The sequence below is a fragment of the Lathyrus oleraceus genome, chromosome 2, assembly GCF_024323335.1.
Source record: "Lathyrus oleraceus cultivar Zhongwan6 chromosome 2, CAAS_Psat_ZW6_1.0, whole genome shotgun sequence".
Classification (NCBI taxonomy): domain Eukaryota; kingdom Viridiplantae; phylum Streptophyta; class Magnoliopsida; order Fabales; family Fabaceae; genus Lathyrus; species Lathyrus oleraceus.
Window position 1 is genome coordinate 159,601,383 of NC_066580.1, and position 72,089 is coordinate 159,673,471.

General features: G+C 38.9%; 2 protein-coding genes across 4 annotated transcripts; both read right to left on the reverse strand.

The window, feature by feature from the left end:
- Positions 1 to 12,177: 12,177 nt before the first annotated feature.
- On the reverse strand, positions 12,178 to 41,841 carry LOC127122407 (uncharacterized). The gene is made up of 3 exons (XM_051052747.1): positions 41,666 to 41,841; positions 36,881 to 37,711; positions 12,178 to 12,235 (listed from the first exon to the last, which is right to left on the reverse strand). Exons 2-3 carry the CDS (start codon positions 37,654 to 37,656, stop codon positions 12,178 to 12,180), a joined length of 834 nt encoding a protein of 277 aa, XP_050908704.1. The 5' UTR covers positions 37,657 to 37,711; positions 41,666 to 41,841.
- Positions 41,842 to 44,142: 2,301 nt separating this feature from the next.
- On the reverse strand, positions 44,143 to 53,061 carry LOC127118666 (kinesin-like protein KIN-4C). 3 transcript variants are annotated; one of them, XM_051048906.1, is made up of 27 exons: positions 52,699 to 53,061; positions 52,475 to 52,621; positions 52,202 to 52,357; positions 51,874 to 52,118; positions 51,561 to 51,700; positions 50,875 to 50,999; positions 50,397 to 50,433; positions 50,208 to 50,299; positions 49,977 to 50,093; positions 49,781 to 49,894; positions 49,548 to 49,631; positions 49,140 to 49,344; positions 48,769 to 48,878; positions 48,492 to 48,584; positions 48,257 to 48,349; positions 48,060 to 48,176; positions 47,874 to 47,954; positions 47,629 to 47,700; positions 47,461 to 47,551; positions 47,340 to 47,362; positions 47,143 to 47,228; positions 46,849 to 46,920; positions 46,275 to 46,499; positions 45,970 to 46,114; positions 45,675 to 45,740; positions 45,041 to 45,595; positions 44,143 to 44,847 (listed from the first exon to the last, which is right to left on the reverse strand). In XM_051048906.1, the coding sequence occupies exons 1-27, from the start codon at positions 52,837 to 52,839 to the stop codon at positions 44,434 to 44,436; spliced, it is 3,846 nt and encodes a 1,281-aa protein (XP_050904863.1). In that variant the 5' UTR covers positions 52,840 to 53,061; the 3' UTR covers positions 44,143 to 44,433. The 3 variants fall into 3 exon arrangements, with proteins under 3 accessions (XP_050904863.1, XP_050904864.1, XP_050904865.1); XM_051048907.1 differs by having other exon boundaries at positions 46,275 to 46,496; positions 52,699 to 53,060; XM_051048908.1 differs by lacking the exons at positions 51,561 to 51,700; positions 51,874 to 52,118; positions 52,202 to 52,357; positions 52,475 to 52,621; positions 52,699 to 53,061 and adding an exon at positions 51,390 to 51,435.
- Between the last annotated feature and the right edge of the window lie 19,028 nt (positions 53,062 to 72,089).

A 72,089-nucleotide genomic window follows, 5' to 3' on the forward strand; every position in this document is an offset into this window, starting at 1 on the left:
TTGCTCACTTGAGCACATTATTGTGAATATACTATTGCCTTGTGTTTTGTTTTGTTTTTGTTTGTGTGAACCCACTGCAAATGGAGAAAGGACTTAGATTTAGGACCTTACCTATGTTAAATGGAGTTTCAAGAGCAACTAGGCCTCATGCCTTTAGAATGCTAAAGATAATGAAGAGCAACTAGGCCTCATGCCTTTAGAATGCTTAATCTTGAAGACGAATTGAAAGGACCCTAATTCTAAACTCACTCTTGTCCATTCTTTTATTTGCATTGTGGAACTTTTTGATTTGTGTGTTCTTGTGTGATATGGATCCTAAACTTGAGCCAATTAGAAGAACCATTATCATGGACATCCAAGATAAGAGATACAAAAGCCAATTGGAATATTCCTAGGAGCTTGGTTGATTATCTGCTTGATTGCTTGAGTCATTTGCTTATTACTTGCTAATTCCAAAGGAAAGGAGCACCTTGGATCATCTTTATGATCTCAAGAAGAGAACTCCAAGTGGTTTTATTTCTCTTCCCTCATCTTTGCATGTTTATGATCTAGCCCTTCTCTTCTTCTCTCCACTTTAACCCAAACCAAACTTTTTGTGCAAACATTAACATTGTTTTCAAAATTAGAAACCTAGGCACTATGCCTTTGATTTTTCAAACTCTTTTCATAACACTTATTTTGAATTGAATCTTAAGTCAACTTTGACATTATTTTATGAATACTTTTCATTTGTAAATCCAACTCACTCAAACCATTTTGTGGTTCCAATGACCATTTGTGTTAAAGCTTTTCATAAACATTAGCTATTAGGTTTGAGTTATCATTCAAACACAAAATTGTAAATAACTTGTATATTCTCTTCTCATCTCCCCAATCATGTTTGCACAAATATTTTCACAAATACCAACCTACCTTACAACATTTATAAAAAGGGCTCCCTTAGAGTACTAAGGATGTTTTGGGTGCTTAAAACCTTCCCATTGCATAACCAACCCCCTTACCCAGATCTCTGACATTTTTATTAGTTTTTGATTTGATAAAACTTCTCGGTTTTTGTTCGCTTTCTAACCTTTCCTTTGGATAAATAGAAGTGTGGTGGCGACTCGAATTGTATGATTTACTTTTGATTTAGTCAATAAATCTAAAGGTAACGAATACCCCGCTACACTAAGTATTATAATAAATTATGATTCATCCAATTAAAATAAATTACATATTGAATTGTGTTGGATTTAAAACCTTTTTTTGACATTCTCAAGTATAAAGTATATGGCAACGAACGTAAAGGGAATAAGATATAAAATCAGACACAAAATTTACATTGTTCATCCCCATTAACTAAAGGCTAGTTCAATATCATTACACTTGATATATTTTCACAATAATCGCACTTGATTAGAGACAACCACTAAGACAAACCAAATATTAATTTTGTTTGCCTCACACTAGAGGTCTTCCTTGCTTTACAACTTGCAGAGACTTTTTTGCCTTAAACTTTTAAGGAGTTATTTGCCTCACACTATAGTACTTAATAAAAAAAATTCTTTTTTTTACAACAACTCACACATAGTGGTAAGATCATTAAACCTTGGTGATAAGGGACTAAATGTCCTAAAAAAGAATAATATATAAAGATCACTTATGTCTAGGTGTTTTTTTTTGTTGATATTACAATGAAATGTAAAACATACAAAACTAAGTCAGAATGTTGTTGTAGTGACTCGTTATATAGTAAAGTTGTTAGTCATGGATGAACAACTTCAACATTTGATTTTTATTAATTTATATAGTCTTCGAAATTTTATTTTCCAATCATTTATCTTTTTCAGTCATTTTTTTCATTAAGAATGGATTCGTTATAATTATACTATTTCAAAATTCATCACGATACAAGCTTCAAATGGAAAAGTGTTCAACATAAGAGTTGTTCCTCTTGATCTAACCTTTCCAAAGAGTCCAATTTCATCCATTTTGGACAAGGTTTGAGTGGTCTGTGCATGGCTTGAACATGACATCATCATTTGGCAAAGATCAAACTTCAAACAGTTGTACACATTTGCCTTGCATTCCAATTCACTTTTAGACTCAATTACACTTGATAATGGACTTAATTGAGTGGCTTCATGGGCTTGTACACGCCCATGCAAGCATGCATCATCCATTGCTAAATTTGGAATTTCAAATTCAAGGTGCAAATATCATGAGTTGCAGCTGTAAATAAGATCCCCTAACATCAGAATTGAGGACCTTTGCGCGCCAGCTTTGATCCAATACCTCAAATCCTCACATTTGAAAGGAGAAACCTGAGAATTTTATTTAAAAATTGAGTTTGAATCTCACTGTTTTGAGATTCAAAACTCCAGGGATCCAAAGCTTTTGTTCAATCCTAAACCACTTCTACAAGCTTCCTGAGTGAGATCAAGCAAGAATCAAAGCAAGAGAGATCGAGTTCTGCACAGCATTGAAGGTATTTTCCAGATTTTTTCTTCTCTTCGATTCTCTCTCAATTCTCATCAATTCTCTTGGATCCTTGGTTGTCTGAAGTCCTACCAATGTAGGCAAGAAGATTGAGTTTCTTTGAGGTCAAATCGAAGCAACTCAGTTCATGTACCTCAAATTTCAACTCCATGTATCTCTCAATATACTTGGAGTTAGGATGAATTGAGGTCAGATTCGTGATCAGTGTCATTTTTACTTTAAAATCATGTCCTTTTTTTTCATTTTTGTGATGGTTGTGAGTGGACCAGTCCGGCCAAGGTCGCCTGAGAAGATAACCGGTGTTTTTGCACCGATGATGAGATGGATTGTCCAGAGCCACATGATCATTCCATTTTGTTTTAATCACGAGCGTTGGTCTTGAATATCGTTTGTGTGGCGCGCTGACTCGTGTACATGGTGGAACGTGCGTTTTGATCCACTTGATCTGCCACCTCAATTAATGAGGGAGATCAAGTGGTCCACGTTTTTCTAATAATTTGAATTTTCATTTTATTTGCTTTATTTTCATTAATTCATATTAAATTTAATATTGATCCAAAAAATATGAGAGTTTCACCAAAAAAATTTAAATAAAATCCTCTTTCATTTTCTGAATTAAAATTAATTTTTGGACCATTATTAATATTTTTCATGATTTAATTGATTTTGTGAATATTTTTAATTGTTTAAAAATACTTTTAAGTTTCCAAAAATTATGAAATTTTTTCTCCAAGGTCCTTTGACCTTGTTTGACCTATGATAAATCTCATGGCCATTTCTTTGGTGTTTTGATGAGGTTTTAGGAAATTGACCTACCATAATTTAATTTAATGCATATTTTTATTATTTTTAATTGTTTAAATGCTAAATTAATTGTGTAGAGACATTTTAATTGACTTTGGGAGTTTGACTTGTATTGTTGGGCCTTGGTCAAGGTTGATTTGACTTTGCTATGTTAAGATCATTAGATTTAGGGGATTGATGGAATGTACATTCCATCTCCCAAAATGAATGAATGATCTTAATTTGGTAAAAGTCCTCCTATGACCAATTTGTGTTTGATCTGTTCCCCCCCCCCCCCCCCCCCCCCCCCCCCTCTTCATCTCATTCCCTTTCTTTATTCATTCATGTCATGGACCTATGATATCTCTATATCCTAAGGCTAGTTGATTACAAAATCAATATAAGTATGGATGAGATTAGGCCCCCCATTTTGCATATTCTTTTTGTGTGTGGTATGTTTCATGAGCATAGTTCATCATACTATGTCTCTAATATGCATTAACACCAAAATTCTATTGCCCAACCTCAAATAGTTGTGACTTCTACATAAGTCAAATTACGATTGCTTAACATAGCGCTAAATTTTTTTCATAAAAGGCATAGCATTCTAGTTAGTGAGATTGTAAGTCTCCCCTCTTTCAAGGTATTGTGTGGAAACTTGGCTTTTTTTCCTTCCTTTGGAAGATGTCTTGGTTCAAGGATTCATGCTTGTGATAAGTGGGTTGATTGTTTTCCAAAGAATGACTAAAACAAAATAAAGCAAAAACAATACTAACTTCTAATCAACTAACAATTAACATTTAATTTAAAGCCCTTTATTTTTATGCACTTTATTTTTTAAGCTTTATTCATTTGTCATAATTCATACCATTCAATTTGTTTACTTTAATGTCATTTTCACTTTGCCCACTTGGGCCATATTTTGTGATATATTATGTTTGTATATACTTGTGTGTTTGTATGGTCTTTTGACCTTAATGTACATAATAAGAACAAAAAACCCTAAAAAACATCTTGTGTGGACTGTTAGTTTGATCTAAGACTATTGGATTTAGAATTTAGGCAACATTCCCTATGCAAAGGACTTGGCCAATGCCAACTTTCATGAAACCAAGTGCTTGTGAAGTGAGCATTCATCTGATACAATATTGAAGATCCATTTGAGTTCATCTGCAACATGATCATTGTGAAGATGTTATTTTGAACCTGTGTCTTATGCCATCTTTGAAGTCATCTGATACATAAGGAATTTTGGAAAAAGATCATGGAGTTGCTAAGCTTGGACATGGCTATCTTTATTTGATGCCTTGCTCTTCATCTTACTATTTGTGTATTGATATTGCTTGATTCTAAAGTCCAAGGGAAATTTGGGTTCCTATATGACATTCTTGTCTATTGGGTTACAACCCATTGTTCAGATCTTTTCAACTCTCAACTTTTAAATTTGTGCTTAGAATTAGTCTCTTCATCTCCTCCCCACTTCTTTAATTTCAAAATCTCTCCCTCCTTTTTAATATCTTCTTTGCTTGTGTTTGTTTTCTAAACTTTGACCAGGTTATAAATTAGAAACTTTGGCCTTATGCCATTGTATTTTTAAAACTCTTTTCTTAATCAAACTTGTAAATAAACTTAACTATACTTGACTTAAAATTTCAAAAGCCAAAAAGAACTAACACTCATTCAAACCATTTTAGGCCTCTTGTGCCTTTGCTAAATTTAAAATTTTGTTAAAAGTAATGCACTCACTTTGAAATTGATACCACGAACTACGAGGTTTTGATCCCTCATTTTTATGTTGGTATGTAGGCACAAGTCCGAAGGTATTGTCAAACACAAAAATACAATTAATGAATTCTTTTCTCATCCCTTCACTCTATTTATTGCAAACATCATTTGTACAAAAACACATATGCACACAAGAAAGGGCTCCCTAGGAGTACCTAGGACACTTTGGGTGCTAACACCTTCCCTCTATGTAACCAACCCCCTTACTTGTAATCTCTGGAATTTTATTAGTTTTGATTTGAAAACTTCTTATCTTTTTGGGTTTTGTTCGTACTTTTCCCTTTTCCCTTGGAAACAATAAAAGCGCGGTGGCGACTCTGGTTTTATTGATGTCTAGCTTCTCCATAGCTTGATGATCATGAATTTACCGTTACACAACTACCGATTACTGGGTAGAAGACCACAAAATAGATAGAACCCGTCACTGGTTAGAGTGAACATATCAAGGATTAACTCTGAGGGGAATAAAAGTAGGGATTACAACAACCTTGTTACTAGGTAGAAAACCAAAAAAAGAGTATCCGTCCCTAGTTAAAGTGAACATATCAAGGATAAACTCAAAGGAAAAGTATTTGTCATCGGTTAGGATGAACATATCAAGGATAAACTGTCGGGGAAACGTTAAAATGAATCTGTTGGGGAAAACAAAGGAAGTAGATTACACTTTATCGGGTATTGGGCAAAAGTAGTGTACTCAACACCAAGACGAATATTACCAGTTACTGGGTAATAGACTCTCGGGGGACTAAAATATCTATCTAGATAATAACTAGAAAGAGACGGTCAAGCAAAGACTCAACCCAATAAGGATATAACTCAAGGGGAGTGGTTCCATCCAGATAATTAACTGGGGAGGAAACTGAAATAACAATCATCCACGAGGAAATAACTCAGTGGGGAATGAGAAAGGTTAAAATATTTCTGCTTAGGGGGATGACACTCTACAATTGAAGGAAGAAAGACACATCAAATCTGCATGGGAAAATAATATCACTAAAGCGGGGGATCAGAAGATAAATCAATGCGATAGAATGCATAATGAAATATCTGATGCTGAGTTTTATGCATGAACATGCATGCATATGATTATGATTATGCAGTCAGAACAACACAAAGAATACAAATAACAAAGATTTGAATCATCACTACAACACTAGGCTAATCTCAACAAAATGGAAACACGAACTAGAGAAAAATGCTAGGGATCAAAATAAATCATCTAGCTTCGAATAAATCAACTATGGCTGGGGGAAAGACATGGAGAACATGCTTCTAATCAATCACGGCAAACTCTGCGAAAAGAGAGCATTGCTGAAGGATGATCCACCAAACATGCCGAGGATAGAGAAAGATTTGCTGAGGATCCAAATTGTCAATACTGCGGTGGATTTTAAGTCAACACCATGTCAAATGGGAGACAACCTTGCAGGGGACAGAATTAAAATACTACTCAGAATCAAACGCTACCGGGAATGAGGGATCTTCTATCGGAAGATGAACTCCATCGGGAAATACAAGAGATAAAACTCTGAGTGAGGAATCGAGCAAACGTTGGGGGTGCTGTGACAAAGACTGTCACACTCCTTAATGAACAAATTCTTCTTGGAAATTGCAAAATAAACCAATTACAAGACAAAGATAATTGGACCTCAGCTGGGGAATATGGATTTGCAAAGGAGACCAATCACCAACTCAATTGGAGATGAGACCCACCAACTCTACTGGGGATGATGACTTATTCGGAGAGAAACTCATCAACCAAGCTGGGGATAAATAACGAACTGTTGGGGAGGAAAAAGTTACCAAACCAACTATTTAGCAAAGACCAACAATGCTTCACATCTCAAGACTTACCTGTTCTCGGATTTCTGTTGACATTCCTTACTGAAATCGGTTATTCTTAAAGTGACTTCTTTTGTTATTTTAAGAAAAATAATTATTCATTAATTTATTTCAAAATTATCATCATAAAAATTCAATTTATTTAACATAAGTAAATAAGAATAGAAATAATTGGATAAAAGCTCAACTTTATTTAATAGAATGGTAGTTCTTCAATGACGGGACTCCATGGATCTTTACAAAGTTTGAAAATGATAATTTTCATGGAAAATGGCTACATTAAATACAATGATCACTACTATCCCTACCAACTTTTGAAATCCATTGTGCTCTTGTCTTTGGTTGAGAATGATGAACCAGAACCAAATGACTTGCTCAAAACTGTTCAAAGATCAGGACCAACCGGATGCAGTTACTTGCCATAATCCCTAATTTTTGCCTAGATTGCCCCAAGGTGGAGTACTCAATCTATCGGGATAAATTTTATGTTGTATGTCTCTAATTTTTGCCTAGATCGCCCTTTCAGGTTTTCAATCCACCGAGACGCTCATTTTTTTCCTAAGCCGCCCTTTCGGGTGTTCAACTTAGCGAGTTGTTCTTTTATTTTTTTAGGCTAAGTATTTCTTGACTACATCGGCATTCATAGGACACGTGAACTCTTTACCGTCCATAGTTGTAAGAATCAAAGCACCACCTGAAAAGGATCTCTTAACAACATATGGGCCTTCATAATTAGGAGTCCATTTGCCCTTAATATCAGGTTTGAAAGATAAAATCTTCTTGAGCACGAGGTCACCTTCTCTGAACACATGAGGCTTTACCTTCTTATCAAAAGCTTTCTTCATTCTCTGTTGATATAACTGACCATGACACATGGCAGTCAATCTTTTCTCTTCAATAAAATTCAACTGGTCATATCTGGTCTGACACCATTCAACTTCTGTTAACTTGGCTTCCATTAAAACACACAATGATAGGATCTCAACCTCCACGGGGAGCATAATTTCCATACCATAAACGAGAGAGAAAGGGGTTGCCCCTGTTGAAGTGCGGATGGATGTACGGTACCCATGCAAAGCAAATGGGAGCATCTCATGCCAATCTTTGTATGTTACAATCATCTTCTGAATGATCTTCTTAATGTTCTTGTTCCCAGCTTCAATATCCCCATTCATCTTGGGTCGGTAGGGAGAAGAAATATGATATGTAATCTTGAAGTCTTTGCAAAAGGCTTCTACCATATTATTATTCAAGTTTGATCCATTATCAGTAATGATCATACTTGGCACACTATAACGACATATAATCTGATTCTTGATAAACCTTACAACAACTTGCTTGGTCACATTTGTGTATGATACCGCTTTAACCCACTTTGTGAAGTAGTCAATAGCCATCAGAATGAAACGATGTCCGTTCGAAGCTTTGGGCTCAATCATACCAATCATATCAATTCCCCACATGGAGAAGGGCCATGAAGAGGAAATGACGTTCAACAGTGTCAGAGGAACATGAATCTTATCTGCATAAATTTTAAACTTATGGCATTTCTTCACATACTTGCAATAGTCAGATTCCATTGTCAGCCAATAGTAACCTGCTCTCAGTATCTTCTTTGCCATAGCATGTCCATTGGAATGAGTACCAAAGGAACCTTTATGGACTTCAGTCATCGACATGTTTGCTTCGTGTCTATCCATGCATCTGAGCAAAACCATATTGAAGTTTCTCTTGTAAAGCACATCACCATTCAGGTAGAAGTTGCTAGCTAATCTTCTCAAAGTCTTCTTATCTTTCAAAGATGCCCCAGACGGGTAAATCTGACTTTAGAGGAAACATTTGATATCAAAATACCAAGGCTTTTCATCTTTGACTCCTTCAACAGCAAATACATGAGATGGCCTATCAAGACGCATCATAGTTAAATTGGGAACTTCAATCCAAAATTTCACCACAATCATTGAAGCCAACGTTGCAAGAGCATCTGCCATCCGATTTTCATCTCGAGGGATATGATGAAACTTAACCTTTGTAAATAAAGTTGATATCTTCCTCGCATAATCTATATACGGTATCAAACCGGGTTGATTCATCTCCCATTCACCTTTTATCTGGTTCACAACCAAAGCTGAATCTCCATAGACATCAAGATATTTAGTTTTGAGATCAATGGTCTCTTCAAGCCCCATAATGCAAGCTTCATACTTGGCCATGTTGTTTGTACACTTGAAGGTCAATCTAGTCGTAAACGGAAAATGAGTGCCCTGGGGAGTAATAATCATAACCACAATGCCATTACCATACGAGTCAACAGCTCCATCAAATACCATGCCCCAACTGGAACCAGGTTCTGGCCCTTCTTCAAGCAATGGTTCATCACAATCTTTCATCTTCAAGTAAAAAATATCTTCGTCTGGAAAGTCATACTGCACTGACTGATAATCTTCAATCGGTTGGTGAGCCAAATGGTCAGCCAAGACACTACCTTTTTAATAGCTTTTTGAGATCGGTATTCAATATCATACTCAGATAACAACATCTGCCAAAGGGAAATCCTCCCAGTTAAAGCAGGTTTCTCAAAAATGTACTTGATTGGATCCATTTTGGATATCAAACAAGTAGTATGATTCAACATATACTGGCGCAGACGCTTAGTAGCCCAAGCCAATATGCAACATGTCTTCTCAAGCATAGAATACCGAGTCTCACAATCGGTGAACTTCTTACTGAGGTAGTAAATTGCATATTTTTCCTTCCCAAATCCATCTTGCTGACCAAGAACACAACCCATACTCTCATCAAGCACAATCAAATACATGATCAAAGGTCTTCCTTCAATAGGCGGAGACAGAATTGGAGGCTCAAGTAGATACTCTTTGATACTATCAAAAGCTTTATGGAAATCTTCGGTCCAATCACAAGACCGATCTTTCTGAAGGTGCTTGAATGTTGGCGCACATGTGGCAGTCATATGCCATATAAATCTTGAGATATAGTTCAAGCGGACGAGAAAACCATTGACTTGCTTTTCGGTTTTGGGCGCAAACATCTCTTGTATTGCTTTGACCTTGGCAGGATCAACTTCAATACCCTTCTCGTTGACAATAAAGCCCAATAACTTACCAGAACGAACACCAAAAGTACACTTATTGGGATTCAAGTGGAGTTTATACTTCCTCAAACGTTGGAATAACTTCAATAAATGCTCAACATGCTTTTATTCATCACTTTATTTGGCAATCATGTCATCAACATAGACTTCAATCTATTTATGCATCATATCATGAAAAAGAGTGGTCATAGCTCTCTGGTACGTTTGCACCAACATTCTTTAACCTAAAGGCATCACTCTATAACATAATGTTCCCCATGGTGCAATGAATATGGTCTTCTCCATATCTTCAGGTGCCATCTTGATTTGATTGTAACCAAAAAATCCATCCATAAACGAAAAGACTTTGAATTTAGTTATATTGTCTACCAACATATCGATGTGTGGCAGAAGAAAATCATCTTTCATGCTGACTTTATTCAAATCTCTGTAATCAACACACATGCTGACTTTTCCATCTTTCTTAGGAACAGGTACAATGTTGGCCACCAACTGCGGATACTCGGAGGTAACAAGAAAACCATCATCAATTTGCTTATGTACTTCCTCATTAATCTTCACTGCCATATCAGGATGAGTTCTTCTCAACTTCTGCTTGACCGGTGGGTATTCTGGCTTCAACAGCAATCTATGCTCCACAATTTTAGAATCCAACCCAGGCATGTCTTGATAGGACCAAGAAAACACATCTGAATAATCTCGAAGAAGATCAATCAACCCATTCTTAGCTTCTGGACACAGTTGAGACCCAATCTTGAGTTCCTTCACATCATCCTCAGAACCCAAGTTGACTAATTCAATCTGCTCTTTGAACGACTGAATGGTTTTCTCCTCGTACTCAAGCAAACAGGATAACTCAACAGATATTTCTTCGTCATCAATCTCTTCCTCAACTTCAAACATGGGGAAATCAAAGTTTGGAGAGGGAGTAGGATCATTATATTCAATGGGTTTGAGAACCAACCTGCATAATGATTTGATATTTTGATTTTAGAGAAGTGGAGTCCAAACAAGTATTATATAGATGAAAGATTAATATTTATTTATGTTTTTTGTGATTTTCAAAAAAAGCAAAAAAGTAAACAATAAACATTATAGATGTGGATGAATAAAATTGCATTTCATTGATGATAATAAGGAAAATGCCCAACAATGTTCACTTCTCCCTTATGCATAGGGGAAGGATTTTTCTTAAAATAAATGAAAACAAATTACTTAGAACCGTGAATAACAATAGGAACATCAACGACAATCTATTTGTTGCAAGTCTTGCCATGTGTCACAAAGTTGGTGCAAGTTTCGTCTTCGTCACCATTGTCTATAATAATGGCAGCTGAGTGTTGATCATTCCCATGAATGAACCCTCCATTGGGGAATATTGGTTGCATAACCTTAACATTGGCGTTGAATGGCCCTGGTTGAAATCTGAGTCCGGCTTTGTTCTTGTTCTTAGCGATCTCCACAACACGGCCCCACTTGTCAATATTGCCAGCCTGAATAGCTTCTTGCACGTCTTTCAAAGAAGACATGGGTGCCCCAGTTTTCTTTAATTCATCAGCAATAGATAAGGCTTGGAACATCATTTCAACCTCCTCCTCAGAATCAACATATGTGAAAGATGACCAATGGCTCACCAACAATGCCTTCTCTCCACCAACAACGACAAGCTTGTCGTTCTTCACAAATTTCAGTCTTTGGTGAAGAGTAGATGTCACATCTCCAACTTCATGAATCCATGGCCTTCCCAATAAGCAGCTATAGGCTGGGTGGATATCCATTACTTGAAAAGTAATTTGGAAATCACTCGAACCTATCTTCATCGGAAGGTCTACTTCTCCAATGACAGTTTTACGAGAATTGTCAAATGCTTTGACAACCACGTCGTTGTACCTTATCGGGGAGCCTTGATAAGAAATTCTGGATAGAGTTGACTTCGGCAACATGTTCAGCAATGATCATGTATCAACCAAAATGTTGGACAAAGCATCCTCCTTGCAATTCATCGAAATATGTAGTTGCAAATTGTGATTTCTTCCTTCCTCAGGAATCTCTTCATCACAAAACTCATATTATTACAAGAAGTGATGTTGGCAACTATGTGGTCAAACTGATCCACAGTTACATCATGCTCTACATAGGCATGTTCCAACACACTCTGCAATGCTTCTCTGTGCGCTTCAGAATTCATCAACAATGACAGCATACAGATTTTTGACGGAGTCTGAAGCAGCTGCTCTGCAACATTGAATTCACTTCTCTTGATTAACCTTAACAGCTCATCATCGTTAGTCTTCAATTTTCTGGATTCACCAGACTGACACATTGGAGCATTAACCGAATTCACTACAAGAATCTCTGTCTTCTTACCCACTGATACATCTTCCATAATATTCGGAAACACTGGACTAAACATACAACCATTACGGGTTACCTTTGTTATATCTGCAATATTTACCACTGAGTCTGCAACTGGTAGAGGAACCTCTTGACCATTTTCAATCATAGTGGCATTATACTGATATGGCACAACTTTATCGGATGCATAAGGGACAGGGCCTGCTAACCGTATAACTAATGGCGATACCAATCAATTGACATTATTGTTGTTGTTGCTATCAAAATGAATGACTAACCGCTCAGGGGTTTGAACACTAGTATAATGACATTCACATTATCTCCCATATCTCTCGACTGTTGAATCTGGATTACATTCTCATCCATCAACTTCTAGATATTTCTCTTGACAACCATACACCCACGGGGGTTCAGACTGCAAATAACACAACCATCATGGTCATGTTCACAATCACTAATCAAAAATAAAGTTTTATGCATCTCCACCAGATATCTTCAGATACGTCGTACATCAAAAACTCTAAAATTCCCTGGACAGTCGTCCACCATATTGACAGACGGGTTACTATGAGCAGGCAATAGATTGACTTTCACATTAGGCGCTTTATCGTCAAAGGACATCATACGACTCTTCACGAGCTTTTGAACTTCATATTTCAATGGATATCAGTTCTTTATATCATGACCAGAGGCTCCCTGGTGAAAAGCACAATGAAGATCAGGCTTGAACCACCATGCAAGTGGCTCATGAATTTGCGGAGGGTTTCTTGGCTGAATGAGATTCTTGAGGATCAATGACGGGTATAAGTTTTCATATGTCATAGGAATAGGGTCAAAGGAGACCTTTTTCCTCTCAAAATTTTGTTGGTGATTATTGTTGCTGTTGTAGTTGGTTCTTTGTTGTGGCTGTTGTTGATGTTGAATTGGAACTGATTGATTGTTGGGATTGTTAGAAAAAACCGGAATTACTGAAGAAACTTGGTGTTTATGTTGACGGGGTTGAGAACTTTTTCTGACATAAGGCCTCCTCTGCCTCCCCAGCGATACTGAATTAGCTTTTCCTTCCTTCCTCTTGGAGAAATTACCACTGTATTTCTTGCTAGCTGACGCCTCTTCTTTAGTCAAACGTCCTTCACGGACTCCTTCTTCTAGCCTCATCCCCATACTTACCATTTCGGTAAAATCATTGGGGGAACTTGCAATCATACGTTCGTAGTAAAACTAACTCAGTGTTTTCAAGAAGGTCTTAGTCATCTCCTTCTCTTAAAGAGGTGGACTTATTTGAGCAACCAACTCTCTCCACCTCTAGGAATATTCTTTAAATGTCTCCTTATCCTTCTAAGATATCGACCTCAACTGGTCTCTATCAGGCGCCATATTTACATTATACTTATACTGCTTGACAAAGGCTTCACCCAAGTCGTTGAAAGTACAGATGCTTGCACTGTCCAGACCCATTTACCACCTCAAGGCAGCTCCAGTTAAACTGTATTGGAAATAGTGAATCAACAGCTTATCATTATCAGTTCGAGTTGACATTTTCCTGGCATACATAACAAGATGGCTTAGCGGACAAGTATTCCCTTTGTACTTTTCAAAGTCTGGGACCTTGAATTTCACCGGGATCTTGACATTGGGGACCAAGCAGAGTTCAGCAGCACACTTCCCAAACAAATCTTTCCCTCTCAGAGTTTTCAATTCTTTGCACAACTCAAGGAATTGATATTTCATCTCATCCATCTTCTTGGAGACGTTTGGACCTTCAAAAGGCTCAGAGTGGTAGATAAGTGTCCTCAACACGAGGAAGAGTGTGAATAACAGAAGGTGGCACTGACATGACCGGGCTAGATGCCTGCATAGAAGCAAAGGTGGTTGCATACCCTTTCGGCATAAAATTTGGAGGCATTCCCCAAGCACCAGAAGGTTGAGGCATGCTAGAGGAAGATAAACCCTCTGGCTCTCTCTGTCTCTTCACTGCACGGTCTTCAAGAATCTCAATAAGTGCATCCTTGTCCTTAGACTCAAGCTGCAACTCTTCATGCTTTCGGATCAAAGCATGGAACCTCTCTTCCCACATATCTCTCTTTTGTTTCATCATGGCAAGTGCGTCTTCCAACTCCCATACATCTTAGTTAGGGAGATTTGATGGCTCATCCACAACCACAGACGTAGGTCTTTCGCAAGCGTATGGCATCTTTAGCTCCAAAGCTCTCTTCTTCTCCCAAATGGTGTAAGCTTCCAAAGCTACATAGTTGCATGGACCAAGCTCAGATCTTCCTTTCCTATGCACATTATGCCAAACATGCACCATCTTTTTCTTCAACTATTGGGGATCTTTACCCTTTTGATAAAATAAACCTTTTAACTGAGTGTTATTAGGTTTTTCTTTTAATGGGAACCCAAGTTGACGACGAGCCAAAACATGGTTGTAGTTAATTCCTCCTTGTGTACCAATGAGAGGCATATTAGAGAACTCACCACAACTATCAATAGTATCCAAGCTACTCAGTGCAGAATCATACCAAACAATATCATCATTAGTGAGAGACGTAAGTCTCTGAGACCATCATAGACATTGCTTGTTCTCCAAAAAAGCAGGTGTCTAAGGCAAGTGCGAAATAAACCACTTGTACAAAAGAGGAACACAACACACAATAGTCCCACCACTTTTAGAATTCCTCAAATGCAAAGAGAAATACATGTCAACAAAACCTTCAATATTAAGGAACAAGGCTAAACCATAGATGAGCAACACAAAAATAACTTCAAAAGCATCAATGCTACCTGCCTGAGCAAAAACAGTAGCTTTACCAATGATGAACTCAGAAGTCAACCCAATAATACCTCCTTTCTTCACCAAATGAGCATCAATCTCATATTTCTTCAAATGAAGAGCTTCAGCTATGACATGAGATCTGGGAATCTCCTACAATCCACTGAAAGGCACCTTGTCAGATACAGGTATTCCCAAGAGATGGGCATACTCCTCTAACATAGGCACAAGTTGATAATCATGAAAAGTGAAGCACCGGTAGAGAGGGTCATAAAACTGAACCAAAACACTCAGAAGCCCTTCAACCACATCAGCAGATAATACATACAAGAGACTCCCATGACGTTGCTCGAAGTCCAAGGGATCTAATACAAAGGATGACAACTTCCTTAGTCTTTCAAATCAGGACATTTAAAACTGTACTTCTTAGTGTTCCTTCGTCCATAATCCATCGTCTGAAAATATTTACAAATAAGACCTTAGTTTCCTTGAAACTTATTTTCCTGTGATGAATGTTATGATGTGCATGTATGCATGAATGCAACAATCACAAACAATGGATCATACACAAGGCAAACACAAGCAAAGGTCAAGGGATGGATCAAGTCATCATCAAGATCAATCATCCATTCTGGTGGATTATAGTTTTCACCTTATCAACACCCAAGTTCCATTGATACTGATGAGACTTGATTGGATCAACCAAGAATCAAAGGGTTTGTTGTGAGTCACGAGCATGGAGTCGGGTTAAGAACTGTCCCAAAGGAGTGTACTAAGGATAAAACTTGTAGATCATGTTCTAAAAAAATGCCCAGAGTCTTAATCCCATCTATTGGATATTATAGGTTAGGATGACTGACTCATCAACCCATAATATTATCAAGAGAAACTCGTCTGAGTGTAGTATCGTGTAACAACTGTTATCAAGTCTACACTTTACCAATCTCCACACTACGTCCTAAATAGGCCAAGTTGGGTTAAATGTTCTACGGTCCTCAGCTTCTCGGACCCCAAATTTGGAGAAAGTAATGCATATCCACAAATAACTTGTGTGACATTAGTAACTCTAAAGAGGTCTCCACTAAGTAGATGGGTCTCAAGACAACTTGTTAAGGACTACTCCACACAAGTTGAACACGACTATACCATCCTCCTATCTTAATTGCACTCAAGTTCGGGTTAGAACTTATCTCACCACACAGAGATCACCAAGCACAACAAATAGATTATATCACATAAATAACAGATATAAACATCAAATATACAAATATATACACATAAAAAAAGTAGGCTAAACCCATTGAGGACTACTCCCCAGCAGAGTCACCATTTAATTTTTGTAGTGGTAAATTCATGATCATCAAGCTATGGATAAACTTGGCGTTAATAAAACCAGAGTCGCCACTGCGCTTTTATTGTTTTCAAAGGGAAAGGGAAAAGTACGAACAAAACCCAAAGATAAGGAGTTTTCAAATCAAAACTAATAAAATGCCAGAGATTACAGGTAAGGGGGTTGGTTACATAGAGGGAATATGTTAGCACCCAAAGTGTCCTAGGTACTCCTATGGAGCCCTTTTTTATGTGTGCATATGTTTTTGGTATAAAAGATGTTTGATAAGATGGAGTGTGGGGATGAGAAAAGAATTCATTTATTATATTTTTGTGTTTGACAAGACCTCACTACGCCAAAAACTTGAATAGACAGCGCCCCTTAGAGGGCGCTTTATTACAAAAGCACACTCTAAAGTGAAGAGAAAAAATAAGGAGCATACTACTAGAATAGACAGCGCACTTTAGAGGGCGCTTTTGTAACAAAGCACACTCTAAAGTGAAGCGAAAAAATAATGAGGAAATGGAGGGACACCAATAGAGGACGCTTTATTGAAAGCGCCCTCTAAGGGTAACCTTAGAGGGCGCTTCTAAAAAAGCGCTCTCTATGTCCATGTACATTTCCAGTTTATAAGGCGCTTTTGGAAAGCCTTAGAGAGCGCTTTTAGAAGCGCCCTCTTAGGCCCCCTTTAGAGGGCGCTTTTGTAACAAAGCGCCCTCTAAAGTGAAGCCAAAAAAAAAATGGAGGGACAACAATAGAGGGCGCTTCTGTGAAAGCGCCCTCTAAGGTTACCCTTAGAGGGCGCTTTTGAAAAAGCGCTCTCTAAGTCCATGTACATTTCCAGTTTAGAAGGCGCTTTTGGAAAGCCTTAGAGAGCGCTTTCAGAAGCGCCCTCTTAGGCCCCCTTTAGAGGGCGCTTTTTTTAAAAAAGCGCCCTCTAAGGTCCCCTTTAGTAAACATTAAAATTATAACATATACTGCATGTCTCTTTATTTTCCCTCTCTATAAGCTATTTCGTTTACGTAACTGGGTTTTCTCTCAACTGCTATTACTCTCTACTGCGATTACTCTCGTCCTCCGTTCGTTCTCCCTCCCTCACCGTCATCGTCGCCGTTCGTTCTCCCTCCCTCACCGTTCACGTTCACTGCGTTATCCTCTTCCACCGTCACTGTTCACTTTCTTCTCCATCGTTACCGTCACCTTTAAGGTATTTCTCTTCTCCATCGTTACCGTTCACTTTCTTCATGTGTTTGATTAGGGCATTTTCTAAACTTAGTTTTTCATTTTGTGCATTATGTTGATTAATATTTTTTAGGGCAGACTGAGTTTTTTATTTCTGATTGAAAACTGATATATTTGAAGTGTGTTTGAGCTTGTGCTTGGAAGTTTGATGATTATGGATGCAAGTTTGTTCATGTTCCAAACACCATAAGTTTGCATTGGTCTTTTGCATGCAGTAGGTGTGTGTGAGTTTGTATTCAATAATGATAAAAAAAAAAAGAGTTTAGATTGTTGTAACATGAGAGAAATGGAAGGTATATGAATGTGTTCACGTATTGAATCATTGTCTTACTTGGGTCTTATTGAATCATTTCTATATTACAGATAAAATGGCTAACCAAGACGATACCCATGCCGCGAATGAATCACGTAATAATGTTGAAAAAGAAATCAAACGAGGATTGACTGTTATGAAGTCAATCATTCGTGCAAGAGACAAGGGTGTAAAATTTGAAGTACATTGGAGTGTTGAAGACCAACTAATTGAGCCTAACGGTTCAATGTTGGCAAGTTACATTGGTTTCCTTGTTCGCCAACATATTCCGATTACATGTGATAATTGGAGAAGTCCGGACTTGAAGGTTGGCAAGGAAAAAATATGGTCGGAGATACAGGTACTTACCATATATTGTTATATGTTTTTTTTGTTGACTATTTGTTAACCATATATTGTTATAATATTACTTTATAATAACACACTCCATTTGTATGTTTTTTAGAGATCCTTTCACATCAATGAAAGCCGGCAAAAATATTGTATTCAATTGGCCGGAAAAAGACTCCGAGGATTTCGATCCTTTTTGTGCAACAAATTTCTCAAGGATGAGGAAGGAAAATTTGTTGAAGGAGAACGGCCAATGAAGTATGCCGAGATTATTTCAGCCGATGAATGGGATAACTTTGTCGCCAAACGAAGAAACGAAAAATTTCATGTAATGTCTATTAATTATGGTATTATACAATTGTTAAGTTACTTGGTTCTAATATGCCTTAAACTTTTTTATCCAGGAAGTAAGCGACAAAAATAGGAAAAGGGCATCAAAACCCGCGTATCCGTACAAAAAAGGGCGTACGGGTTATGCACGGTTACAACAAAGAATTGTGAGTATATTCAAATGCTATGAGCTTATACATTGTCACAATATGTTATAATTGATGATCTTATAATCTAATTCAATGTGTAGCTAGCCGAGGAGAAAAGTGACGCAACATCTCTTCCGGACCACGTATTATGGAAGGCTGCTCGGGTTGGGAAGGATGGGGCTGTCGTTGAAGCGGTCCAAAATGTTTATGACGAATGTGTAAGTATATGTAACATTATTTCTTTAATTATATCGAAAAATTTGTTAGACATATAATTCATTTTTAATCTCCTCTAATAATATTTCAGGAGACTTTATCCCAAACCGTACCTTCAACCGAGGTCCAGGATTGCAGGAGCGTACTTAGTCGAGTACTAAATGTTCCTGAGTATTCCGGTCGTGTGAGGGGTAAGGGTTTTGGTGTGACTCCGTCGTCATTTTATAAAAAAACAAAAACAAAAAATCCTACCAACAAAGAGGTGATGGAGACCTTGGCGGAGTTAAGGGCACAAGTACTCCAACTGCAAAACGAGAATGCAAGGTATAGAGAGGAAAGGTGCGCCTCTGAGGCAAAAGATACTAGTGACCGAGCTAGTATCAATCATCAACCGAAATTTCCCGAGGTAATTATATATGTTATTATGAAATTAAAATAGCACTTTTTTACTTGACACATATACACGTTAACAATAACATTTATTATTGGTTTAGGGCATTTCACCTTGTCAGCTGTATCTATCGTCACCAACTTATCGCATGGTTGGCAAGGGAAAAGTGCACAACACTTCGGGTGAGTTACTTCACCATAATCCCCTCCTGGTGGGATTTATGAAAGTTTCGGTTGACCTCGTATTAGATACGGACGCCCATCTACCATTACCTGACGTTGTTTCAGAGACAACGTTGATGCGAGATGCAATCGGATCCTTTGTTGGTTGGCCGTCAGACCTAATTTTCCCTGATGCCGAGGTATATATGTTCTAAATGATTATGAATATTTAGTATTCACATTTCAATTCAACTACAATTATGATATTTAATCAATTATATGGTAATGTTAGACTCCTACAAGACCCACACATAAAGTTGGTAAAGGGATTTCAAGACGCATCGAGTCGGTTGCATCTCAAAAAGAGGTACAAATATATATACCCATTGAATTATATACGCAACGATTCTGTTGCATCACAAAAAGTCATGATTTATTTTATATGAATTTTTAGGTTCCCGGTCGCGAGTTGAAAAGCGCTGCTAAGGATATTCCAACGACGTCCGGGACAAAATCTCAAATTATGATGCGTCTTGAGAAAATGGTGGAGGAGTCCGATATTATGCATGGGGCCATTCGTACTATAGATTTTGATGAAGGTGTTTTCGGAGCTGCTCATTTCGAAATAATTGGAAAGGAGGACTTCCAACAACTTTTTGAACACACCGAATTGGGCATCGCTGTCATTCATACATACATATGGTACTCCGATCAATCTATAATTTACTTAGTTGACCAATTTATTTACACATTTCAATGAGTAGTCTAATGTTTATTATGTTTCTATTTAAGGTATATGTATGTAACATTGATGCGGGGAACTGAATTGTGTAACCGTTTCAATTTTATTGCTGCTTCCCGTATCAATGCAACGTTAATAACGAATAATCCAACATCCGTAAAGAATGATCTAGTCGATAGATTCATGGCGGCCGGCGATAATACTACACCCAGTTTGTATTTTTTACCGTTTAATTCTGGAAACGGGTTAGATTTTCTTTCTAATAATTTCATTCTAATCTATGTATATCTTTTACGTAGAAAATTTTCAATTATCTAAATTTTTGTTTTATTTTACAGTGGTCACTGGGTGTTGGTTGCTATGGATCTTTCGAGACTAATAGTGTATTATCTCGATTCTTTATCGGGTGATTGGAGTAAATATCCGAGTATGAAGAAGACGGTTGACGCGTAAGTGAAATTCCCCTAAATATTCGTGTGTATTTGTATATTTAATTATGTCTGTCAGATTGATCTCAATATACGTTTTTATTTTGTTAGGGCAATAATAAAATTTAGATTGAAAAAGAAATACCGCAATAGGAAGGACATTACCTGGATCAGAGTTCAGGTATATATTAAGTATCTTATTTTTGCTTATAATAGTGTTTGTTTTTTTGCTTATAATAGTGTTTGTAAGAAATTAACTATATATATATTGTTTGTTTTTCTGTGTAGTGTCCTCAGCAAAATAATTCGGTCGATTGCGGATTTTTTGTAATGAGATTTATGAGAGACATCATTGCGTTGAATCGTATAGACATCCCAAAAATGGTATGGAATAATAACTTAGGGTTTATTTTAATATTATCGGATATTTCATCTAATTTGTTACTAAATCATGAATATGTTTTATTCTCTTAATTGTAGTACTTTGAGGAATACAAAACTTACTCAAGAGCAAATTTGGATGAAATCAAGGATGAATTGTGTCAATTCATTTTTGATCAAAGAATCATATAGCTAGGTTGTATATTGTTGTACATATATGTATGGAATGTTGTTGTTGTATGCTGTTGTTGTATATATGTTGTATATTGTTGTTGTAATTTTACTAAATCATGAATATGTTGTTGTATATTGTTGATCAAAGAATCATATATTAATGTTGTATATATGGAGGATTAATGTTGTATATAAATGGATTCATGTTGTATATATCAATGGATTAATGGTGTATAACATTGAATTAAAGGATGAAATCAATATGAATTTTACACTTTTGCAGCATGCGAACAGGTTACCAATTAAATATCCACTGTTTTTCAAACAATTTTTTTTAAAATAACTAACACTTTAGAGGGCGCTTTGTCCAGAAAGCGCCCTCTAAACACTTTACATTGACAACTTTAGAGGGCGCTTTTTCCTGAAAGCGCCCTCTAAACACTTTACATTGTCAACTTTAGAGGGCGCTTTTTCCTCAAAGCGCCCTCTAAACACTTTACATTGACAACTTTAGAGGGCGCTTTTTCCTGAAAGCGCCCTCTAAACACTTTACATTGACAACTTTAGAGGGCGCTTTTTCCTGAAAGCGCCCTCTAAACACTTTACATTGACAACTTTAGAGGGCGCTTTCTCCAGGAAAACAAAGCGATGTCTTTACCTATGCCAGCGCCAGATTAGAGGGCGCTTAAAAGCGCTGTTATAGGCCAAAATAAGCGCCCTCTATTCCCTTATTTGGCGTAATGCCTTCAGTCTTATGCCTACGTACCAACATAAAAAATGAGGGATCAAATCCCCGTAGTTCATGGTAAAAATTTCAAATACGTTGGTGAATTGCTTTTAACAAAAGTTTAATAAGGAAAAGGAAAAAAGGCCAAAAATTTAAGTGTAGTTATTAGTTCTTTTTGTCTTTTGAAATTTAAGTCAATATGGTTAAGTTTATTTACAAGTTTGATTTAAGAAAAAAGTTTTAAAATTCTTTGGCATAAGGCCAAAGTTTCTAATCATTAAACATGTCTAAGCTTGAAATCACAAGTAAAGAAAGTTTTTGAAAGGAGGGAGAGATTTTAAAATTAAAGAAATGGGAGGAGATGAAGAGGCTATCCTAAGCATAAATTTAAACGTTAAGAGTTGAAAAGATCTGACCAATTGGATACAATCCAACAGACAAGAATGTCATATAGAAACCCATTTTCCTTTGGACTTTAATCAAACAATAATCAACAAGCAAAGAGCAATATCCAGACATCATGAAGATCAAGGCATCAAATAAAGATAGTCATATCCAAGCAAGCACTCCAATAACTAGCAGTTTTCATTGTCTTCCAAAGTATCAGATGAAATATTCCTTAAGCAACTCAGAACAAAAAATCAGACACATACAAACAGCAAAATAAGCAATTAAGCACAAAGACATGGTAGCAGATGAATCCAGAACACCCAAAGGTCTTGCATCAGATAAAGGTAAAATCAGAGATAGCTCAGCCTCAAAATGTTGGCATTGGACAAGTCTTTTAGCATAAGTAATGTTGCCTAATCCTAAGTCCAAAAGTTCAGATCAAGGTTAGCAGTCCACCAAATGTTTTTTAGGGTTTTTCTTGTTATTAAATGTTTTAAGGTCCTAAGACCACAAACAAAATAAAAAGCAAACAAACAATATATACAATCACAAGATATGACTCAAATAAGCAAAGTGAAAAGGACTTGAAACATAAACAAGTTATATGAAATGTAAATGGCAATGGATGATAAATGACTGAAATTTAAATTGCATAATAGTAAATAACTTGAAAGTAAAGCCATATTAATAAAAGTTAGTCAATGGTTAGTCAAATGTTAGTGGTGAATTTTAATTGATTAAGTAATTCTTTGGAGAACACTCAACCATTCATTCACAAGTATGAATCCTTAAACCAAGACATCTTCCATGAGAAGGGCTCCAACTTGGATAATTCAACAAGTATGCCACTAGCTCTCATGGAAGGAAAAAAAGGTCAAATCTCCATACAATGCCATGAATAATGGGAGACTTACAATCTCACTTACTAGAATGTTATACCTTAAGGGTCAAATTTAGCTCTATGTTAAGCAATCGTAATTGAACTTATGTAGAAGTCACAACTATCTGAGGTCGGGCAATAAATATATAGGTGTTAATGCATGTTAGAGATTTGGCACAAAGAACCAAACTCCTAAAACATAGCACACACTAAAATAAAATGGGAAGGACCTATCTCAATCATACTTGTATTGATTCATTTGACACAAGGTCATTGATGAATCAATTAGCCTTTAGACATTTGGTCAAATAAGGGAATGAGAAAGAATGGGGGTGAAGATGAAGAAGGACATGAAGGTAGAAACAAAAATTGGTCATGAGAGGAATTTCATCAAATCAAAACCATTCATTCATTTTGGGAGATGATATATATATTTCATCAATCCCCTAAATTCAATGATTTTGATCCAACAAAAGTCAAATCAAGCATGACCAAGGCCCAAACAGAAAGTCAAACATCACAAGACCATAAAAGAGGCTCAACAATATTTTTAAACATTTAATCAATTAAAAATCACATTAAAAATGAATTAAAATACATTTTAGATTGAACAAAACTTAAAATCCCTTCAAAACACCAAATAAATGGCCAATGGATTTATCCTATGTCAAATAAGGTCAAAGGACCTTAGACAAAAAATTTCACAATTTTTAAAAAGTCAGAAGTATTTTTAAACAATTTAAAATATGCACACAAACATTTAATTCATGAAAAATACCAAAATCAATCCAAAAAATAATTTTAATTCTGAATATGGAAGAAAAAAATATTTAAAGATTTATAGTGAAAGTCCCATATTTTTTGGATTAAAAATTGATTTATTATGAATTAAACAAAATAAGGTAATTGAATGAAAAATCAGAAAATGTGAAAAATCAAGGGTCATCAGATCTCCCTCATTAATTGAGGTGGCAGATCTGATGGCCAAGCGTGCGCTTCCAATAAACACCTTAGTCAACGCGTGTACACGCGTGGTATTCAAAAGCAAAGGCCTGGATTAAAACGTGGATTCATGATCAGATGGTCTGTGCAATGCCATCACAATCATGATGAATTCTGAGGTGGAAGTTTGGGAAATCAAACATAATTAAAAAAATTCTAAGTACCAAGTCAAATATCCACTTCTTCCACCTTGAATAACTTTTGTTATGAGCTTCAAATGGAAAATGTTCCTTCATCAAAGTTGTATCTCTTTCAATCCTATTCAATATGGTCAAAAATTTGACCTTATTTGGATTTGGCATGAAGGAATTATGCATTTTAGAAGTTGAGGAAAATTGCTTGTTCAATGGTAATGGCCCAAAATGACCTATAATGTTTCCTTTTGGCACATGCCCTTGCAAGTTGAATTTGAAGTTTATCAAAGAATCAAAGTTGGATAAGACATCTTGAAATTGATCATGAAACTTGTATGGTCTTCATATCATAAAAATTGAGAAAATTATGGTCCTTGGAAGTTGACCTCTTAACTAGGGCACAGACAAAATGACCTATAATCACTAACCATAAAAAATGACTTTACAAGCAAAACTAACTTTTGATGTAAACACGAAAGTTGTTTGGAATATCATAAAGAGTAACTTTGATCTTGTAATAATTTTCATATGACAAATATTGTAGGAGATAGGGCCTAGGGAACCCCAGCTTTGACCAGTTAACTTCCTCTAGTCAACCACCTTGAACCATCTTGCAAACTTGAAGTTCTCTTGATCTTCCAGACTCATGGAGGATCATATATGTATAAGATGATGTAACATGAAGTATCCCTTGAAAAATTTGATTAAATGATGGAGAAACTTGCTGAGGAAGTCACACAAGATACCTAGATGAATTAGGGCTTCGAAGGCAAATAAGCTTCAAACTCTTGATGATTTCTTGATCAAAATGATAAGTGAAGAGAATGAAGATCCATATATGATGTCTAGAACCAATGTAAACCATCTTTTGATTGATCTCCTTGCACTAAGGGTCTCAAACCCTAATTGTGAGCTTGATGAGGCATTGGTGGATGCACACACTATATTTTTGGTGCATTTTGGTTAGTAAGCAAATAAAAATAAAGTATGATACAATCAAATATGCTTGGTTATCTCTCCTAATGAAAACTCAATGAATGAGGGGTAAGGAGGATGTCAAGGTGTGATCCCAAAAGTCAATGCATATGATGAGATAGCATGAGGGATCTTAGGGTCAAAATTGGGGTCTTACAGGTTGAGGACAACACGGACGAGTGTTGGAGATCAATACAGATGAGTATTGAAAAAATGTGATGTCAACACGGACGAGTGCAGGGAATCAATACAAATGAATGCTTCATAAATGCATGCAGATGAATAACGTTGTAAACCATGTAAAAAATGAAGAAAAAAAGATATGGTAAATTTTAGGGTATGGCATCAAGTTACCAAGAATGAGTAAAGCGAAGTTGGGCGAAGATCTTCCAATTTGTCTCATAGGATCTTCATATTAGTGAAGTAAATAGAGAGTGTTTATTCACTTTGTTGAATTGAATGAAGATCATACAGAAGATCCGAAACCCTAAAAAAATTCCCTTTCGTGAATTGATCTTCAAGATCTTTCCAAAGTTCAAAAGCAAAGTCGACACAGAGCATGCTATGAAAAATATGAGGGGAGAGAGTGTGAGTTATCTGAGAAATTACCATGTTATTGTATCTTTCCCAACTATCATACTCAGAATCAAGAGATGAAGCTTTTGGGATGGTGTGGTTGATGAAGGCGATTTTGTTCTTGGGTGAAAGTGTTATTTTCATTTATATGCTCCAATTTTGATAGTTTTGATTGGTGAGAGGATTTGCAACCAAAATAGCACCGATATTTTTACTTCGATGGAGAAAGTAAGGGCTCTGAGGGTCTATAGAAAGATCTTTAACAGGTTTGGGCAGAGGAGGTGGTGGTGGTTTATCGTTATTTGAAGATGATGTTGAACTCATGGTTAAGAATGGATAACTAAAGAGACAATGGAAATGGGATTGGTAGTGGCGAAAGAAGGGGATGGAAACCCTAGGGTTTCCTCTAATACCATATTACAAGTATTGGGTTGAAAGTCATTGGGCTAAAAATTGAGTATTGGATCTAAATAAATAAAAATAGTATGAGAATTTCTTATCCCATCCTATTGGGTGCTGTCGCAACCTGAAAAATACAGTGCGCGAAAAAACAACCGGCGAAAGAGAAAGACAGGAGAGTCGCCACCGTGCGTTATTTATCCCAAGGGAGGGAAAGGAAACGCTCGAAGTAAACCTGAAAATAGGAAAGAAAAAGACAAGGTCTCGCAACCAAATCTTGGGTTCGGGAGTCGGTTATGCGAAGGGAAGGTATTAGCACCCCTACGCATCCGTAGTACTCTACGGGATCCACTTATGCGGTTTCTGTTTAAAGGGTACGGTTTTGCCTAATGTGCTATTTACTAAAAAGGTTAAGAGAAATGACTCGCGCGGATGTCGCATCCACTGCATACGTATCTCATCTGAATATGAGAATCAGAGTCTTCGTAGCTCGGCTGACCTATGGGTTGGGGGTAATTGTGCTCGCTAAGACGTCGCGTCTTATGCCTACGTATCTCATCTGGAATGAGAATCAGAGCAAGCCGTAGTTCGACTAACTACGGGGTTATGGATTATGTTACGGGGTGAACAACGTTACTACGCAATCTACCGGATGCTCGACCTTTGGAGACTTACTCGCCTGTAGTAGAAGGAGTAAACGTGTTGCTTTGGGTTTTAGGTTTTGTTTGCGTTGTAGGAACGCGCATGCAAAGAGGAAGTCCTAGGCGGAGGAACAGTGCTACCTAAATTGGCATTGCAAACGGGAGACTATGCGAAGCCTCGCATCCTATGGGGAAACAATCACATCACACAAAACATATATCTTGAAATAGAAAAAATGCCACCAAGGGGCTCAAACATTGCCTCCTATCGAGGTCTTCCAGCTAAGAAACCGTAGAAATAAAAGGGAAGAAGTAAAATACCACACGGATCAAGATCCGAAGTTACAGCAATTAAAGGATAAGCAACCCTGAGATTCTCCCAAGCTGATGCCATCAAAGAAAACCAATCAGTACGGGAAATCGGAATAAACCTCCGGAGGGTATCCCTGCGAGAATATGTGAGCCCTCACAAAAACTCAACAAAAGGGGTTAGGCAAACAGGATGAAATCAAAAGATAACCAGGCCATGGCAACACAAAGAACAGGTTAGAACAAAACGGAATAAAAGCAGATACTGTCGCGAATGCGACTGCTTCGCCTAGCGAAAGCCTAACGAAGCTTCGCTGCGTGCTCGCCTAGCGAAGCGGCTAGCGAGCACCTGCGGGATTTGGATTTTCCATTGGTACCTGCACGATGTTAAAGATTCCAGATCCTATGGCATTCACCTCATAAACGAAATTGTTAAACAGTCAAGGCATAAATCACATATTCATACACAAATATAACCCTGTGGGCCAAGCCTGAGGTTACCTCATATATTCAGTATTCAACCCGAGGCATAGAGTAATAGGAACAGAGGCATACCTGATGAGAGACCTGTTAAAATTGGAAGGCAAGGCCGGATTGGCGAAGCAACGTTTAGGGTTTGCGTGAGGCGGAATGAACTCCTCAGGGCTGCCCGAAGGTTGCTGCAGAGTAGTTCCTAGGTTTGAAACTCCACGTGAACTCCAAGTCTATTTCTCAGGGAATTTCCAAGTGTCCGAAACCCTACTGAAACTCTTATATTTATAGCTGATTTTCGTGGACTTGTTGGCTTGGAATGAGGGAGACCCAAAATTTGTTATATTTTAATTATTTATTTATTTTTCTTTTTTTCTTTTTTTTTTTTTTGAAAAACTGAAGGGTAAATTTTGGGGTATTACAGCTGCCCCTATTCAATCAACTGGAGACCCGAAAAGAAGATAGCGGCGACTTTCGCATTCGAGGTATCAAGGGATTGAATACAATAAAAGCCCAAAAATTTGCACTGAAGTGAAGTGAAGTAACAATGTCTGTCAAAATCGGCAAAGAGATGGTCTTGAAAGAAGAATCCGTCTGGTACGGTGAAAGTCAGTCTGAATATCGAAAAAAGAATGTTAAATTGGATACCAAAATAAATGGTAACACAGAAATAACCATGGCCTGAATGCCGCTCATCAGTCTGAATACTGGAAAGGATTTCGATCTGATCATCGGAAAATGGGCCTGAATGCCACAAGTCGCATCGACCTGAACGTCGGAAACTTCTTCGATCTGAACACCGGAAAGACTTGGCCTGAATGCCACTTCGATCTGAATATCGGAAAAACTGGCCTGAATGCCACTTCGATCTGAATATCGGAACACTGGCCTGAATGCCACTTCGATCTGAATATCGGAAACTTCTTCGATCTGAACATCGGAACACTGGCCTGAATGCCACTTCGGTCCGGATACCGGAAAACTGGCATGAATGCCACTTCGGTCTGGATACCGGAAAACTGGCCTGAATGCCACAAGTTGCATCGACCTGAACGTCGGAAACTTCTTCGATCTGAACATCGGAACACTGGCCTGAATGCCGCTTCGGTCTGGATACCGGAAAACTGGCCTGAATGCCACTTCGGTCTGGATACCGGAAAACTTCATGCCTGTCAGCATTGGCAGAAATAGGGAATGATAATAGAGGCGGCGCCTGGGCCAATGACACAAAGTTAAGTCATGAACAATCTTCAGTCTGAGTACTGGAAACAACTTCTAGCTTATCACTTGGGATACCGAGAATGTTTTATGCTTACATGCGTATGTTTGAATTTTCAATGGCGTAATGCTCCATGAAAATGGAAATGCTACGCGATTTGGAATGATGCAATGCAATATGATTCTACATGCAGGGATGCGAAATGCTGGGTAGAATGCCAAGCTGAGGCAAGGGATCTGCTGGAGAAATGATCACCATCTTCTGGACTCTGGCCAGGCTGCTGGAGATACACACCACAATGAACTCTGTGGGGAGATGACTAGCCATGCGGTGTTCTGGCCATACCGAGACTCTGATCGGGGAAAGAATGGCATTGGAAGCCTGCTGCTGAGGAAAGCTACAATGGTTCTGGCAACCACGATTTGCGAGAGATGACTCAGCAGGGGGAGCAAACACTGATACGGTATCGAGGTTCTGCTTCAAGGAAAGAAACCATGGATCTGGCATCGGGATTATCGATCTGGCATCGAATTCTAAGGAGCAGCCACTTCTGCTGGAAAGATACAGTCTGGCACTGTCAACTCCGCTGGGGATATATAGTCTGGCGCTGTCAACTCTACCGGGGAGTGTATGTCCTGAAACAAACGCTTGGGGAAGTACGGTGGTGAGAAACTGCTGGGGATTGAAGAATCCAACGCTCTGATCAGCTCTGCAGGGATAAGACACCGAATTTGTCTGTTGGTGACTTCTGGGGAAGATATTCACGATCATCTGCAAGGGGATTTTAAGGAAATGCCCCGAGGGTATCTGTTCTGAATAGACGATCCAAAGCACTCAAAATTTACAGCAATTTTAAATGTTTACTGAGCATGTACCTGTAAAGCCCTTATGTGTCATGATGCAATGTTTATCAAAAATTCGGACGTCATTTTTGCAAACAAAACAGTAAAATGAAAATGAAAACAGAGATATACTGAATAACATGATTTTATTGATTGAATGGCCTCTGAATAGGCATTTACATTAAGAGGCAATCCCTGGAAAGAGGTAATCGCACAATAGATAAAACAAAAATTAATCTAATGGCAATGTGAAGTGGATTTCTATTGGGTTCCAATTCTGCTATGACTTGCCCGTCTTCAAGATCCTCCAGATGATCAGCTTTCTGAAAGAGTGATTGGATTGTTTCCTATCCTTCAAAAATTTCCAGTCATTGGCACGAGATGAGATTCAGAGCTACTCAGAACGCAGTCATTCGCTTAATCCCTAACTTTTGCCTGGATCGCCCTTTTCGGGTTTTCGATCCACCGGGATACCCATTTTTGCCTAAGTTGCCTTTTCAGGTTTTCAACTTACCGGGTGTACAATCTTTTTTTTATTTTTGTCCCTAATTTTTGCCCGAACCTTTCCATTTTCTTGGTTCGCCGGGATGCCCATTTTTGCCTGGACTATTCTTTTTACTGTCCAGCGGGTCTATTTTATGCGAAGTATTTTTTAACTGCGTCTGAGTTCACAGGGGAAGCGAAGTCTTCGCCCTCCATAGTTGCAAGCATTAGGGCCCCACCATCAAAAACCTTGGTGACAATATACGGTCCATCGTAGTTAGGAGTCCACTTGCCCCTGTGATCTGTCTGAGGAGGAAGGATCCTTTTCAACACTAAATCTCCGACTTGGAAACAACGAGGACGCACCTTCTGATCAAAAGCTCTCTTCATCCGACTCTGATACAACTGCCCATGACAAATGGCTGCCATTCGCTTCTCTTCGATAAGACTCAACTCATTGAACCTTGTCCGAATCCATTCAGCTTCATCTAACTTGACATCCAACAGGACTCTTAGAGAAGGAATCTCCACTTCAACAGGTAGGACCGCTTCCATACCATACACAAGGGAGTAAGGGGTTGCCCCTGTCGATGTACGTACTGAAGTGCGGTACCCATGCAAGGCGAAGGGTAGCATCTCATGCCAATCTCTGTACGTAACGACCATCTTCTGCACAATCTTCTTTATGTTCTTATTTGCCGCCTCAACAGCGCCGTTCATCTTAGGGCGGTAAGGGGAAGAATTGTGATGCTGAATGTTGAAGTTCTGACACAACTCCTTCATCATTTTGTTGTTGAGATTAGAACCATTATCAGTAATGATTCTTTCGGGAATCCCATAGCGACAAATAATTTCTTTCTTGATGAAACGGGCAACCACATGTCTGGTGACATTCGCAAATGACGCTGCTTCGACCCATTTGGTGAAATAGTCGATGGCAACAAGGATGAAGCGATGCCCATTGGAAGCAGTCGGCTCAATCTTTCCAATCATGTCAATACCCCACATGGCAAACGGCCACGGCGAAGACATCACATTCAGAGGATTCGGCGGTACATGCACCTTATCAGCATAAATCTGGCATTTATGACACTTCCGAGCATACTTGAAACAATCTGATTCCATGGTCATCCAATAATAACCCGCTCTCAACAATTTCTTAGCCATCGCATGTCCACCGGCATGAGTACCGAAGGAACCTTCATGAACTTCCTGCATTAACATGTCCGCCTCGTGTCTGTCCACACATCTGAGCAAAACCATGTCGAAGTTCCTCTTATACAACACATCGTCTTTGTTCAAGAAGAAACTGCCTGCCAATCTTCTCAAAGTCTTTCTGTCATTGTTGGATGCCCCTGCAGGGTACTCTTGATTCTTCAGAAAGCACTTGATATCGTGATACCAGGGCTTGTCATCGACTACCAGTTCAGCAGCAAACACATACGCGGCCCTGTCAAGGCGCATCACATCGATCCTGGGAGCATGGTTCCAACGAATTACCTTGATCATGGAGGATAGAGTAGCAAGTGCGTCTGCCATCTGGTTCTCATCACGAGGTATATGATACAATTTTACCGTTGTGAAGAAAGTCAACAGTCTTCTCGTGTAATCTCTGTAGGGGACCAGAGTGGGCTGGAGAGTATTCCAATCACCATTCACTTGATTAATCACCAGAGCTGAATCTCCGAAGATGTCCAGAGTCTTGATTCTCAGATCAATGGCTTGCTCAATGCCCAAGATACAGGCCTCGTACTCAGCTTCATTATTTGTGCACTCAAAAGTCAAACGAGCGGTGAAAGGTATGTGGGCACCTTTCGGAGTTGTAATGACAGCACCAATTCCACTTCCTCTAGTATTGACAGCCCCATCAAACAACAAAGTCCACTTTTCGTTTGGATCAGGTCCCTCCTCAACAACTGGCTCTTCACAGTCTTTCATCTTGAGGAACATGATGTCTTCATCAGGGAATTCAAACTTCATTGGCTCATAATCATCAATCGGTTGCTCGGCAAGGTAGTCTGACAGAATACTCCCTTTGATGGCCTTCTGTGACGTGTACTGAATATCATACTCTGTTAAAATCATTTGCCAACGAGCGACCCTTCCGGTGAGAGCTGGCTTCTCGAATATGTATTTCACTGGATCCATCTTAGAAATCAACAAGGTAGTATGGTTCAACATATACTGCCTCAGTCGGCGAGCAGCCCAGGCCAAAGCACAACAAGTTTTCTCAAGCTGCGAATATTTGATTTCACAGTCGGTAAACTTTTTGCTAAGGTAGTATATGGCATGCTCTTTTCGACCAGACTCGTCATGCTGTCCCAATACACACCCCATCGAGTTCTCAGTCACTGATAGGTACATTATCAGAGGTCTCCCAGGAACTGGAGGTATAAGGATCGGAGGTTTCTGTAGATACTCTTTTATCTTCTCGAAAGCCCTTTGACAATCTTCATTCCACCTGATAGCCTGATCTTTCCTCAGCAATTTGAAAATTGGCTCACACGTGGTTGTTAGGTGAGAGATGAACCTTGCAATGTAGTTCAACCTCCCTAAGAAACTACGGACTTGCTTCTCTGTTCTTGGCTCAGGCATTTCCTGTATTGCTTTTACTTTGTCGGGATCCACCTCAATCCCTTTTCCGCTAACAATAAAACCCAGCAATTTTCCCGATCTCACCCCGAAAGTGCACTTGTTCGGATTAAGCCTCAGCTTGAATTTCCTCAAACGCTCAAATAATTTCTGCAAATTCACCAAATGTTCTTCTTCTGTCTGAGATTTGGCAATCATATCATCCACATAAACCTCGATTTCATGATGAATCATATCATGGAACAGAGTTACCATAGCTCGTTGATATGTTGCTCCGGCATTTTTCAGACCAAACGGCATCACCTTGTAGCAGAAGGTGCCCCACGGGGTTATGAAAGTTGTCTTTTCCATGTCTTCTGGTGCCATCTTGATTTGGTTATAGCCAGAAAAGCCGTCCATGAAGGAGAATACCGAGAACTGAGCTGTATTATCCACCAAAACGTCGATGTGAGGTAATGGGAAATCATCTTTAGGGCTAGCTCTGTTCAGATCCCGATAGTCGACACACATCCGTACCTTTCCATCCTTCTTAGGTACTGGGACGATGTTTGCAACCCATGGCGGATAATTGGTGACTGCTAGAAACCCTGCATCCAACTGCTTTTGCACTTCTTCCTTTATCTTGACAGCCATCTCTGGTCTTGTTCTTCTGAGCTTCTGCTTGACCGGAGGACAACCTTCTTTGAGAGGCAAGCGGTGTACCACGATGTCTGTGTCCAGCCCAGGCATGTCCTGATAAGACCAGGCAAAGATGTCAATGTATTCTTGCAGCAATTTAATCAGCCCTTTCTTCACATTATCTTCCAAAGCAGCCCCTATTTTGATTTCTCTCTTGGCGTCTTCGGTGCCGAGATTAATCACTTCAACAAACTCTTGATGCGGTTGAATAACCCTTTCCTCTTGTTTCAACAACCTGGCAAGTTCTTCAGGGAGTTCACAATCTTCATCATCCTTTTCTTCAGCTTGAAAGATTGGATTTTCAAAGTCGAAGCGAGCCATAGCAGAACCGTTATCAATAGGATCCGGTGATGTGCATCTGCATGAGTGATGGTATGTGCTTATGAGTGTGAAAAAATATGGAAACTAAACAAAACATTGCCATTTTTTTTTTTTTTTTTTTTTTTTATTATATATTTTTCTTTGAAAAACTGCAAAAATAGAAAGACAAGGAACGGAATATTTGAATGCGAAAAGACGTCTTTTATTTATGATAAAAAAATGCAAGTGTCACATAGACGGGCCCTACAATGAGTCGTTACGCCCTGGGTGGAACGTAAGACTTGGATATGCATGAATAAACAAAGAAAATTACTCTTCAAGAAGAGTGACTTGAATAATCTCTTCAGAAGACCAATTGTTGATGACTTCACCCGGGATCCTCGGACGCACCCAGTTGTCGATGTCGCAGTCACTATCCCCATCTTCTTCGTTGACTGCAGAGACTTGACCATACTGAATGATGCCAGCACTAGAGAAAGTGATCGGCCCCTGAAGTGTTGAAGTTGTAGAAGTCAGAGTTGGCTGGTATCCAATCCCGAACTTATCTTCCTTAACTGGTAATTCCAACAGACGTCCCCAACCGGGAGCAACACCTGAATCCACCACGGCCTGTGCCTGCTTAAAGGATGAGATAGAGGCACCCGCTTTAACCTCTTCCACCGGAGCCGCATCCTTGATTTGAACTGACTCAAAAGCCTGACATAGAGTCTCATGAATTTCACCTCCTACTTCTACATACTTGAATGTAGACAGGTTACTGACCAGGATGTCCTCCTCACCACAGACGGTGATAATTCGTCCGTTGACCGGAAACTTAACCTTCTGATGTAGAGTTGAAGAGACTGCCCCAGCATTATGGATCCAAGGCCGACCCAGCAGGCAACTGTAGGAAGGACTGATATCCATCACGTAGAAGACAATGTTGAAGGTTTGTGATCCAATCAGAATTGGCAATTCCACCTCTCCAAACACCGATCTCTTAGAACCATCGAAAGCTCTCACAATAAGATCTGAAGGTTTCAAGACCAAACCCTCTACTTCTAACTTCGACAGGGCCCTCTTGGGTAGCACATTGAGAGAGGAACCTGTATCCACCAGAACATGAGATAACATGATGTCTCTGCATTCCAATGAGATGTGCAGAGCCTTGTTATGATTGCGTCCAGCTGGTGTTAAGTCAGAATCAGTAAAACCCAACCCGTTGCTTGTATGGACATTGGCAACGATCCCTTCTAGTTGGTTCACTGAGATCTCCTGAGGTACATATGCAGCATTAAGAACCTTCAGAAGTGCCTCCCTGTGTGCCTCCGAACACAATAGGAGTGAGAGAATGGATATCTTGGACGGAGTCTGAATCAACTGATCGACTACCTTGTAATCGCTTTTCTTTATGATTCTTAGAAACTCGTCCACGTCCTTTGCAAAAGTGGGCTCAGAACCATCTTGGGGTGCAGAGGTACCCTCATTCACGACTTGCTTGCCTTTGGTTTTCGCCACAGCATCAGTATTATCAGCTTGGGTAACCGGTGGTGAGAGCAATCTACCACTCCTGGTGAATCGCCAGATTCCACCAACATTATCCACTGCGGGACCTTCAAGTTCAGGCTTCTGACCCTCTTCTACTTTTAATGGCCGTTCCACCTTATGATCGTGCGTATACACGCTCCCCCCATAATGCCACGGAATGGCCCTTTCACTGGTGAAGGGTAAAGGACCAGGGGTTGTGATGGTCATAGTAGGTCGTCGCACTGGTGGCGCGGGTTGCGCTTCTGGCACACTGATCTGATTAGTTGGATAGAAAATAGTTATAGTTGCAATGTCACAGTCGTACTCAGAAACCTCATTTGTTGGAGCATGAACATCCGAAACATCGGAATCAAGTTCAAATACAAAAGAGTCAACCGTATTGGAAAGAGTAAATACATCATCATGGACTGCAGAATCAGCAGGAACAACATCTAGGAACTCTTCAGTAGCACCTTCAAACCCTTCTTCCTCAACCCCTTCCATAAACTCTCGGACAGACAAATCTTCAACCTGGAGGATACCCTTGTCGAGCAAGGCCTGGACACCTTGCTGTAGTCTCAAACAACCCTTCTCCTGTGCAGCACAATCCAAACAAACTTTCCCACAACCGGGGAAAACATCGGCCTTCAGCAAGCATCCTTTGATATCCGACAATGGAGTCTTCAAATTCAACACATCCTTAATGGACTTGGCTTTTCCCTCTATCATGTTAACGTTCGCACCACCATGCTGGGGCATGGGATTGTTAACGACATTCGGAGCCGGTGCAAGGTCGATGGCCTTTGAATCTATGAGGTCCTGAACTACGTGCTTAAAAGCTTTGCAGTTCTCAATATTGTGGCCAGGTGCCCCAGAGTGGAAGCTACACCTAGCGTTGGCGTCATAACCCACCGGAAGTCTACCAACAGGAGGAGCCAGAGTGCGCAGTTGCACAAGTTGTAGTTGTTGAAGACTAGAAAGCATCTGAGCGTACGACATCGGAAGGGTGTCGAAATGTCGGTCCATCATCCTTTGTCTCTGTTGATAAGCGGGTCTGTTACCCGGTTGTTGCTGCTGTTGGTACTGAGCTGGTTGACGCTGCGGTGGTTGTTGTTGTTGTGGCACTGCAGCTGGAATGGTTACCGCCGCAACATACGGTTGTTGATGATAATTCTGAAAATTATTCCTTCTAACACCTCTGTTCTGATAGGAAGCCAAAGAATTCACTCCCCCCTCTCTTTGCTTATGCCCTCCAACGAACGACTTTTTTACCCCTGACGAAGATCCTCCTCCACTTTGGATCTTGCAGGTCTTCAGGTAATTCTCCACCCTCTCTCCGGTAGAGACCACATCAGCAAAGTTGGAAGCATTGCACCCCACCAGACGCTCCAGATAAGGTCCAGGCAACGTATTCATGAACATGTTGGCCATTTCTTTCTCCAACATAGGGGGCTGAACACGGGAAGCTGTCTCCCTCCAGCGTTGAGCGTATTCCCTGAAGCACTCATTGCTTTTAAGAGACAGATTCTGAAGTTGAGTTCTGTCCGGAGCCATGTCTGCATTATACTGATACTGCTTCACGAAGGCCTCCGCCAAATCCCTCCAGCAACGGATGTGGGCTCTGTCCAGTCTCATATACCATTCCAAGGATGCCCCAGCTAGGCTGTCCTGGAAGAAGTACATAAGTAGCTTCTCGTCATCAGAGTATGCAACCATTTTACGGAAATAGGCTTGCACGTGAGTCTTGGGGCAAGAGTTGCCCTTGTACTTGTCAAAGACCGGGACTTTGAATTTTGGTGGCACTCTCACACCTGGGACCAGCCCTAAGTCAGCAACGTCTACTCCCAAAGGATTCTGTCCTTCCACTGCCTTCAACCTCTCTTCCAATCTCCTGAACATGGGGTCTACGCCATGACCCATGCCAAAGTCTTCCTGAAGTGGGGGAAACTGATCGTCCTGATCATCATGAACGGTATGTTGACCGGGGTTGGCATGCGGGATCGGGATAGGCCCCGGTCCACTGGGTCCGTTAACCTCTCCAGCTGGAGGTTCAGTCACTGTCTCTGGTTGAGCAGGGGGATTCCCCTGTATTATCTGCCTGAGCTCTTGTTGTCCCTGAGCCACCCCTTCAACCACATCCATGAATTGGGTCATGCGGGCCCTCATCTCAGCGAGCTCTGCTTGTACACCTTCCATTGCTCTCTGTTGATTCCTCCGGGTACCGTATCGGTGAATGCCTGAGTCAGCTATCCTGCTAGTGGAACACCAAACAATATGAGAACACCGCAGCGGTACCTGTTATGCAAGATATGACAATGAATATGTAAATGTAATGACATGTTTATCAATTCCAAAAGGTATTCTACCCCCTTGATTCCAGTCTCACATCAAGTGGGTAGTGCAAGAAGGCCGAGTCATGGATAAACTTCTGAGATCAAGATGTAATAAAGGGAAACCATCATACAAATGAGTTCAAGGAAAGGGCCTTAGCCAAAAAATACATCAAAGGAGGATCTCCACAACAAGCCTGTGGATCATCACTACACAGTACCAAAGCAATAAGTAAAGAGAGGAACAAACAAATCAGAAGTCAGCCTCCTGTATACAACCCATAAGGACCGTTCCTCACTTCATCCAGTAACGCCACCGTGTCAGGATGATCTGGAGATTCTGTCAAACGCCGGATAAGCAGATTCCTCTTGCGAATGTTCCTATCCAGTTCGTTGATGTGTTCTTTGTAGTAATTCCCATCATCTTCTCCAAATACCTCTTCAAGTCTGGATTTCTTCAAACTTGCCAGCGTCTTGAGTTCTTCGATATATCCTTGAGCCTCATTGAGTTGATCTGTGATATAACCATTAGTTGATCGGGTACACAGCAGCTCATGGTTCTTCCCCTTCAGCAAAGTCTTCAATTTCTCTATCTGACCAGTCAGTTCAGCCACCGTCTCTTCCTCCTTTGTCTTCCGAGAAATTGAAAATGCATCCCATCGCTCTTGCCACCCAGCTAATTTACCACGAGCATCCATTAACTGCTGCTTGACTCGCCTCAACTCAGAACTGGATGATCTCAAGGCTTCGTCTGTCTTCCTGAAGAAATTCACCTCCACAGCAAATTTCCTTTCAGCTTCCTTTTGCAATTTGACGGCTTCCTCCTTCTGATATTCTGACTCATGGAATCGATGCATACAGTCTTGCAATTTCTCCCTTAACTCCGAGTTCTCGATTTGAAGTCCTTCCGTGGTGTTCTTCAACTTGTCATACTCCTCTCGGCTCACCGTTGCTGACTGCTCGAGAGTAGGTGAATACAAGGGTTCTTCAATAGGAAACGGTAGACCAAACTCTTCGATTCTTCCTTGAAGCCATTCTCCATACTGAGGGTAAGCTCTACAATCTCCTTTCCCAAGAACAATTCTTCCTTTCTTGATCACCTTGAGCCAGGCCTCAGCTGCCTTACGGGATACCGTCAAATCAGGCGAAGAATGGAAAAACAGAGATTCTTCCACATCCTTTTCCACCGGCGGAGTTCTTAAGGCATATCCAAACTGTCTAACTGCAAGAGAAGGATTATAGTTGATTCCTCCTTTTCTTCCTACCAACGGAACATTCGGGAAGTTCCCACAACTGTGAATAATATCTGCCCGAAGCAAACTCCGGTCAGACCACCAAGAAATATCTTCAGCTCTCAACCCCATCAATCTCTTTGACCAACTCAACGAGTCCTTGACATCAATGAATGCTCCTGACTTGGGTAGGTGAGAACTGAACCACTTATAAAACAAAGGCGCACAACAATTCAACAATCCTCCTTTTCTATTCTTATTCCTGTGGTGCACTGAATGAAAGAAATCTCCCAGCAAGGTCGGCACTGGATTTCCCAACACGAAGAGGCGTATGGCATCTACGTCTATAAATTTGGCGACATTAGGGAACAAGACAATCCCATACACACAAAGAGCCAACACAGCATTGAAACCCCTCTGGTCACCATCTTCAAGCTTCTTCTTTGCTTCTCCCAATAAGAAACTCAGATGAAAACCGTTAACTTCTCCCTTCTGACACATATTAGCCTTCAAAACTGATTCCCTCAAATATGTGGTTGAAGCAACCATGCTGAGATCGGGCAGACACTCCGAGCTGTAGAATAGCAACTGTGACTTGATGGGAATTCTGAGAAAACTGGCAATCTCCTCCAAAGTAGGGACCAAAACATAATCCGGGAATGTGAAGCACCTCAATGGAGGGTCATAGAACTGCAGTAGTGTGAAGAGAGCATCATGTTGATCTTTGGAAAGAACCGTGACGAAACTTAGAATCAAACCGTAATCCTCTCGGAATCCTTCTAGAGAACCAGGATCCATTAACTTCATTAACTGTTGAATGGGCTCCAGACAGACCACCGGAAACTTGTAGGCGACGAGTCTCTTTCTGCCAATATCCATCTTAAGAGAACCAGGAAAAACCCCGACCGGAATCAAGAAGAAGATGTAAACCCCCTAGAAATGGATAAACATGTGTTAAATGATATGAATGCAAATGATGTGATGATGTGAATGCAATGCAGCGGCGTGTCAATCAGGATCGCTGTATCTGCTTGAACATTTGTCAGGTTGCACTGTCTGAAGAGAAAACCACTGAGGAATATAATACGAGATCAAAGCACTGCTCCAGAAAACCGGGTTGGTTGGAGGTTAAGGTTTCCTGAATTTAGCCCGCCCCTCACTTGTAGGTTCTAAGAACAGAAGTTCGTCAACTTCAGCCCTTCAGTCGCGAATAATACGTTTACCACTGAAGGTTTGGCATTATTACGGAATAAAAGACCTCCACTGACTCCCCTCAACAGGACATCCTAAAGCAAGTTCCCAGTCTCGGGGTCCTCGGATTGATCAGCGAGAATGCGCCCACCAGAGCTAACATAATCACGTCTCGGAGGAGAGGCCTCGACTGAGTTCTCGGGAAATGGTCACCAGAGTCGACAATTTCTAGGGGAATATTATGTCGTTACGGAACATCCGTAGGACATAGTATATCCAAGAGAAACCTCGTCTGGGTGTGGTTCTTCACGAACGACTTAACGCAGCAACATGCCACGCAAGCCTCATGAACATCCACTCTAAAACCTGTGTGTACACTCAAGCCTGGGTAATGGGCTTATCTCTCGTAGAACACCCCATCCCAACAAACAAACAAACAGCAGCAGATACAGCAAACATATGTACATGAATGCAATTAGGCAAATAAGTAACTGCACAAAAGAGTGAACACTCAATAAACAAGAAAACACACAAGCTAGGAAGGACTCGCTTAGGGAAGATGGACCAGCAAGAGGTCAACTTCTACACTCCCCAGCAGAGTCGCCAGCTGTCGCAACCTGAAAAATACAGTGCGCGAAAAAACAACCGGCGAAAGAGAAAGACAGGAGAGTCGCCACCGTGCGTTATTTATCCCAAGGGAGGGAAAGGAAACGCTCGAAGTAAACCTGAAAATAGGAAAGAAAAAGACAAGGTCTCGCAACCAAATCTTGGGTTCGGGAGTCGGTTATGCGAAGGGAAGGTATTAGCACCCCTACGCATCCGTAGTACTCTACGGGATCCACTTATGCGGTTTCTGTTTAAAGGGTACGGTTTTGCCTAATGTGCTATTTACTAAAAAGGTTAAGAGAAATGACTCGCGCGGATGTCGCATCCACTGCATACGTATCTCATCTGAATATGAGAATCAGAGTCTTCGTAGCTCGGCTGACCTATGGGTTGGGGGTAATTGTGCTCGCTAAGACGTCGCGTCTTATGCCTACGTATCTCATCTGGAATGAGAATCAGAGCAAGCCGTAGTTCGACTAACTACGGGGTTATGGATTATGTTACGGGGTGAACAACGTTACTACGCAATCTACCGGATGCTCGACCTTTGGAGACTTACTCGCCTGTAGTAGAAGGAGTAAACGTGTTGCTTTGGGTTTTAGGTTTTGTTTGCGTTGTAGGAACGCGCATGCAAAGAGGAAGTCCTAGGCGGAGGAACAGTGCTACCTAAATTGGCATTGCAAACGGGAGACTATGCGAAGCCTCGCATCCTATGGGGAAACAATCACATCACACAAAACATATATCTTGAAATAGAAAAAATGCCACCAAGGGGCTCAAACATTGCCTCCTATCGAGGTCTTCCAGCTAAGAAACCGTAGAAATAAAAGGGAAGAAGTAAAATACCACACGGATCAAGATCCGAAGTTACAGCAATTAAAGGATAAGCAACCCTGAGATTCTCCCAAGCTGATGCCATCAAAGAAAACCAATCAGTACGGGAAATCGGAATAAACCTCCGGAGGGTATCCCTGCGAGAATATGTGAGCCCTCACAAAAACTCAACAAAAGGGGTTAGGCAAACAGGATGAAATCAAAAGATAACCAGGCCATGGCAACACAAAGAACAGGTTAGAACAAAACGGAATAAAAGCAGATACTGTCGCGAATGCGACTGCTTCGCCTAGCGAAAGCCTAACGAAGCTTCGCTGCGTGCTCGCCTAGCGAAGCGGCTAGCGAGCACCTGCGGGATTTGGATTTTCCATTGGTACCTGCACGATGTTAAAGATTCCAGATCCTATGGCATTCACCTCATAAACGAAATTGTTAAACAGTCAAGGCATAAATCACATATTCATACACAAATATAACCCTGTGGGCCAAGCCTGAGGTTACCTCATATATTCAGTATTCAACCCGAGGCATAGAGTAATAGGAACAGAGGCATACCTGATGAGAGACCTGTTAAAATTGGAAGGCAAGGCCGGATTGGCGAAGCAACGTTTAGGGTTTGCGTGAGGCGGAATGAACTCCTCAGGGCTGCCCGAAGGTTGCTGCAGAGTAGTTCCTAGGTTTGAAACTCCACGTGAACTCCAAGTCTATTTCTCAGGGAATTTCCAAGTGTCCGAAACCCTACTGAAACTCTTATATTTATAGCTGATTTTCGTGGACTTGTGGGCTTGGAATGAGGGAGACCCAAAATTTGTTATATTTTAATTATTTATTTATTTTTCTTTTTTTCTTTTTTTTTTTTTTTGAAAAACTGAAGGGTAAATTTTGGGGTATTACAGGTGCAAAAACACCTTATGGAAAATCCAGAATGCCCCTTAGATTTCGGAGATGCATCTCCAGATGCACCCTTGCACCATCTTATGACGCACCAAATGAGTGTCACCCCAGAGTAAAACAAATTTTTATTCCGAAGATGCATCTTCGGGTATTTTCGACAAATATATTGATATTTGAGCAACCCATTGGATATTCCGGAGATGCATCTTCGAAGGTTTTGGGCGAGATTGTAATATATATCACATTTGCATGTCAGATATTTACAGAGGAGTATATCTAAAATAAGGAAACGTGATTTTGATAAAAACAGTCACCTGTATGATCACATATCATGCTTCTTTTTCACTCCAAACCCTTTCCAAAAACCCTTCCATTCTCAATCAACATTTTTATTTCAAATCTTCATGTTTGTGTTTCATCACATCAAAGTGAGTAAAAGGAGATGGAATTCCAAGTAATCATCATTTATTTCAAACCTTATTGATCACATTAAGTTTGTTTTTAGTCTGAAATAACATGTTTTGAATCTGGAGATGCATCTCTGAAATTTGTATGAATTCATACGAATATGTAGCTGTGTGACCTGTTTGTTCTCATTTTTCCAGTTTTGTTTACAGTTTTAGCAATTTTTAGTTTTTTTATTGTAAATCATTAAATATGGTGCACCCCAATGTTTCCCCCAAACATGTTGTGTCTCTGGATGCCAAAGGTGTTGTTGTGAATGAGGTACATGTTGGCAACCAATTTAGAAATGAGTAAGAGTTTGAATTTCGTTATCACATGCTTCAATAGATTCGTACAAAGGCCTCCAAACTAGGATTTGATGTAGTACTCGGAAGGTCTGATAATGGTTGGGATATAAGAGAGGTACATTTGTGACAATGACATTCTAAAGAAGTGGAAAATATAAACCTCTCCGGATTTTTAAACTAGGTGACACATGTTCAAGAAAATGTGAGTGTCTCTTTAAGTTGTATGGTATACATAAAAATGACTTGTGTGAAAAGTTAGATGGTCATCTAATTGCGTGTCACCTCATGTCAAAAGAGAAGAAATGTGTTTCAAATATTACATTGAATTTTGGGTTACAATACAAAAGATCTAATAAAAAAATAACTAGTAATACTATATACACTAATAGCTATGTAATCAAAAGGAAATTTTTTAATGCACCATATGGATAACTAACACACCCCTAAAAAAAAATACAATAATATCTCAAATTTCGGAGGTGCATATCTAGACGCATCCAAACAGACACAATTCATTCGTTTTCGTAACACGATAACTAAATTTATTTTGGAAATACATTTTTAAAATACATGTAGTCATCAAACTAAATGTATGAGATGCTGAAATCTATCTCTAAAAATTGAGAAGTAATTTCAAAATTCTATAGATTCTTTTCCACCTCATTAGGATGGAATAAAAAATTCCGAACCAAAATACAGAAATGTTTGTTAACCACTAATTGGAAGTCATCGACTCCAACTCGACAACATTTATCGAAAACATTTGTGACCAAAAACCACAAATGTTTTCAACTTGACGTAATATTTAGTGAAAACACGTGACCTAAAATCTGAAAGGAACAATTATCTAATGAATGCATAATTGTATTAATTTAACAACTGTTGATGATCCCTAGCTCACCGTCACACATCTCATAATAATCTAGAAATAGAAGCCTACCATTTTGCCAACTAAATATACATACTTCTTTGTCAACAATACATACAACATAAGTCTCTTCAAAAGAATCGCCATAAGAGTATGGCATTGTCATGTGTCATAAATTCTTATGTTTAATTAAGAATTCAGAAATGGAGGGTTGCAGCACTAGCAGAGCCCATTGTTCTCGTTCTTAAGTGTTCTTTTGTTCAATATCAGAGCTCATTGTTCTCTTTTGCAAGTGTTCTTTTTTGACGAATTGGATTTGTAGCATCAACTTCTGGCTCCTTTTTTATTGATTCATCTTGCTTACTAGCATTCCTATCCCCCAATGGAAGGATTGTACTGAATGACCCTTGCTTTTGCATGGCCCGTGGTATCCTCAAAGGTATTTTCGTGTCATTAACCTCCGGCTTTGGGGGCATTGAAGCATTATCAAATTTAGGAGGATGCATTTTCTGTGGTATATCCACATAGACATTTGCTTCACTGATGTTAGCTTTCTCTTTCTTGGAGACATCTGAATCACCTGACTGCGAGGAAGATGGTGGTGGTTCTGTAACAAGAACTACCGAGGAGTTCCGCCGCCATTTCTTTCTCTGGTTACCCGTTGTTGCATTTGATTTTGGCTGGAAAAGAAGGTAATGATTGTTAACACAGCTACCAGAAATGAAGTTCACAAGCAGTTCACAAGAATATGAGACACGTGTGTATCGGATACCGATTCCCGACAACACCGGACAACCTCTCAATGCAGTTCACAAGCATGCATTGAATGACTTAAAAAATTAAAATCATGAATTTTATCAGTGTACTACGTACCAGTGAATTTCCAATGTCCGAGAGAGCTTTTCTTGGCACATTATCAGTCTTGGTTTCAGCAGGCCCCTCAATCAATGCACCCTGAAGCAACTCAGCACCTTGAGTAGCAAGAAGGCGGTTTTTATTTGCCTCGTCGCTACCGGAATCATTTTCTGTCACTTGCTGCAACTCATTGGAGCTAGATCCCCCCCTGTTTGCACACTTGGATTCCCGGCAACTGCAAGAACTTCCACATCCAATTCCCGTAGCCCTGCACATGCATTTTGATGTTTTGCAAGAAGAGGATTTGCTACAAGAGCAGCAAACATCTGAAGCAGTTTTTACTGGTGGAGCATCTGGTGCTTCTGTTGAAATATCTTTGACATCATCTGAACTTGTAATTGAATGATTTTTCTCGAGGCTTGAAAGTTCACCGGTTTTGGATTTTCTTTTCCTGCCGTTCAGTTTCGCAGACTCTACCCATTCATCATCTGTTGCATCTACAACATCATACTCATCTGATTCTGGATCTGATATTTCCATATCCTCAAATAAAATGGTAGATCGCCGGTTTTCCTATTTGATAACCAATGAATCATTAACAATAGAAGTCACTAATGAAATAATATTCGGAATATCTGTTTGCAAAACCTACCAGCTTCCGTAAGTCATAAGGATGTCCTCCAACATAATATCCTGAATTTCGCATAGATTCTGACCTCTGCAGAAATTAAAAATTATTGTAAAAAATGTAAGGAAAATAAGACATAACGACATATAGTTTGTAACTTAAATGTGTAAAGAAGAAAATTTTATTTCATAATATCAGTAAAATCCAGTTTGCCTTGCAAAATTATTTTGAATGCTTAATCAAGAAGACGTGTTCATTAAAAAGGGAATGACATCTCAAGGTCAAAAGGGAATGACATCTCAAGGTCAAACATACTAACCATCAAATTCAATTGATGATCAAGTCCATCCCTCTGCATTTTCAACTGTTCAATTGAACCTCTTAGACTAACTATTTTCTCCTTTAGGTAACTTATTTCCATGTCCTTGTCTCTGCAGATAAATTCTATTTCTCGCAATGAACACCTGAAAATATAGAATAACGCACACAAAAAATCCAGTTAACTTATGAACTACTTGAGATTTGACAGGTGTAGCATTTTAACAGAATATAAATAATTAAAAAAACTTTTTAAACCATCTTGGTTAAACATCAGTGGAAAATAGACTTGAAAATTAGCTCTACCTAGACGAAGATGCTAGATTGAATAAATAGTTCATCAAATTCTTGGCATCAGCAAGGGATCGGACTTGGTTCCAACGTCCCTTGCCACTGAAAACCCTCTCCCGCTCTTCTGCCTCTGATAATTGAGATGCCATAGAGACTAGTGTTGTAGAAGAAGTAGCAAGCATATTATCGAGGGCAAAAATTCTTGAGCTTCTTGCAGCCGGCGACATTGATACATCACTGCTATATTGAAATTATAAGGGTTAGTGTTGTAGATACAGATGGAAAAAAATGAATAATACAGTAGGCATCATTCTTATCATAAAATTGTTTTTAAAATGTGAATGTGTTACAAAAGAAATAGTCACTGACATAGTGTGATAAGAAAAATAATAAGCAAACAAAGTGTGATCCGTATGTTATAAGATAACATACTCTTGAGAAAAATTAATCACAAGGAAAAATGTAAGAGACACTTCACATATTTGAAGAGAGAATAGCAATGTACTAAGATATTTTTAAGATATTCTATTAAATAAATTAGCAATCAGTCAAACAGACATTATTGTAGTAAGCTCATGGTTTTTATCACCTTGTATTGTTTAGCTTCATCTTCTCTGCTTCTTCTTTTAACCGGGCACTCTCCGCGGCCATTTCAGCCCTCCTGAAATTATTAGTAAAATTAAATGAGTATGAGTAAAAATTCAAAATTTGCTGATCAACTACAATCATGGGAACACTCAAAAACATCTAAGCCAGAATAATGAGTAAATCAATTATTGTTTTCTCATCTTTTAAGTTCGCATCAATAATAGAGAATATATAGTGTAGCAAGATAGTGAATAATGGTCTCAAATGAAGAAGCTAAAAATAAAATAACACGTACACTTCCATTTGACGTTGATACTCTGAACGCACTTCATGCACTCGGACAGTAACTTCAAGTTCATGCTCTATCGCCTTCATCAAAGCCTTCAAATAAAAATGTGTCAAGTAGAAGCAACCAAAACCCTCAAGAAAATCACAAACATACAATATTTAGCCCCATAGGGCACTAATCAAAACTCACAAACTTAGCAGTACCTGAATTCCTGGACCACTGATACCTGTATACAAAAATAAAAATGAGACTTACTAGTAAAAAAAGCTTGCTAAATATACAAATATTAATATAAATGGCTAGATAAATCATAAATCTCCTAACCAGTTTCACGTGAGGAAGCCTTCCGAGATTCCAAAAGTTCTTTTAGCCTTTTTGTAGCCAAGGATGCTTCTTCTGTCTTCCTTTGCAACACCTAAATTGAAACACATTAATTGAGGGAAGAACCATCATCCTCAGCCACAACAACAGGTGATTTGGAAATACACTAACCATCTTTGTTCTCTGATTCAACGCTAACAGCTTATGTCTTTCATATTCGTTCTTTCTGCCCTCTTTTTTAAGCTGATAATTAAAAAATGGCAGAGAAAGACAGTGTTAGAATCATCACTTAATATCAAGAGGCTAGCAGATAAGCTATACTATAATATAATGGAAAACTCATCCATACTATTGAATGGAGTGATCGATGTATTTTTCAAATAAGTTTTAAGAAAGCTCATCCTTACTACATTTACCTGGAGAACTTCCTTTTCACGTGAAGCTTTCCATAACCTAAATTGTTCAGATTCTTGCTTAATTTTGTGTTGCAGTTGAACCTATTGAAATGAACAGTCAGTAAAGAATGTAAGAAAATATAAAGCAAAAAAGTATAAAGTATTTCAATGTATGAATACAAGCTCCATTAACATGAGAATTTGCACCTTTTGAGATTTAATCCTTTGGATCTCATCCTGCAGTTTCTTGGCAGCCTCGTCACCTTTCTGTTTTTGTCTCAACAGATGAGCCTGAGCATCCTGTTTCTTCTTCAGCTCAGAGACCTGGAAAGTAAGTAATTAGTTCACTGACATAGCTGGAGATATTCTTGTCTAAAAACATTTTTAAATAATAATAAATTTACCTGTGATTCAAGTGCATTTAATTTTTGAAGATATTCTTCCTTTAGTTTGTGAGTGCTATCACCGGAGGTGGATTTGAGTTCTTCAATTTCTCTCTACCAATATTACAAACAAAAAAAACAAAAAAAAAATGAGTTCACGGTAGTAAGCTTTTAAGTATAATAATAATAATAATTATCAATAAAATTTTCATTAAATCAGAATTCAACAAAAAACTTTTAGCATAGATTGAATTACCTGCAAATACTTTTTCTCGTGTTCCAACTCAAGAAGTTTCTTCTCATAATGTTGCCTGAGAACTGAAGCATTATTAACCAGCTTCATTTCAGCCTTCAACAACAACAAAAAAAGACAGTTCAAATATGTTCTATAATCAATACTAATTATAAAATACAAGCATGTATAAAACCATGAATTTGCATGATTTAACGAAGATCTTAGAAAACCAAAATGATCCAGTGTTTTCGTGTATTTAAAACTCAACATCCTCCGGAGACAATAAATTATACCATACCTCCTTCTGTTCAAGTTTCTTGTCCAATTCTTTGAGTTCCCTATCCAACTTTTCTTGAGCAGAAGAGTGTTCTAACTCCTTTTCACGAACATCTACCTGTTCCACATCATCTGCATACAAATTGCAATGCTTAAAAATTACTTAGTTGATGTTTAGGATTAAATAACACCTGAAAATAATAGCAAATAAAAAAAATTCCAGCTATGGGTGGAGGAGAAGCCTAAATAATGTGTTGTGCCTAGACTTAAGAAATCAATTTGTCATCTTAAAAATTTGATGGACTTAGCAAGAATAATACTAAAGTCAGCCTCAAGGAATCAATTAAAAGATAGACTACAAAATATACTGTAAAACAGTTAGGGAAATGTTACCTGTTATGCCCACAGGTTTGACATCACAATCAGAAGAATACTCATTGCCACCTGCAAATAAGCCATTCTTTGGCTGGAATTCGAGATCATCTGAATCAACCCAATCAGCAAAATTGCTTGATTTCACATTCAAACTTTTCAAGCGAAGCAATTCTTCTTCCAAATCATGGATCTTTGAAACATAAGACTTCATCAGGTCACAATCCTAGAAGCAAGTTCAGATCATGAGTCAGTGATGTACTATCTTGTTAGTAAATACTGACCATGCACTAGAAAGACTTAATGTGAGGAGTGATGAGGAGGTGGTTTGAGGGAAGTGGATATGGACTCAACTCCTTCACTAACATTTCCAACAATATATTAACATCTTGCATTTTTTTTAAAGGCAGTGACTTTATGTATTCGAACCTGGTTTGAACTGGAGTCAATCTCATCCCAAGATTTACCATTTCGAGCTGCTTCTATTTTCATCATCAATTGATCTTTCTCTAACTAAAACATTCAATACTTGGAGTTAGAACCAAATACTGTAAAGTCAAAAAAACGCTCAATGAAATTGCAAGAAACTAGCAACTTTGTTTCATTGGTAAGACTCCCAACATTTAACTAAAAACAGAAAACCCTTAGGATTGACTATACACCTGAGCATCGCAGGCACGTTGTTTTAAACTCTCACAGATTTGTCCACGTCCATGAAGCTCACGCTGTAGCTCTGCATTGCTTGCTTCAAGTAAGGATACCTTGTGTTTGAGGATCTGGGCAGGAGGATGAAAATCAGAAACATATAACCAGTAAATGAGGGATAAACTTCACACACTTCCTAAGAGAACTACGTACCTGAATTTCCTCCATTGGTCCACCACCAAGACCTTTAAAACATAAAAGTTCAGCCTCTAATTGGTCAATGCGACTTTGCAGTCTTTGCTGCTGGGCGCCCATTGGATCTCGATTAATCTAAAACAATAAAATTGAAATAAACATAAAATAAGAAACAACAACCCCACCTCATCCACAAGCAAATATAATAAAAGATCAAAACTACAAAGAACACTAACATAAAGCACTTACAATTGCCTTGTTCTGTATGTTTCGCGCACGATTTGCATACTTTAATGTATTCAAAGTCTCTTCAACATTGGTGTCTGCTGGACTAACACAAGCTGCAACATTTCAAACAGATTAAATGAGATGCATGACATTAAAAAGGTATAAATATTTCAAGAATCTATTGCAATTCATTGGGAATGAAGAGTGTACCTATCATCACAGTTTTGCTGTTCCCTCCAAGAGAATCCTAAGTATTCATTAACCAGTAGCATGTCAAGATAGCAAGATAACACAAAATCGAAACTTTATCATCACATTTTCAATCAACATTTGCTTTCAAGTTTCAAGTTAGGTGTTGTAATATAAATTCTACATGACAGTCAAAAGTTTCAAATGTCAAACAAGAAGAAATGCTCACACCCTCCCCAGCAAAACCTGAATGATGTGTTTTGTCTAGATATTATACATTTAATTATCTTACCAAGTAGAATAGAATTATTAATATATATTAGTAATATAATAGAAAATACAGTGTTGTTGAAGGTAAGTGTATTGCATTGCTTAAACAAATATCATACAGACCTTCGATAGAGTTACACTCCCTTCCCCAACAAATACCACGAGTAATTAGTATAAAAATTTTAGTTAAGTAGAATAAAATTATTTCTTTAACAAATAAAAAGTGAACCTGCAATAGTCGTGTTAACTTGCTATCTCGATACGGTACGTGGCCTCCTTCTTTTCGTTTCCTTTCATCCCCCAATGCACTTATTACATTTCCAAGCGTCAGTAATCCCTTGTTGATATGAATTCCTTAACATGAAAAATCAAATTATTGTCAAATAACCTGGGAAAACACAGCATAAAACACTTATATAATGATAGAAAGGTTGTGCACTAACTCAATTTTCAAAATTCTATTGAAACAAGTATGACAAACTATAGAACAAATTACTCTAATATACAAACTATATAAATATATTGGTATTACAAACAATCAGAACACCTTCTTTTAATCAAACTATTGTCAAATAAGTAGGGAAAACACAACATAAACCATTTATATAATGATAGAAAGGTGGTGCACTAACTAGATTTTCAAAATTCTATTGAAACAAGTATGACAAACTATACAGAACAAATTACTCTACTAGTTATATACAAATTATATAAATATATTGATATCACAAACAATCGGAATACCTTCTTTTAATCGCATTCCATCTGCACCCATTTATATGATAGAAAGGTGGTGCACTAACTAGATTTTCAAAATTCTATTGAAACAAGTATGACAAACTATATAGAACAAATTACTCTAATAGTTATATACAAATTATATAAATATATTGATATCACAAACAATTGGAATACCTTCTTTTAATCGCATTCCATCTGCACCCGTTCTTTTTGCTCGTTCAGAACCAGCAAGATCAACTAAATGCAATTTCGCACATAAGACATCATCACCATTCTTCTGTTCCATTGTGATGGTGAATATTGCATGTGAACGACTAGATAAAACAACCACGGCGTCATCATCTTATTATAAATTAATTTCCCACCTAAGTTGGAAGGATAAAAACTACTACGTGTGTAAACATTAATTACAGTATATTAGAACCAGTATAAAAATCAAACTAAATAACTAATAGGTGACATTTAAGATAAGTTTTGTTTACGGTACCTTGATTGGCTGTTCATGTTTGTACTCCCAGTTGCCCGTGACATGGAACCACGAGACAGATAAGAAGACATTTCTTCTTTAGTCTTGACTTCTGGCTCTGTCACACCAGCCAGGGTTATTCCCCCACTATAAGTCTCCCTAATTTGAATTGGAACTCTAGCAGGCCCGGCAAACTTGGCATTTCCAGCCAATTCTCCTTTAGAAGCATTAGGATCCAGCAGATCATATACCTCTTCTTTGAAAATCTATCATTTTTAACGAAACATGTTCAAAATCACCTATCTCAATGAGACAAAAAAAATCCACTAAAAAGACAGTATATTTTTACCTCAATAAACGAGACACGAATCAAAAATTCAGAAGACTCGTCTTTGAAATCCTGAACCCTGTTGAATATAGTTCTCATCACCTGAGGTATAATTCCTCCAGCACTATCCTCTCCACTATAATTCGTTCCCATGGTATATGTCTTACCAGATCCAGTCTGAAGAAGGAAAAAGTCAAAATTGAAATTCATAACAAACATAACAAAACAAAATTTTCACAATCATCATTTACAAAACCCAAAACCCTTCAAATATATGATAATTAAAAATTGGACCTGGCCATAAGCAAGAACAGTGGCATTGTATCCATGAAACAGTGCATCAACTAGAGGAGCCACACAGTCATCATATATGGCTGCTGATGGAGATCCCGTACTACCATACACAAAATCATAGGTAAACGCATGCGTCCCAATTTGCACCTACAATATAAACGCGTCCATATTAAAAACAGTTACAATTTCATAAAGTTAATACAGCTAATGAACAAGAAATGCACCTGAGGTTCACCAGGAGGAACAGTGATGCAATTGGTGCATCCATGAAGAAGTTCGGCCGTGATAAGCGGTCGAATATTCACCGCGACTCGAACGCACTGTGCTGAATCTGGATTCTTGGCGTTCGTTTCAGTGTGCTCCATTTCTAACGAGGTCAAAACGGCTATTGTTCTTGGATCTGTGAGTAATGTCAGTGGTTGAAGGTGATTAGGGTTTGGTTGAAAGGGGATTTTCGGTGTAAGAGAAGAAGAGAGAGTCGATGAGAAAGAGAGAAAGAAAGAAAGAAAGGGTTTGCGTTTTTGAAAAGATGAATTTGAATGTAGACGTTGTGGTTTTTAGATTAAATGAAATTTGAGAAAATGGCTCTGAGTCCGAATTCAAATGTAGAGTGAGATCATGCGCGGGTCACGTGCTTTAAGGAAAATGGTGAGACTCGTAACGGTACAATACTCTTTTTATTTTTTGTTTTTTCTAAAGGTTGTAAACGAAAAATTTATGGATGATGGTTTTTTTTGAGGGGGGGGGGGGGGGGGGGGGGCTTAAGTATTTTAAACCCTTGTAAAAATATGTTTAAAATATTAGCCTCTATAGAATTATTAAGTATGTTTTTTTCTTTTAAATAATTTTTTAGCTTCAATAAAATAAAATAAATTAAATAGATAGATCTGAGAGTCTATCTCACTCACTCGAACATAAAATCAAGTTAAGTTAATTCTATGACCTACTTTTTTTTTATATAAAAACAAATTAATTATTAGTAATTTGAGTTTTATTTCTAGTTCAATTATTATTTTTTATAATTTTATAGTATGAATTATATAACTTTGATAATTTATATAATTTTGTATATCTTTTTTGTTTTTATTGATTAGAATTAAAGTATTTATTTTTTATTTAATGATCATTTGCTTTGACTTTATAATTTAGTTAAAGAATTTTGTGATTCACTAAATACCTCTATCTTCAAGAATCTTTCAAACATTAATAAGTATGTTTTGTAAAGATCAAAGAGTAATTTTTATGGAAATCAAAAACAAATTTGTTAACGTTTAATTTCTTTAGGGAAATGTTCTTTCCACCCTTATGAGTGTATCCCATATCTTGGAAAATTCGAAAATATCATTCATGCGTTCGGAGATGTATATCTGGACGCATTCAAAATCACACCATAATATTGTTAGCTCAAATTTTCGACGCCTACTTCAAATTACCAAAATTGGAAAGCATGTATAGCTGGTTTCGACTAAGAAGTGATTCAAGCAGCTGAGGGTAGACTGGCTTAACTAATTGGATAAAGATCAAGCTTATAGCTGAAATTTCGGAGCAGTTCCTTATGGAGCAGTTAGAAAACGGTTTCGATCAGAGATTTGAAATTTAAATAAAGGAGGGAAGATTATCTTCGTTAGAAACCGCGAAGATACACGTGGAAGCAGAGTCAACGAACATACGCATGCAGGGCGCCACATGTATCGACGTGATTGAAGAACCATCAGAGCGGTTATTTCGACCCAGTATAAATATAGGGTCTTAGTGTTAGAAAAGTATGTGTCAAATTGTGTACAAAAAACCTGCAAATTTACTAAGTATTCGTGTGAAGAAGAACTGTAAAATGCAGAATGTACGTTGTCTACACCATTGTTTAATCATTTCAAAGCATTATAAAGTTATCTTTACTTTCTCTTCAGAAACGTCTTTCCTTGTTCTTTACTCTCAAACACTTTATTTCTTACTTCGTCATTTACAAGTTTAAAGATCCCTAGTTCCTTTCCTTACCTTGAACTTTTACCTTACAGTCTTAAAGATTCCAGCGCTTACAAACCTTTTTTAATTATTTTCAACCTTTTTACAATTTCGTCATTTACTTCTTCTTTAATAGTTCTAAATACTGATTTAAGATTGTTCTTTTGTTCAAGTCACTCTTTTGTCTTTATTTTTTATTTAACACTTTGATTCGACGTTTAGTTCAATCATTTATTAACGTTACATTTACGAGAAATTTAGCATATGTCCTAGGATCAATTTGATCGATCATGTGAGTGACCAAATTTAGAAATTTGGAAGATCAGCGATTGTTTACCATTTTTCAAGGTAAACAAATTGGCACGCTCATTGGGACCAGTGCTAATGTTCTGTTTGATTGCTAAGTTTTGTTTGAGAAAAGAATTGTTGTATGCTTTTAAGAAGTGGTAAAATAGCCATAAACGACGAACGACGAACAGGGAGAGAATCACAGACAGGGATGACGAATATAAATCCTCCAGAGACTCAGAATTCTCAAAACCCATCAACTAGCAGCGTAGTGCCTCCTTCTTCTTTGATGGGGGCAAATACGGGCACGACACATGTGTCTGAAATAGTTTCGTCTATGGTGAGTTTGATGCTTACGCATTCGATCTCTCACTCTGAACCAATTTTGACTTATGTTGGACCTAGGGGACCTCCCCACACTCCTTCGCTGATTAGGGACATTCCAAATAGGTCGTTGGTACCCCCTGGTTTTTCAATACCATTTAGCAGTCGAGAACAACCGTATGGAATGCCAACTTCAATGATGGCCAATCCACAGAATGTGGGTTCTACTTTTTTGGAACCAGCGGCTAACATAAATTCACCAGTACAAGGGTCCGGGATAAACGTGGGTCGAACCAATCAGGCGTTAGGTTTAAGACACCCATTACAACTACCCACTCTTACCAATAATTCTGCGGCGGCACGGAGGCAACAGATGGACGAAAGCAATCATGAAATGGTCCAAATGTTAACTCAAACTTTGGCCACTGTGTTAAATCCTTTGATTCAGAATACAACTCAGTCGAATCAACAGATGACAGCACAAGTGGCTCGAATGTCTGAGTTTTTTGGTATACCTCAGCACCAGCGTCCCTTGCCCAGGGATTGGGTAATAGAGAATCAAGAGCCCACGCTTGAGGAGGACCTCACCACTAACCAGATCCCACAAAATCAAGGGGGAATAGTAGTACCTCCTAGGATCGAACCACATGTACCCAGGGAACCAAGGGTGTTAATGGTAAATAGGAATCAAAATGTCGATGATATCATACGGTAAGTTCGACATGATGATGTGGCAGAGGATAATAATCTAGCAGCTATAGTCAAGAGAATTATGGTTCAAAATGGGGTAAATTTTGGTCTTAGAAGACCAAATTATACATCACCTTTGGCAGAATATGTCTTACAGACAAATGCGCCCCTGAGGACCAAAATCCCCAAATTCACCAAGTTTGTCGGGGATACTACTGAGTCTACTGTCGAACACGTGGCGAGATATCTAATTGAAGCTGGAGATATGTCAAATAACGAGAATCTTCGGATGAAATTTTTTCCAAGTTCTCTTACCAAGAATGCTTTTACATGGTTCACAACTTTGCCCCAGAATCCGATCCATTCATGGAACCAGCTAGAAAGAGTGTACCATGAACAATTCTACATGGGGAAAACGAAGATAAGTTTGAAAGAGTTGGCTAGTGTCAGACGAAAATTCACTGAGCCAATTGACAACTACCTGAAGAGATTACGACTATGCAAAGCCAGGTGTTTTACGCAAGTTCCAGAACATGAGTTGGTCGAAATGGCCGTTGGGGGCCTTGATTACTTGATTAGAAAGAAGTTGGATACTTATTACCTAAGGGATATGTCCTAGTTGGCTGACAGAGTTCGACAGGTAGAACGTTTAAAAGAAGAAAAGGCTAGAACAAACAAAGGTAAAAGGGTAGCCTATGTCGATTTTAGGAAAGATCACGAAGATTCAGGCCTTGAAGTTTCAGACTTCGACGATATTGAGATTGATCTTGCTGAATTGACACAGGGGCCACCATATGCGTGCAAAGTTTTGGCCCCGTTGAACAGGAGAAACCCCGTCGAACCTGAAAAGAATGACAGGTTTCCTAAGAAAACATATACTTTCGACGTTACGAAATGTGACGAAATTTTCGACCTACTGGTTAAAGATGGTCAAATGATAGTACCTCCGGGTGCTAAAGTACCTCCTTTAGAACAAAGAAAGAAACGAGGGTTTTTTAAATACCATAGTTTTTTGGGTCATAAAACGTCTCAATGTTTTCTTTTTAGGGATCTAGTGTAGAATGCAATCCAGGAGGGAAGACTCAAGTTCGGCGATAAACCACGGAGCCAGATGAAAATCGACTCTGATCCTTTATAAATTGCTCAAGCTCATTATACTGAGCCAGAAGAGGTGAATTTCATTGAAGTTGCTGATGATTTATGTATGACCGAAATTACTGAAGACTTCGTCCATGAGCCTGTCATAAAACAGATCACGAAAGAATATAGGTGTGTTAAGGAGAATCTGATCATGTATTTTATAATTGCCAGTCGATTGTTAAAAAAGTTCAAAATGGTTTATATTCGACATATACCACGAATAGAGAACATGATAGCTAATGACATGGCCCAAATTGCATCTGGGTATAAAATTTCGAAAGAAAAGTTGCACAAAGTCATAGAAGTCAGAGGAAAGGTGTTGGCAACCAGATTAACTCCCTTGGATTTAGAAAAGACAAGATTAGGATGTGCTGATGAGGGAAATTTCGAAATATTGGTGATAGACAGTTTGGCAGATGAACACTAGAGAAAGCTAATAGTAGTATACCTACGGAATCCCACAGCCTCTACTGATCGAAGAACCAGGTATCGAGCATTGAGTTACGTTCTTTTGGGTTCAGAGTTGTTTAAGAAATCTCCCAAAGGTGCTGAAATGCCTAAGTGAGTCAGAGGCATACTTTTCCCTTTCAACTGTGCATAGTGGAACATGTGGAGCACACCAAGTCGGTCATAAGATGAAATGGATTTTATTTCGACAAGGAGTGTATTGGCCTACTATGTTGAAAGACTGCGTTGAATTCCCGGAAGGATGTCAAGAGTTGATAACACGAAAACGTATCGTATTTTTGGCTCCATATGCATTACTTTTTACTCGATTAACACTTATTATTACACAGTATTTTATGTTTATTGCAGGTATTTATCGGTTAAAAGGTTTACCGCAAGCAAAATGGAAAATAGCGAAAAGGAAAGAAAAAGAGAAGAAAATGAAGCTTTCAAAGGGATAATGGGTCACCAAAGCAAATGGGCTTTTGGCGCCCATTATCCAAGGAGTGTGGCGCCTGCCACATTGGCCCAAGAGGTAGGTGGTGCCCGCCACCAACCCTTGAGAAGCGGAAGTTTGTTGCTACAAAGGTGGCACTTGCCACTCATCATGAAGCTAGGGTTGTGGCAACCGCCACAACCTAGTCTTCCTACATCTCCTCTACCTTTTTAGCCACAATTGCCACTACCTTTGCTACAAATAAAGAATATGGAAAATATATATAAAAGACCTCTCAGACTCGCACGACTCTCTCTCTCTTCTTCCAGTTTTCAAGTTCACGATTAATTTTGTTCAGCACTATTTTTCTTTTAGTTTTCTAGGCAGTTTCCTTACCTTGTAAAAAGTGATAGTTTCTCCACATCGGGGACTATTACAGTTTATTATTTTGTGCATTTGGGATTCAATTGTAAGAGTTATTCATTGCCAAAGCCTGTCGGGCTTATTTTAATCGAAGATTCAAGATTCAATTCCAGTTCTTAAATTGCAATCCAGGTTTTATTTTGATTACTATTTTATATATTTACGCCTTATTGCATTTTTAATTCCCCAATCACCATGTCTGTTATCGGATCCATGTCCGGCTAAACCCTTAGGTATCGGTATGTAAAGACCGTCGAAACGACGGGGTTCAATAAATGATTGGTGTTAGTTTTTATAAAACTTATTTTTCCGGTTTTAGTTTCTTATTTTAATCAAACTGTTTTTCGTACGAGAGTACAAAACAAACTAAGGTTACGGTCAACAAGAACGAGAGTTTGAGATTTTAACCAGATAGCTGAAACTAGGCATTAATCCTAAACACAGCGAGAGTGCTTTAGGATTAATTAGACTTTATTTATATTCAAAAATTACTTTTAAATGCAAAATGAGACAGCGAGAGCCAAGCATTCAGGTTTTGGAGTATGGTCAGAGTCAATAAAAATGAGAGTGTGAGACTAAGTCCTTTCTATAAATAATTTCTACTGAAGAATATTTTAACCAATAAGATTACATCAACTATCTATCGAATCCCCGAAGTTTGATGTATTACATACCGATATCCCCTATATCCCATATCTTTATTCTATTTACGTTATAGTTATTTCTTTTCATCCCTCTAATCTTAGAACGATCATCAACCTTAGATTTACATAGCAACGTTAGACCACGATACGTTCGATTATTAGTCCTTGTGGGTTCGATAATCTTTAAAACTACGTGATAGGATTGTGCACTTGCAGTCACGATTCACATAGACTTACTAAGTCGCGATCAAGTTTTTGGCACCTTTGCCGGGGACTAATTTAGTCGATATCGTAACTCAAGCGTTACCCAGTATAGACTAAGGTAAACAATTCTTTTTCCCTTTCTACATCTATCGAGTGTATACCAAGTACTCACTCTCAAGGCGAGAAATTAAAGCTATAATTCAACGAACCCGGGCGTTATCTTAGATTAGAACGTCGGATACGAGACTTGATAGGGGAACATCGTATCAAGCTAAATCTTCCTGACCTTAACATTCCTACTTCTGAATCAGTTATTCAACCAGAGATGGTCGAAGGAGTGCAAAATAGTCCTCTTAAGTATTATGCAATTCCTTCACAGGATGAACCGCATAACAGCATCGCTGCCCCTGCAATCGAAGCCAACAATTTTGAGCTAAAACCCTCAATATTATCAGCCGTACAGCAAAACCAGTTTTCAGGTAGTCCCACGGAGGACCCGAACCTACACTTGTCAGTATTTTTGCAATACGCAGACACGGTGAAAGCAAATGGTGTCAGCCCATAAGTTATAAGACTCCATCTTTTCCCATTTTCATTAAGAGATAGAGCTAGAGCTTGGCTCCAGTCTCTACCATCCAGCTCTGTCACTACGTGGAACGAGTTGAAGAAAGTCCTTTTAGCCCGATATTTCTGAAGGAGAATTGCCATCCAAGGCGCAGCGGAATTTAAAAATTTCTCCATTTAGTGATCCTTACGAATGGGCATGATCAGTGATAGAATCGTTACCTCTTGTGGCTATTCAAACCTTTGGCGCAGATCTTTGATAATGATCAAAACCTTTCATACAGATCCACGGGGCGATCATGAACGTTGAACGATGACAACATCTCTACTCAGTCCACACGAACGGATTCCTTCAATCGCAGTGCTAGCTGTTATGAATGAAGGCTTTGAGTGAGAGGAAGAGAGATACGAAATTCCAACTCTTCAGTTGTGTTGTATTCCCATACAATGCTTCTGCACAAGATCTCTATTTATAGAACTACTTGTGTGGGCTTCAAGCCAAAAAGCCCACTTAAGTGTATTTTGGCCCATATCTCATAATATGCCAAAACCACTTAAGTATTTGGTACCTTACCATACTTCGTATTCTACTTAAGTACACCGTACCTTACGATGTTCCTTTAGTTGCTCTATCTCTCATCAATCTGTCCTTTGTGTGTGACCCTATAGGTTTTCGCGACGTTGGCAATTATATTAAATCACGCATTTAACATAATAAATAATGGGCGGTATCTAGCAACACATCACTGCTACCCAAGACACGAAAATGTCATGTGATCTGACAAAACCTCCTGTGATAATAATTATGTGTATAATTACCCCTTTGCCCTTATGTCTATATTGAACACAAGGTATAGACCGTGTCATCCTTGTGCAGTTCAATATTGGGCCCATAGACATTTATCATGTTACACAGGATGGGCAAATTCCATCTAGGACACTCATGTCCCTCAGCATGCTTTGTGGAGTACCCATCAACTGTCTTTATGGTCATCTAGTTACGGACAATGTTGGATCAGCAACAAAGCACTCGACTCTACATCTAGGATCCATAGTGGTTTCAAGTCGAAGAGTGGTATACACTATTATCACCATGAGAATAACTTATGACATTTTGCATAAATTTCTATATAGTATTCTCATAGCGGGTCAATCCGGTATAAATATTACTCCTAATATTCATACCTATGTTTAAGACTTGATAACTCTTTATCCATGATCCATGAGATGTGATCACCAGTCTACAAACATAATAGTCTTAATGCTTTAATGTTATCCCACTTCACACTAAAGCTCGACTACGGATACTTTAAGAATAGTGTCCTTATGTTTAATGTGCTCTCATGATTAAGTCATACTTAATACATTAAACGGACTATCTATTCCAGGGACTTTATTAATCAACCATAATAAAGAAAATGTCTTTTATTATTAATAAATAATTTGATACAAGTACCAAAAGTATTGGCCTCTAGGGCTTACACCAACAATCTCCCACTAGCACTAGAGCCAATCAGGCATACCCCTTATGCCCATTGATCTAGTATGGCCATCATGCTTCTGCTGCGCAAGAGGCTTTGTCAGTGGGTCAACAATATTGTCAAGTGTAGGTACTTTACATATTTTCACATCTCCTCTATCTATTATCTCTCGAATGAGATGATAACGCCTAAGTATGTGTTTGGATCGTTGGTGAGATCTAGGCTCCTTAGCTTGTGCGATAGCACCATTGTTATCACAATAGAGACCAATGGGATCCACAACGCTAGGGACTGTGCCAAGTTCACTAATGAACTTTTTGATCCAAACAGCTTCCTTTGTTGCACTTGAGGCAGCAATATACTCGGCCTCGATTGTAGAATCAGCAACTGTATCTTGCTTTGAACTTTTCAGGCTCACATCGCCACCATTTAAGCAAAACACATAACCATTGGAATCATTCATATTAAAGCGTCTCAGCACTTTGTCTATGTACTCTGACTTAGGCCAAGCATTTTGTGATCTATCTCTATAGATTCTGATTCCTAATATATAGGCTGCTTCACCTAGGTCCTTCATAGAAAAGCATTTCCCCAACCAAGACTTTACTCGTTGCAAGGTAGGGACATCGTTTCCAATGAGTAATATGTCATCTACATATAACATCAGGAAAACGATCATGCTCCCACTAACCTTCTTGTAGACACAAGGCTCGTCTTTGTTTTTGATGAATCCATGAGTAATACATCACCTTGATCAGATATCCATATATCTCAAGTAGGTGACGTATCCTGCCTAACCTACGCTGGTCTTGTTCTACTTGAGCAGGTTGCTCTTACACAACTACTTATGTTTCCTGCTCTAATTCCTCCATAGGTGTATCGATGCTTTGTGATTCTTGAATTTCTTCAAGCTCTACTTTCCTCCCACTGATTCCTTTGGAAATAAAATCCCTTTCCAGGAAAACTCCAGTTCGAGCGACAAACACTTTGCCCTCTGAAGGATTGTAGAGGTAATACCCTCTTGTTTCTTTAGGATACCCCATAAATAAGCATTTGTCAGATTTGGGCTCAAGCTTAGTTGAAATTTGTCGTTTCACATAAACTTCGCAACCCCAAATCTTCATGTAAGACATATGTGGTTTCTTACCACTCCATATCTCATATGGTGTCTTTTCAACCTTTTGGATGGAACACGGTTAAGTGTGTAAGCTGATGTCAATAGTGTATGTCCTCAAAAGGAGTTTGGAAGATTGGTGTGACTCATCATGGATCGGACCATGTCTAACAGGGTTTGATTTCTTCTCTCAGATACACCATTCCCTTAGGGTGTTCCGGGAGGAGTAAGTTGGGATAGGATCCCACACTCTTTCAGATGGTCATCAAACTCTAGGCTTAAATACTCACCACCTTGATCTGATCGAAGAGTTTTAATATTCTTACCTAGTTGGTTTTGTACTTCATTCTTGAATTCCTTGAACTTTTCAAAGGACTCTGATTTGTGTTTCATTAAATACACATATCCATATCTACTGAAGTCATCAGTAAATGTGATGAAGTACTGAAAACCTCCTCTGGCTGGTATGTTCAGTGGTCCACATACATCAGTATGTATGAGGGCCAAAAGATCATTAGCTCTTTCACATTTTTCTTGTGAATGGAGACTTTGTCATATTTCCAATTAAACAAGATATGCATGTCTCATATGATTCATAATCAAAAGAGTCCAAGAGTCCATCTTTATGGAGTTTGGAAATGCGTTTCTCATTTATGTGGCCTAATCGACAATGCCAAAGGTAAGTTGGATTTAACTCATTAGGTTTCATCCTTTTAGTATTAATGTTATAAACTGGCATTTCAAGATTAAGGACATATAGTCCATTGTTCATTTGTGCAGTAGCATAAAATATATCATTCAGATAAATTGAGCAACAATTGTTCTTTATTATGAATGAAAACCAAACTTGTCCAAACAAGAAACAGAAATAATATTTGTGCTAATTGCAGGTACATAATAACAGTTCTCTAACTGAATTATTAAACCACTAGGTAAAGTCAATACATAAGTTCCTACGGCTAAAGCAGCAACCTTTGCTCCATAGCCAACTCGTAGATCGACTTCACCTTTTGCCAAATCTCTACTCCTTTTCAGCCCCTGCATGTAACACCCCAATTAAAATAAGATAATTATTTAATTTAAATTAATATTTTATTTATTAATTTAATTGAATAATTGGAATTTTGGATTATTATTATTATTTTGGGAATAATAATTATTGGAATAATTATTTATTGGAATATATAAGTTGGAATAAAAAGTCCCAATTTTGGAACAAGGGTTTTCACGTGAAAAGGAAAAGAGAAGCGGCTGAAAGAGAAAAAGGGCAAAAGGCAGAACAAGAGAAGAGGAAGAGCTTGAAGCTGCAGAATTTGCCGGATTAACTCAGGTAAGGGGGGTTTATCGTCGATTTAACGAGTATTATATGATAATATGTCATGGGTAGTGATAGACCTTGAATTACTTCTGAATTGGATGATTATGGTGAATTTGTGAACCTTTGGGAGGAATGAAATTGGGGAAGAATCGAGAGGAAATTCGTAGGAATTTGATGTAAACGTGTTAGGTTTGGTGTAATCAAATAAGACATGAATTGTGTTGACAATGAGGATGATTAATTGATGTAAATTGGACTGTGGAAGGTTGGATCGGATAGGTTTCGTAATAGGGAAAACCATTGTAGATCTGAAATCTGGTTTCTGTAGCAGAGGGTTCTGTTCGCGCGCGATTCGCGGCGCGAAGCCCCGTTCGCGGCGCGAACTGTCAAATCCAGAAGGGTTCTGTGACGCACCGTTCGCGGCGCGAACCCTCCTGCGCGGCGCGAACTGTGCTGTGCAGAAGTGGATATTAAATTGTGATTTCTGTGCTGTGGTGGTGCAGTTTTGGCTGTTTAGGCTGAGTGATGTGATTTAGCTGAGGACCGATGTATTAGGGATCATTTCCCGTTGTTTTGAGAGGCATAGGTATTAGTAGGGTGTGCTAATACTATGATTGATTGTGTGGCATGATATGATATGCTTTCGTGATAATTGTGTTGATGATATGTGATGGTGTGCATTATGCTGTAAATGTATCAGTTATGTATGCATTGTGAATAGACTGTTGTATGACTTATGGTGTGAGCATATTGTCTATTCTTGAGTTGTTGTTGATGCTGCATTGCTAGATGATTAGCATGCATGGCATAGCCTGTGGGGCTGTAGCTAATTCCCATGGTGAGGAATTAGTGAGTGAATTCTTGTTGAATGGTTGTTGATGTTTGCATACTAGATGAGTAGTGTGCATAGTCTAGCCTTTGGGCTGTAGCTAATTCCCATGGTGAGGAATTAGTGAGTGAGTCACTAGGTCTCAAATGAGTGGGACTAGTGAGCTTAGTAGCCGTATCCGGAGGGATCGGTGAGCTTGAACTGTAAGTTCAAGAAGAGTCGGTACCGCATATGTTGAGTCTCATTGCATAATGAATGTATGGCATATAATATGATGGGATGTATTCCAGTATTATATGTGTGTTGTGTATTGTGTTGTTGATGTTGAGTATGGTTGGAGATTATACATATGTGATAGGTTGTGGTTGAGTATGATAATTGAATTGATGCTGCCGTTATTGAGTGTGTAGTCTGGTTAGGGTGATTTGATGCGTTAGTTACTTAACATTACATAATGTTGTATAATGCTTATTATATTGATTGAGGAACTCACCCTTACACCTATTTTTCAGGTAACGAGCAGTGAGTTGAGTAGGAGCTAGTGCTTGGAGTCTAGTGTAGTCTCCTAGTGGGTCATGCTCTGATAGATGTAACATCGGGATGGGATGTTTGAATATTTTATTGATTGGTTGTGAACCATTTTGCATGTAATATGTTACATGTTTGGAATAATTGAGCTGTTTTCTATCCGCTGCGTATTATGCAGATACTTTATAATTTGAGTTAAATAAATGAGCATGACAGGAAATTATGATGATCGTTGTGAAATGATTGTGTGACACCCTTCGGGGCATAATTACTCTGATTGATTTATTATTATTTTAATTACATAATTTGGGGTATTCAGAAGGGTGTTACATTAGTGGTATCAGAGCATAGTCGGCCGTGTCGAGTCGTAATTATTCTGTTTCCCCTGTACGGGATAGGTGTTGTGTAACCCTATCAGTACTTATTTGTTTTGGCTTGTTAGGTTTTCAGAATAGAGATGGCTGGAAGAGGTAGAGATGATGCTGCGATTGCTGAGGCTCTGGGTATGCTGGCTGGAGTACTTGGAGGGAACCCGAATGTTGTGGGAATGGGAGCTTCTCGTCAACTGAGTGAGTTCCAGAAGAACAATCCTCCAATGTTTAAGGGAGCATACGACCCAGATGGTGCTCAGAAGTGGTTGAAAGAGATAGAGAGAATCTTCCGAGTAACTGAGTGTGCTGATAACCAGAAGGTCAGGTTCGGTACACATATGCTGTCAGAGGAAGCTGATGATTGGTGGGTTGCTACCCGCACTGAGTTGGAATCTGCTGGGAATACTGAGATCACTTGGGCTGTGTTCAGGGAAAGGTTCCTGAGAAAGTCTTTTCCAGAAGATGTCAGAGGAAAGAAAGAGATAGAGTTTTTGGAATTGAAGCAGGGTAACAGGTCGGTTACTGAGTATGCTGCGAAGTTCACCGAGCTGTCAAAGTACTATACTCCCTATAATGAGGCTGCTGGAGAATTTTCGAAATGTGTGAAGTTTGAGAACGGGTTGCGTCCTGAGATCAAACAAGCTATTGGATATCAGAGGATCAGGGTGTTTTCTGACTTGGTTGACTGTTGCAGAATTTTTGAACAGGATTCCAAGGCTAGAGCAGAGAGCTATCAGCAGAGGGTTGATAGGAAGGGTAAGAATCAGATTGATCGTGGAAAACCGTATGCAGCTGGCAAGGGCTTTCAGAGGCAGAGTGGCATGAAGAGGCCTAGTGGGGGAGACTCTAGTGCTCCTGCTAAGTGTTATAGATGTGGTCGGGCTGGACATCGTGTTCATGAGTGTACCAGTGCTGAGATGAAGTGTTTCAAGTGTGGGAAAGGTGGTCACTTGGCTGCAGAGTGTCGATTGAAGACTGTAACTTGTTTCAACTATGGAGAGTTGGGTCATATCAGTCCACAGTGTCCAAAGCCAAAGAAAGAGAATCAGTCAGGAGGCAAGGTTTTTGCTCTATCAGGTTCTGAGACTTCTGCAGATGATCGTTTGATCAGAGGTACGTGTTATATTAATGGCTTTCCTCTTATAGCTATTATTGACACAGGTGCTACTCATTCTTTTATATCTGTGGATTGTGCTGTGAAGCTTAAATTAGAGATATCTGAGATGCGTGGAAGTATGGTGATTGATACTCCTGCAAAGGGTTCAGTGACTACTACTTCGGTTTGTTTGAGTTGTCCTTTGAATATTTTTGGTAGAGATTTTGGGATAGACCTTGTGTGTCTTCCATTAGTGCAGATTGACGTTATCTTGGGTATGAACTGGTTGGTGTTTAACCGAGTTTATATCAACTGTTTTGATAAGACGGTGATATTTCCTAAGACTGAGGAAGGGCAGAGTCTGTTTCTATCAGCCAGGCAGGTGAATGAGGAAGTGGCAGGTGGGGCAGAGTTGTTTATGCTGTTGGCAACTTTGGAGGCTAAAGGTAAAATGGTGATTGGCGATTTAGCCGTGGTGTGTGATTTTCCTGATGTGTTTCCTGAAGAAGTGAATGAATTACCGCCAGAGCGTGAAGTTGAGTTCTCAATTGAATTGGTACCTGGTACTAGACCGATATCGATGGCTCCTTATCGTATGTCTGCCGTTGAGTTAACTGAATTGAAGAGTCAGTTGGAAGATTTGTTGGATAAGAAATTTATTCGTCCTAGTGTGTCACCGTGGGGTGCACCAGTGTTGTTGGTTAAGAAGAAAGAAGGTACTATGAGGTTGTGTGTGGACTACAGGCAACTGAATAAAGTGACGATCAAGAATCGGTATCCGTTACCGAGGATTGATGATTTGATGGACCAGTTGGTTGGTGCAAGCGTGTTCAGCAAAATAGATTTGAGATCTGGGTATCATCAGATACGGGTGGAAACTGAGGATATTCAGAAGACTGCTTTCAGAACAAGGTATGGACATTATGAGTATTCTGTAATGCCTTTTGGTGTGACTAATGCGCCTGGAGTATTTATGGAGTATATGAATAGGATTTTCCATCCGTACCTGGATAAGTTTGTTGTGGTGTTTATTGATGACATTTTGGTGTATTCGAAATCTGAAGAAGAACATGCTGAGCATTTGAGAATGGTTTTGGGAGTTCTACGAGAAAAGAAGTTATTTGCTAAACTATCCAAGTGTGAATTTTGGTTAGAAGAGGTTAGTTTTCTTGGTCACGTGATTTCAAGAAGTGGTGTTGCTGTTGATCCTTCTAAGATAGAAGCGGTATCTAAGTGGGAAGCTCCGAAGTCTGTTGCTGAGATTCGAAGTTTCCTTGGTTTGGCTGGTTATTATAGGAAGTTCATTGAGGGATTTTCTAAGTTGGCGTTACCGTTGACGATGTTGACTAGAAAGGGGCAAGCGTTTGTTTGGGACTCAAAATGTGAAGAAGGTTTCCAAGAGTTAAAGAGAAGGTTGACTACTGCTCCTATTCTGATATTACCAAGTTCGTCGGAATTATTTGAGGTTTATTGTGATGCTTCATTGTTGGGTTTAGGTGGTGTGTTAATGCAGAATAAGCAGGTTATAGCTTATGCTTCGAGACAGCTAAGGGTTCATGAGAGGAACTATCCGACGCATGATTTAGAGTTGGCAGCTGTGGTATTTGTTCTTAAGTTATGGAGGCATTACTTATATGGGTCAAGATTTGAAGTTTTCAGTGACCATAAGAGTTTAAAGTATTTGTTTGATCAGAAAGAGTTGAATATGAGACAGAGAAGATGGTTAGAATTTTTGAAGGATTATGATTTTGGTTTGAATTATCATCCGGGTAAAGCAAATGTAGTGGCCGATGCTTTGAGTCGGAAATCGTTACATATATCTATGTTAATGGTTAAGGAATTGGATTTAATTGAGCATCAGAAGCCGTCTGGGCTAATGCAACCGTTGGCTATTCCAGAGTGGAAGTGGGACAGTATCAGTATGGATTTTGTTTCGGGTTTACCGAGGACGATTAAGAATTTTGAGGCTATTTGGGTGATTGTTGATAGATTGACAAAATCGGCTCATTTCATTCCGATCAGAATGGATTATCCGTTAGAGAGATTAGCCGAGTTGTATATTGAGAAGATTGTAAGCTTGCATGGTATTCCGTCGAGTATTGTTTCGGACAGAGATCCTAGATTTACATCGAAGTTTTGGGAAGGTTTGCAGAAGGCTTTAGGGACTAAGCTGAGATTGAGTTCTGCATATCATCCGCAGACTGATGGTCAGACTGAGAGGACGATTCAGTCACTAGAGGATCTTTTGAGAGCTTGTGTTTTGGAAAAAGGAGGTGCTTGGGATTGTTATTTACCTTTGATTGAGTTTACCTACAACAACAGTTTTCATTCGAGTATTGGTATGGCACCGTTTGAAGCTTTGTATGGGAGGAGATGTCGGACACCTTTATGTTGGTATGAGTCCGGCGAGAGTGCTGTGGTTGGACCGGAAATTGTTCAACAAACTACGGAAAAGATTAAGATGATTCAGGATAAGATGAGAATTGCTCAGAGTCGTCAGAAGAGTTATCATGATAAGAGGAGGAAGTCACTTGAGTTCCAAGAGGGAGATCATGTGTTTATTCGTGTTACTCCGATAACTGGTGTTGGTCGAGCTTTGAAGTCAAAGAAGTTGACTCCTCGATTTATTGGTCCTTATCAGATTTTGGAGAGGATAGGGGAGGTAGCCTATCGTATCGCTTTACCGCCGTCGCTTGCGAATTTGCATGATGTTTTTCATGTGTCTCAGTTGAGGAGATACATTCATGATCCGTCGCATGTTGTCCAAGTGGATGATGTACAGGTGAGAGATAACCTGACTGTTGAAACATCACCTATGAGGATCGAGGATCGAGAGTTGAAGCAGTTGCGGGGTAAAGAGATTGCCTTGGTGAAGGTAGCTTGGGGAGGACCAGCAGGTGGCAATGTGACTTGGGAACTGGAGAGTCAGATGAAGGAGTCTTATCCAGAGTTGTTCGCTTGAGGTATGTTTTCGAGGACGAAAACTCTTTTAGTGGGGGAGAGTTGTAACACCCCAATTAAAATAAGATAATTATTTAATTTAAATTAATATTTTATTTATTAATTTAATTGAATAATTGGAATTTTGGATTATTATTATTATTTTGGGAATAATAATTATTGGAATAATTATTTATTGGAATATATAAGTTGGAATAAAAAGTCCCAATTTTGGAACAAGGGTTTTCACGTGAAAAGGAAAAGAGAAGCGGCTGAAAGAGAAAAAGGGCAAAAGGCAGAACAAGAGAAGAGGAAGAGCTTGAAGCTGCAGAATTTGCCGGATTAACTCAGGTAAGGGGGGTTTATCGTCGATTTAACGAGTATTATATGATAATATGTCATGGGTAGTGATAGACCTTGAATTACTTCTGAATTGGATGATTATGGTGAATTTGTGAACCTTTGGGAGGAATGAAATTGGGGAAGAATCGAGAGGAAATTCGTAGGAATTTGATGTAAACGTGTTAGGTTTGGTGTAATCAAATAAGACATGAATTGTGTTGACAATGAGGATGATTAATTGATGTAAATTGGACTGTGGAAGGTTGGATCGGATAGGTTTCGTAATAGGGAAAACCATTGTAGATCTGAAATCTGGTTTCTGTAGCAGAGGGTTCTGTTCGCGCGCGATTCGCGGCGCGAAGCCCCGTTCGCGGCGCGAACTGTCAAATCCAGAAGGGTTCTGTGACGCACCGTTCGCGGCGCGAACCCTCCTGCGCGGCGCGAACTGTGCTGTGCAGAAGTGGATATTAAATTGTGATTTCTGTGCTGTGGTGGTGCAGTTTTGGCTGTTTAGGCTGAGTGATGTGATTTAGCTGAGGACCGATGTATTAGGGATCATTTCCCGTTGTTTTGAGAGGCATAGGTATTAGTAGGGTGTGCTAATACTATGATTGATTGTGTGGCATGATATGATATGCTTTCGTGATAATTGTGTTGATGATATGTGATGGTGTGCATTATGCTGTAAATGTATCAGTTATGTATGCATTGTGAATAGACTGTTGTATGACTTATGGTGTGAGCATATTGTCTATTCTTGAGTTGTTGTTGATGCTGCATTGCTAGATGATTAGCATGCATGGCATAGCCTGTGGGGCTGTAGCTAATTCCCATGGTGAGGAATTAGTGAGTGAATTCTTGTTGAATGGTTGTTGATGTTTGCATACTAGATGAGTAGTGTGCATAGTCTAGCCTTTGGGCTGTAGCTAATTCCCATGGTGAGGAATTAGTGAGTGAGTCACTAGGTCTCAAATGAGTGGGACTAGTGAGCTTAGTAGCCGTATCCGGAGGGATCGGTGAGCTTGAACTGTAAGTTCAAGAAGAGTCGGTACCGCATATGTTGAGTCTCATTGCATAATGAATGTATGGCATATAATATGATGGGATGTATTCCAGTATTATATGTGTGTTGTGTATTGTGTTGTTGATGTTGAGTATGGTTGGAGATTATACATATGTGATAGGTTGTGGTTGAGTATGATAATTGAATTGATGCTGCCGTTATTGAGTGTGTAGTCTGGTTAGGGTGATTTGATGCGTTAGTTACTTAACATTACATAATGTTGTATAATGCTTATTATATTGATTGAGGAACTCACCCTTACACCTATTTTTCAGGTAACGAGCAGTGAGTTGAGTAGGAGCTAGTGCTTGGAGTCTAGTGTAGTCTCCTAGTGGGTCATGCTCTGATAGATGTAACATCGGGATGGGATGTTTGAATATTTTATTGATTGGTTGTGAACCATTTTGCATGTAATATGTTACATGTTTGGAATAATTGAGCTGTTTTCTATCCGCTGCGTATTATGCAGATACTTTATAATTTGAGTTAAATAAATGAGCATGACAGGAAATTATGATGATCGTTGTGAAATGATTGTGTGACACCCTTCGGGGCATAATTACTCTGATTGATTTATTATTATTTTAATTACATAATTTGGGGTATTCAGAAGGGTGTTACACTGCACATTTGTACAAATGTGAGAACCGCATCCAGTATCTAATACCCATGATGCAGAAGTAGATGAATTAATAACAAAAATACCTGAAGTTGAAGTCTCTACTCCATTCTTCTTATCTTCCAGGTACTTTGGGCAGTTTCTCTTCCAGTGTCCGGTCTTACCGCAATGGAAGCAAGTGCCTTCTTTTGCTATGCCTCCACTAGGCTTTAAAGCAGCAACGGTGGGTTTGGGTTTGGCAACTTCCTTGCCTTTCCCTTTATCACTCTGCTTAGTGGGCCTTTGTTCTGTCTCTTTCCATTTCCGATCATCAGAATGGACTTCCCTTTTGACTTCAGATTCTGCTCGGCAGTTCTTAACATGGCGAGCAGTTCAGGAAGCGATTTGTCCATATTATTCATATTGAAATTTAGGACAAATTGACTGAACCCATCTGGCAACGATTGCAAGATCAAATCACTCGCAAGTTCCTTTCCGAGGGGAAAACCCAATCTTTCAAGGTTTTCCACATACCCAATCATCTTGAGTACATGGGGACCTACAGGGGCTCCCTCAGCTAACTTGCCTTGAAAAAGGGCTTTTGAAACTTGAAACCTCTCATGCCTTGCTTGCTCTTGATAGAGCAACTTCAGGTGTTCGATCATATCGAACGCTGACATGTTCTCATGTTGCTTTTGCAATTCTGAGTTCATGGTAGCTAGCATGAGACAAACAGTTTCATTGGCATCATCGACATGCTTCTTATAAGCATCTCTTTCTGCCTTAGGTGCAGAACTAGGAGGTTCCTCTTCA

Excerpts from the sequence above, each read along its gene's own strand:
- LOC127122407 (XM_051052747.1), bottom strand. The coding sequence starts at position 37,656 with ATGGAAGGTGTACAAGCAGAGCTCGCTGAGATGAGGGCCCGCATGACC. Across the intron at positions 12,236-36,880 it reads GAGAAAGAAATGGCCAACAT|AGCAGCTGCTTCAGACTCCG; the intron begins GTTCATGAATAC and ends TCAATGTTGCAG.
- LOC127118666 (XM_051048906.1), bottom strand. The coding sequence starts at position 52,839 with ATGGAGCACACTGAAACGAACGCCAAGAATCCAGATTCAGCACAGTGC. Across the intron at positions 50,094-50,207 it reads ACATACAGAACAAGGCAATT|ATTAATCGAGATCCAATGGG; the intron begins GTAAGTGCTTTA and ends TTATTGTTTTAG. Across the intron at positions 47,552-47,628 it reads TGAATCAGAGAACAAAGATG|GTGTTGCAAAGGAAGACAGA; the intron begins GTTAGTGTATTT and ends GTTTCAATTTAG.